Below are 60,948 nucleotides of genomic sequence, written 5' to 3'. Positions count from 1 at the left end.
GCAATTTTATTATAATGAAGGGAGAAATTCCACTAGGCCAATTCCCCAAGGGGTCTCTTGAGGTTTTGGAGGATGCAGCCTCCTTTTATCCTAAACTCCTGACCACATGTTGCCCTCTTCCTTTCCACACTGATGAGGTACCAGGGAAGTACAGCCTTCCTGAACCACCTACCACATATTCCCCCCAAAACACGTATTGTCATTTTCCCCTATAGTTCAGAAGTTCAGACTGTCTGCGTTCTGCACATCCACCAAAAGTTCAGACCATCTGGGCTCTGCAATAGACTTTGCACAGACCCATTTCTCCTAATACCCTATAGTTCAGGAATTCAAAATGTCTGGTCAAAACACTTGGGCTCTGTCACAAATCTACACAGCTTGATGTTCCTAGAAATCCATTTCTCCTAAATCTCCTAAATCATCTCCTCATTGAATCATTTGTAGACATTAGCACCCATTTTTCCTATCAGTTGTGAGGGTGGTGAAACACTGGAACAGGTTGCCCAGGGAGGTTGTGGATGTCCCTACCTGGGAAGTGTTGAAGGCCAGGCTGGATGGAGCTCTGAGCAATCTGCTCCGGTGGGAGACATCTGTCTATGGCAGGAGGGGCTGGGGCTGGGTGATCCCGAAGGTCTATTCCAGCCCCTTCACATTCTATGATTTAAATCTGCCTCCATCAAGGATCAAGGTCCTAATTTCTTTACCCTTTGACGAGGCAATAGGGTGCGCATGGGCAGGAGCGTGGAGGGTGAGCCATTTATTGGCCTGAGGGCACGCCCTTGCGGGGACACGCGGTGGACGCAAAGGCAGAGGGGCGGCTGCAGGCGGTGGCACGGGATATGCATCGAACTAGTGATTTCGGAAAGAAAACCACCGATTCCCTAAGGGAGCCAAGGCGGCTGTGCCGCCAACCCGCGGCCCCTCGTCAGGGCTGCCCCACAGGCGCGGCGCTGCCCCCGCCGCTGCGGGCGGGGCCCTGCTCGGGCCGCCTCCGAGGGGGCGGGCCCGGCGGCCATCTTGTGCAGCCGTCGGTGGCTGTGTGCTCGGAGGTCTGTGTGTGCCGGGTGCCCTGCCGAGCGGCCGGCATGAGCGCGGAGGCGGCGGATCGGGAAGCCGCCACCTCTAGCCGGCCATGCACGCCGCCGCAGACGTCGTGGTTCGAGTTCGTGCTGGAGGAGGCGCTGCTGGAGCAGCACCTACAGAAGCCCTCTCCCGGTGCGTGCCCTGCTGGCCGCCGCCTCCCCGCGGCCTCGGGTTCGATCCGGCCCCGCTCCCCGGCCCCTCCTGCGGCAGGGTCGTTCCGGGGGCCTGTGAGGCGTCGGGAGGCTCTGCTGCGGTCCTGGGCAGTGGGAGGCAGGGGGAGCCGGGCACTGCCAGCGGCTGTGCGGCGGCATTTACCGCCGGCAATAACGCGGTTTTTTCTCATTTCACGTTATCTTTCCTGTTTAATAACTTCAATTCTCTGTCTTTCTTGTCTGGTAGATCGCTCTTCCTTTCGTATATGTGAATGTTGTGTGCGGAAGGTGTTGTAGTTTGCTTGTTTGTTCGGTGGGTAGTGCTGCTCGTGAACATCATTGCAGTTCACAGCTGGTTTTCTCCTGTTGGAATCTTGTTAGTGGCTGGAGCTGAAGTCCTCCGAAAGGTTCAGTGCTGAAATTGCTCTCTGGACCTGGAATAAATAGAAATCTCGTCTGATGTATTGTAAGAAAGTGACCATATTTAAAATTACCTGATCTTGTGACAGTCATAAGTGGTAGTTATCTTTTTCAGCACCCAAATTCTGCAAGGAGGTGGAGGAAGCAGGAAAACCTGGGCCAGTGTTGCCTCTACGAAAAAAATTTAAGCATAATCTAGCTTAGATCAACGCTTAGATTTTACAGTCTGTTTTGTAATTGATTAAGCAAGTTAATAATATTTATGTTTCACTAAGTTCAGTGAGAGTGTAATAGTTGTGGTTTGGCAACTTTTTTTAAAAAAGGCTATCTTATTGCAAGGGAGAGATTTGGGTGCTTTTTTTGATGCTGTTTTTTAACCAATCTGAAAGTATTTTCTAACTTAATTCAGAAGTACCAGCAGTTGCTTGTAAATATACTTTACATGCAGAGGAGAATTACAAGTAGATAGTTTTATGATAGTTCACTCGTGATTTCATTAGGCAGCATTTATTTTCAGTAGATGGAAGTATTGAAACATAATTAATACAAAGTAGTGAAAATAAATTAAAGTGTAAGAGTGGTTGCCATGGTCAAGTGAACTTTAACATTAAGCAAAGATATCTTAATAGTCTGGTTTGAGTCAGCACATGCAGGACACCATTTGGGACTAGAATCTACCAAGTAACAATGTCAGCACTATAAACACCAAGGATAAAAGAACCATGTTCACAGCTGGGAAAAAAAGTTAATTTCTGGGCTTACAAAAAATTTGAGGAGTGGCTGTGTTTTTTTTGCAGACCCACCACCTGTGCAGCTGATTGTTCAGTTCTTGGAACAAGCTTCAAAACCATCAGTGAATGAACAGAACCAAGTCCAGCCACCACCTGATAACAAAAGAAACCGCATTCTAAAACTTCTTGCTCTCAAAGTTGCTGCTCATCTGAAGTGGGATTTGGATGTATTAGAAAAAAGGTGTAGTTTGTACATCTTCATGCTAAGTTTATTAAATTGAAGTGGCTTGAGATATTTATTTTAAAAATGAAAATCTGTCTTACTCCCTTTTGGGTGTGGCAATTGAAATCAAGTTTTATTTTAGCTGTAAGGAAAGGGTTTTTAATAAAGGCAGTGTGTCTGAACAAATCACTATTTAGAGAGGAAAAATAGCTTGTCTTAGACATTAAGAAATGTACATGTAAACTGCATAAAGATGAATTGCAGGTTATGTTTTCTTCAGTGACAAAACTAGCATATGTTTTCTCATTCTGACATGCTTGAAATTTGAGGTCTTGCTCCAATTTTGTTGCGGTGAGGAACTCCATATATCTGTGAACTAGCTCACAGAAATGACTGTGGTTGAAGTGGACAAACCCCAGCTTTGCATCTTTCCTTTGGAAATTTCAGCTGAAGAATGGTCTGATGAGCTAGAACAGTTGGGAGCTACTTCACTTTGGCAGTGCTATGCACATTAGGGGGCTGCACTTCATAGAATCACAGGACAGGTATGGTTGGAAAGAACCACAGTGGGTCATCTGATCCAGCCTCCCTGCTCAAGCAGGGCCATCCCAGAGTACATGGCACAGGATTGCGTTCAGGTGATTCTTGTTTACACTTGGGTAATAGCAGGCATTCCTTATTCATTCACACGGGTCTCTTTCCCCTTTATCTGTAATTTAATGTAAAATCTTAAGGGGGCAGTAATTACCCTGCTTCTAACTTGCATGGAATTGTAGAATCAGTGGGGCTGGAAAGGAGCTTTAAGATAATCTGACACTGCCAAGTCCACCACTAAAACATGTCCCTAAGTGCCACATCTGCATATAATTTAAATACCTTCAGGGTGTGTTGGTGACTCAACCACTTGCCTGGGCAGCCTGTTCCAATGCCTGTTTCCATTTGGTGGAAAACCCTTCCTAAAATTCAGTCGAAGCCTCCCCTGGAAGAACTTGAGGCCGTTTCCTCTCATCCTGTCACTTGCCTGGGAGAAGAGACTGTCCACCCACTTGCTGCAACCTCCTTTTGGGGAGTTGTAGAGAGTGATAAGGTTCTCTCTGAGCCTTCTTTTATTCTGACTAAACATCCTCAGCTGCTCCTTGTAGAATGCTTCTGATAGAACACAACACCTAAAATTTGTTAAACAGAAATCCTGGCTTTTAGAGCTAAAGTGTAGTTTTACTGGTTGTTCCCAATACTGGTTGCAAAGAATGCAAATTTTTCACAAGATTAAAGATACTTTGGCAGTAGCTGATTTAATTTCAAATAATGTCTAAATTAGTAATAGAATTTTAGTTGTGTTAAATTATACCACAAAAGCTTGGAGCAGTGCAGTCCAGCCTGCATGTCTTCTCATTTTATGTGAGTTCTATTCCAGCTAATGTATATTTTATTTATCTCTATTCAAAAAGTTCCTAGTCTTACCTTCACTGTTCACTTTATGTGAGTGAAATTTAATTTGTGATGGAAATGGGGTTGTTTACCTTCAGGGAGTATGATCTGGGGCTGCTTTGAAAGAACGTCATATTAGCTGGGTCATGCTGTTACAGGTGACTGGATTATTCTGGTAAGGGCTGTCAGGGCAGCTGAACTGCTACTTGGGCCCACCCACTTGAGCTTAATTTATGCAGCTAATATTGGTAACTGCTTTACATACCTGATCTCAAATGCTGAATAAACATCTATGTGATGTTAAGTAATGATCCAGTACTGAATAGTAGTGTATATTGTTTAACAGTACCTATGTAGGTTTGCTCTATGAAGTATCTGATTCTCTCTATTTTTTAATAGCTTGTCTGTTCCTGTGTTGAACATGCTACTGAATGAACTTCTGTGTATCAGCAAAGTTCCCCCAGGAACTAAACATGTGGATGTAGATCTGTCCAGCTTACCCCCAACCACTGCAATGGCAATACTACTCTACAACAGATGGTAAACTACAAGGCAATAATATAAAATCATTATAGAACAAAGCAGTGCTTTCTTCTATCTGTATAATTTTATGTAGAAAGAGAAAGAATCCTAAACTGCTAATAAATACTGTGATCTGTTGCTAGGTTATAGTGAAGGAGCTGAGTCTTAAAAGCTATTCTAAAGCTGGTTTTCTTCCCTAAAAAATAGTCAAGATACTGGTTTGAACACTCTCCTTATAAATATAAAAATCTTAATCTTTCAGCTTTTTACCGACATAAGAGCATTTCTTAGCTGCTAGATGTGCTCTTGAGTAAAGGATGTATTCTAACAGTATAATGTTTCTGAAACCGTAAACTCCTATTATCAAGAGGCCTGTCATCTTCTTATTACACTTCTGAGGCTAATACCATTCTTTGCTTAATTTTTTTCCCTGTGTAGGGCCATAAGGACTATTGTTCAAAGTAGTTTTCCTGTAAAGCAAGTGAAACCTGGTCCTCCTCAGTTAAATGTGTAAGTTACAGATATAATTCATTTGGATGTCATGGGTATTTTATAATCAGAAATGTAACTTCTAAGTGGATTAAATCATGTTAATAACATACAGTTGCTTAAAATGTCTAATTGTGACATGGAAAACTTGGATTTATTTCAAGTGTATTCTCACTTTCCTGTCAGACACACTTGATACATATACTGGTCTGTTGTGCCACTCTGGCAATGTTATCATCTCTGTGACTTTGTCATGCCATGAAAAATCCTGGGAGAAAGGGAGATGGCAATTTGCCTTGGCAGAATGCTTATGCTCCAGTTTAGATGGGGTACATTTCTTGCATTCTTTTGCATCCCTAATTTAGAGTAGCTTGCTTAATATGGTTGTTTTATTACAGCAGTTTGAAGCATGGTGTATGATAACCTAAGGAATAATGAAGTATTTTCATTTGTTTCATTAGGCAACAATTTGTAATTTAAAATCAGTTTTGCCTTAGAAGCTGTGAGGCTTTAGTAACAAGCTGTCTGTGACTTTTATGTTACAGATTTCTCCAAAAGTTGAGGTATCTAAGTGGTGCTTTTCATGTATTTTATGTTAATTTTATACTTAAGCATTAGACCATACTCGTTTGTGACAATCACCATATTTAACAGACTAAATATACTCCTCTTCCTCCTCTTCATTTTACTATAAATCTTATATTGTCCTATATGTATCAGAGTCTGATCCTGAATAAAAAAATAAAAAAAAATCAGTATGAAAAAATAATTTAAAAATACTTCAATTTTTTATGCAAACGTGTGAATACACTTCTGCTCCTGACATGTTTGAGAAGATTTAAATGTTGAAGCTTCATGAGACTTGAGGCTGTGGAAGCTTTCTTCATTATTGTTTTGCTATTGAATTGGTATTAGCAATCTGATCTTGAAAAAGGCAATAATAACTTTGCAACTTTTTGTTTTATTGAACCACATTCTCATACAAATATATCCTTTTAAGATATAGTTCTGTATTTCAGATATAGATAGATAAGAGAAGTCAGTGGTCCTGCATAATGATGTTTAAAAAATAGTTAAGGAAAACCAAGGATGAATGAATTATTGTGATCTAGAACATGAAATAAAATAATATGCAGATATGCCTTATAGCTGAACTTTTGACCTCTTGTGTCTTACTTGCAGTATGAATCATATTCAGCAAGAAAAGGAACTAACTGAAAATATTTTGAAAGTGGTGAGACTCTTTTCCCTTCTTATTTTTGCTCGAATTTACATGTAAATATGAATTTCTTTATTGTACAAGAAATACAAAAGCCAGTTCTACTTGGCATAGAATAGTTGTGTAAGAACTTTTTTTAAAACTATCCTTTCCGTGAACTGTTAAAATTGTAGCATTAACTTAAACCCAGAGTAAAACTCAAAAGCAGGAGGTTAATTCTTTTAATGTATTTGAATTATTACAGTTGAAGGAGCAGGCTGCTGATTCCATCCTGGTCCTAGAAGGAGCACTTAAATTAAACAAAGATCTTTACGTCCATACTATAAGAACTCTGGATTTATTGGCCATGGAACCTGGTATGGTGAATGGAGAAACAGAAAGTTCCACAGCTGGACTGAAAATCAGTGCAGAGGAGATACAGTGCCAGGTAGTTCACACTTTGTACTAAAGCTTTCTGTTTCTATCTGTTTCTTTAGAAAAAGTGTTAAGTAATAATTTTGAAGTAAATTGCAGTATTTTTCTATTTTTTTGTTGTTGTTGTTTTCTTATTTGTTTTTTGTTTTTGAGGATTTTTTTTTGTAATGCAATGAAATAATACTGGCTTCATTTTTACATTAATATACCTTTTTTAAATCATTGTAAATATTGTTACTTCCCACCAGCCTCTCCCTTTTGTCCTCTCAATCCCCTGAAATAACCCACTGTATGACAAAGACATCTCATTGCATTGTTTTCAATGATTATGGGAAAATCATTCTTCAATTTTGTAATGCTTGTGCAGAATTACTCAGACTGAGATTACAGTTAAAGAGGAAGCAGTTGAAGTATGTGGGGTAGGATGTGCAGTGTATGTTGGTAAATAAGATAAAAGTAGGAATAGTTTAAAGTGCATGCAACATTTGAGCTGAAATTATTAATTTTGACTCAAAACATGATGTCCAAGGCTGTGTATTTGATATCAGTGCTGTTTGCAGGTTTGCTATGATTTGGGTGCAATCTATTTCCAACAAGGATCTACAAATGCAGCTGTTCATGAAAAGGCTAAGGAAAAGTTTTTCAAAACAAAGGAGTTGATTGCAAAGGTAACAAGTGTTCTTTTAGCATGTGTATTCAACTTTTCTGTAAACAAACCCTTGTCTCAATTATTGCTTCCTTCTTTACCACTTTAGTAACTCTTGATGATACACAGCTTTTAAAGAAACTTCCTGAAGTTTTGACAGTAATTTTTTTTTTCCATGTTGTGCCTGGTTTCAAATTATATTAATTGGTTGCAGTGTATTGCTGCTTTGTTCTACATTTTGTAATGAATATTCTTTTACACAAGTTGTATTGATGCAAAAAATGCAAAAATAACATTTCCAGTGCTTGTAGTAACTCGACTGAACAGCACATCCTATGTTCATGGTGATTATGTGTTTTTGAGGAAGGTAACCATACAGCACTTCCTATTTTTTTAAAAAATCTAATTTTCCCTTGGAAATCAGATTGCCTGTGTTCTAACCTTTCAAAAAAGTAAATAATAATTTATGAGTAAGGTATGCTTCCTTTTTTATTTTGCTTCATATTCCCAAAACTGCAGAACTACAGTTTTTAAATAAAGTGTGTACGTGCACATTCTTTTGTCCTTTTGCTGTTACTTGGGGAAATTGTGAGTCTCTGTTTATGAATTAAACATATGTTTCATAATACTTTGGCTTCTAAGATCTGATCTAACTCTTACTTTTCAGAATGGCTCATCATCACTTCATTTTACCATAGATGAAGAACGGTTAGCTGGGTATTGTCAAGCTTGTGAAGTTCTTACCTCATCTTCTGATGATGCATCTCAACAGGCAACTCCATATAGTCAAATCCACAGCTGTATGAAATCTGGCAAATATCAGGTAGGATGTCTAAATATGTTTGAAGGTTCTTTTATCATTCTATGTGGATGATTCCATTTGAACTGGTATGGGTTTTAAGAAATTTTAAATGGTAATTTAACTGTTAACATACTGTTTTAAATCCTATGTGTTTAGGAATATAACATAATCTGGTACATATTAGATTAAAATATCTTGGATTCCATACAGTGGTAAATAATTCCTGCCAGCTGAGAAAAAGGATTTTCAGGTAGATTTTAATTCTTTGGGTTTCAGGGAATGTTGCTACTTAGATGTGCAAATTTTTGTGGTTTTTGTGTTTTTTCCTTTGATTTTTCTGATGATAGAGAGCTTTTTTTGTTACTTGATTCCTTTTTTGTTGATCAGTGAATTTTGGTATTAAATATGGATGTGAGCTGCTTCTCTTAGTTTCATAGTTTTTACCAGATAAAATAATTTTCTGTCTGGTTCTTTTGCATTATGCATTGACTATTCCAACTGTTTTTGTTGCAGGACTTAGTGAAGATATTCCTTGAAGATAACGTAACCCTCAGTTTACCTGAACAGTTCAGACAATCAGTGCTGAGAGAACTCTTCCAAAAAGCTCAGCAAGGGTGAGACATTAAATAATGATCAATATTCAGTGATGATAAAGAGCAATTTTCTTTAGTTATAGTTTTTTTGTGAAAAGTATGTAAAATTTTCTAACAGGAAACTGCTTGCATCCAAGAAACTTCAGTCTTCATTTCTGTTAGTAATAGTCTAAACTACGTTTTGTATCACACAACAGCTCCTTGGTTGGATCACACCGTGGCCATATATGGAAAAAACATAATGAACATAAACAGTTAATTTTATCACTTTACTGATTTTTAAAACATTTTTTTCCACCTGCTATGATACCGCTCTTTCTTTGTCAGAGCTACCCTGTGATCTTGTTTTGTGTGCATGCAGGAATGATGCTCTGGATGAAGTTTGTTTCAAAGTCTGTGTGTGCAACACGATCTGTGATGTATTACAAGGTCGAATAATTGATATTCAGTTTTGTCAACTGTTCCTGAAACCCAGCAAAGAGAAAATAGACTTCCTTCTGGAGGTAAAACATTAATCTAAAATTAGTAGTGAAAATGGTATTTAGTGAGAGATTTCTTTCCCTGCATAACTATTATTATTGTAAGTGATGCTCAAATTTCTGAAGCAGAGAAAGGTAACTTCTCAAGCATTATTCAACTTGTTTGCAGTTAGTACAATTCCACTCAGTGATCGGTTTCATCTGTGTTCATAGCTCTGTTTCCATCTGTTGGGGAGGGTCCAGTGGTGAACTGTTGCTTCAACTTTGAAATCGCTGCTATTCCTGGCAACTTTTAATTATATGGAGATAATGCTGAAGATTTGTTTTTGTGAAACAAGGAATCAAATTCTTCAAGACAGAGAAAATTAGTAGAAGAAGTATCTATGGAAAAGGACCATTTTTCCCTTACCAGCTTTGTTGTAGAAGTTAGCATGTGGTGAAGTGATCCTGAGTTACTGTTACATGTGAGACCTACACTGTTACTCTTAGTGAAGCTTTTTAGGAAACTGTTATTGCTTGAACTAAACTTTAATCCTTTTGTTGCTGTGCTCGGATTTTAATGTCTTTTATTAATTTGAGCCAAGTTCTTTTGCTTGTCTCTTCAAGCATGTGGCAAAAATTAATTGACAGTACTCTCTACTGTAGAGCATGTAAAAGCTTACGTCAGCTGCACATATTTGGACTAAAATGTACTTCTTAAAAAAATTCTTGCAATCTGGCAACTAAATTCAGCTATCTAGTTATTCTTCAACTGCTGGTTTTACAAAAAACCCCAAGTCCTTGTGAATCTTACAATTTTGCACTTAGAAATTTTTCATTTCTACACTCATGTGCTAAATGAGGCTGACTGATGGCATGGCCCTGGATGTCAGTGCTTCTGTCAACGAGAGGAATAGGAAAAAGAAATGTGAATTATGTCTGAAAAAAGATCACAGTTGTCTGAAACACCCTATCTTGTGTACAGGTTGAAGGAAACTGATCCATATGTGATGGCAATAGCTTTTATCAGGTTTAATTCAGAGACAGTCTTATTTCACACAGTTATACTGAGGTTTCTTTATCAAGCTTTGTCAGTCAAATCTTATCTTATTTCTTTGGCTTACAAGAAACCCTTGAGTGCTGGTGTCATCTCTGCAATTAGAGTAACAGAGTCATGACAGGATTCCATTGAGCAAAACAGAAATACTGGCTTGATTCTAGATTAATTAGGGTAACCACCCAGCAATGCTGCCCTTGGTTCCCACCCAACAGCACTTGAGCAGGTTCAAAAATTGCTCTACAATATGAAAACAGCAGACAGGCCAAAAGAATTGGGGTTGTTCAGCCTGGAGAAGTAAAGGCTCCAAGGGGATCTTGGACACCTTCAGGTAGCTAGAAGAAAGCTGGAGAGGGATTTTTGCATTTTGTTGTGGGACAGGACAAGGGTAATAGGTTCAAAACTGAAAGTAGCAGGTTTAGATTAAATATTAGGAGGAAATTGGTTACAGTGAGGGTGGTGAGGCACTGGAACAGGTTGCCCAGAGAAGCTGTGGATACCCCATGCCTGGAAGTGTTCAAGGCCAGGCTGCATGGGGCTTTGAGCCATCTGGTGTAGTGAAAGGTGTCCCTGACCATGACAAGGCTTTTAGTACTGATCTTTGAGGTCTCTTCCCACTGAAACCAGTCCATGATTCTGTAACTTTGTTGCCTCACTTGAGATAGAGGTTTACTGGCTGTTACTATTTGTGAGACAGAAAGCTGGTTGATAATCCTGGCTGTGACTAAGTATTATAAATATACAAGAGGGCTGCTTAGTTCTTTTCTGTTTTCTTTTCCAGGTTTGTTCAGGGTCAATAAACTTGGAAAATGCTTCTGAAGAATTGAAGAGAAGAATGGCAGCATTTCTCAAGTATGTACCCATATTAAGATAGCATGAATCTGTGCTCTATAAGCAATGTAATACAGCACAATAAATACTTCAGGAACTTATAAAGAGAAAAATAAGCGCTTTTTTCCATATGTATAACATTTTTATTTGTTTAGAAACTTGTGTTTGGGCATGGAAGATCTTCAGTTTGTCTTCATGATTTCATCTCATGAGCTTTTCATAAAACTGCTGAAAGATGATGAACGGAAGCTGCTCATTGACCAAATGCGGAAGAGATCTCCTCGAATCAATCTGTGCACAAAACCTGTAACTTCTTTTTATGATATCCCAGGTAATTTGCACAGCATTTTCATTAACTTACAAGCAGACAGTGCTCTGTTTCCATGACAAAAACCTTGAGGCTACAAAGTGCTGGTCTGTTCTCAAAAAAGTTTAGAATGTTTTTAGAGAGTATTTCCCGTTGTTAGTTGGTACATGTACTACTTGTTCAAGAAGGTGGCTGTTACTTGCTTGTGTCTCAAGTGAGTGTAATAAACTCAAATGAACGTGTCCTAGGTGACAGTGAGAGAGTATGGCATTAGTTTGAATCAAATGTGGCTGTGACAGCTGTTCCTAGAAAGGGAACCCTGCCTCTGGACTGTAGATACACTACTGATGATGTGTCTGTATGGTAAGCTGGGCCAGGAATACCATCTGAATGAAGTTTTAAACCTACCAAAGTAAATCACAGATCCTTTCAACCAGTTAATGTCCCTGATACAGCTGACTGGCTGTGCAGCTGCACACATCAAAGATAACAAGAGGTGCCAGATGGTGGCTGGAGTTGGAAAGGCCTTACCTTTTCAGCTCTAATGCAGGCTTGCAGTAACTCAAGCCAGTTAAGACAATGTGTATTTTCACTAGGGCAGTATAGGAGGATACTTTTAGTGCAGGTCTTGAATCTATTGCTTTGCTACAGCAAGATTACTCAGAGCTGCTGGAGTGAGGAAGGGGGTTTGCAAGCAGCCCTTTAGGTTAGGGTGAAGGTAGCACAAGGTGTTCATGGAAGGGCAAAGAGGATGGCTGAACCTATGGAAGTGTGATGTATGTACTCTTCTTACTATGTTCTGTTTGAAATGTTATATGCTAAAGAATTTTAAATATCTACATTGAAAAGAAATGTGCTGGAGACCTGGTTGCTTTTCTTCTAGCGTCAGCAAGTGTCAATATTGGCCAGCTTGAACACCAGCTCATACTGTCAGTGGATCCTTGGAGGATTCGCCAGATTTTAATTGAGTTGCATGGTATGACCTCAGAACGCCAATTCTGGACAATTTCTAATAAGGTAACTTAGTTCATGTGGTCATGAGAGACTGTAATTCAAGGATTGGTTAGGTGTCATACTGCAGTTAACAATAAACATTTTCTTATAGATCCTCAGGATGACTTGTGTTTTCCTTCTCTGCATAGTGGTGGTTTAATAAGAGTGATGATGCATAGCTAAACTCACATTCTATGTGAAGAGTATTACAGCAAAGCCTATAACCTTTGTTTTAAGGAATTACTGGCTGTATCACAAGCTTTCCTTATGAGAAAAGATGTTTTTGTAGCTTTTGCTTTTATGTTCTGACTAGATAGCAATACTGTTGTAGCTTAAATTTCTGTCATTAGAAGGTGGGAGCAGGAGAGAGGACTTCTTTTTGTTTAAGTAAAGATTTCTTGTCTTTTTAGTTCTTCCCCTTAATTATTGCGTATTCGAAGTGTGAACAAAGGGTAGTTGTGCTTTTTTATTGTACTTCTAAATGAGCAATACATTACTTGTGATTAGATGTAAAAACAAGAGTTGGCAGTCATTTTCAATATTTGGGGTTTGTTTATGGTGTTTTAAGCAGTGATGTGAATTCTAAAACTTGTTTCTGTGCAAATGTCCTATGCGTTTCTCTCCCAGTGGGAAGTACCAAATGTTTACGGCAATGTTATTTTAGGAATCAAAGACAGTCTGACTAGGGATTTGGTCTACATCCTGATGGCGAAGGGACTACACTGCTGTGCCATTAAGGTGAGAAAGCCACCTGAGCTTACTGGTTTGTTTGGGCAATTGAATCATAGTGAAATAGAAAATTTGGAAGGCCCTTTTTTAGAAAAATAATTTAAAAGTTGAGAAGTGAGGGAGGTGTTGTAAGAAGCTCCATGTGTTGTATAATAGCTAAGTATTTCTGTCTCTCAAAGTTCCACCAGCAGAGCAAAGATAATGGCTTTCCAGTGAGTTTGGCCTGGAGATAATTTCATTCATTTAAAGTTTAGATTATGTTGTTCTAAATCGTGTGGAACCTAAATCCAGTGGTGATTTGATTTACTGGTATGAAGTGCTGTTCTTTAGAATAAGTGTTGTACATAAGGAGTTTATTGGAATGCTGTTTTGTTTTCCTTGTAATTGACAAAATTGCTAAACTGTAGCTAAAGCAAAATCGTACCAAACATACCAGTAGTTGATTCTAGCATGTTTTTGCTTAAACTCCTTGTATTGTTTTCAAAAGATCTGGAACTCTTAAGCTGAATAGCAAGTCCAAAGGACACATAAGTAGACAATGTGAGATGCTTGAGCAACGCTGATGCTAATGGATGCCGAGGTTGGTTCAGCCAAGATAGAGCTGAATCCACTGTCCCCTTATGAATTCATTAGGAATCATTAATGCATATAATTTTTATTGCAGGATTTTGTCCATGCAAAACAGCTTTTTGCTGCTTGCTTGGAGCTTGTGACAGAGTTTTCTCCAAAGCTCCGTCAGGTCATGCTGAATGAAATGCTGCTTTTGGACATTTACACTCACGAAGCTGGAGCTGGTGTTTCTGGAGAGCGTCCTCCTTCTGATCTTATAAGCAGAGTCCGAGGATATTTGGAAATGAGAGTACCTGGTAAGCACATTACTGTCTTTTCTAGGATGCAGTAAAGCACAAACCTTGAGAGAAGGGGAAAAAAAACTACAGCAAAATAAAACAACTTTGTATTGCAGATTAACTACTTAGGTGTATAAGTGGAAAAACAAGTGACTTTGACACTGGTTTTAGCAAGTCTTTAGAAATTTCATTAGTTTTTAGAAGCTTGAAATGAGCATGATGCCTACCTGTTGCTAAACATTGACAGTTTCTGTTCAGCGCCACTTAAAGGATTTGAACAGGATAAATGTGTCTGCACTTCTACCTGAAAGGTTTTGCTAGTTGTTAAAGCTTTCTCCTGGTTTCACAGTGAGAGAGTAACATCATACTGTTGTGATTAGATGAAACCTTGTTGCTCCTATTTTCCATAGGTGAGGTCTCTTGTAGGGCTAAGCGTCATATTTTCCTGTGGTAGCTGTGGAACAAAACCAGCTAATTAGAGAGAATGGGATTTTCATGTTTTCATACAACACCATTTTACAACAATAAAAAGTTAAACAAAGAATCTCTTTCCTTTTAGATATTCCTCTTCGACAAGTTATAGCTGAAGAATGTGTTGCCTTCCTTTTAAACTGGTGTGAGAACGAGTATTTGACTATGCAAGTTCCCTTGCCTCTGGTTCAAACTAATCCTTATGTGAAGGTAACAAGTGCTCACTCTCAAAGCTTTCTCTGACTCTAATTGGCCTTTTTCTGTTGAAGTATTTTGTACTTTTCAAAGCAACTACCCTTCTGCTCAGGAGTGTGGGGCTTTGTGACTGTAATGAATTTAGTATGGGGTAGAACATAGTAGGACTAAGCAACAAGCATATTTAGCACTTGACAAAAAACATGGAAACTGCACTGCAGGAACATATGAAATCTTGTTCCCTGTTGGCTGCCAGCTAAGGTTGGTTCCATCAGGTGTGTGTGGTTATGATCCATGATTGAAACACTGAAGCACTTCCCTAAAGGACTCTCCTCTCAGCTGGGATTCAGCCTAGATTTATGTAGGAGGTATGAGAAGTGTGCAGATCTCTGGTTTCATGTCTGGGTTCTTTTCTGTTCCTAAGATACTTGTGTTCCAAATGCGCTGTAAGAGTTCCATTCTTTTACACAACACCAGTGTTGAATTTTTGGAGACATTCAAGCCCTGCCTACTTTGAAACTTTTTCAAAATTGTTTCATAGTAATGTCTCTACTTCACAGTTAAGCCCTGGAGCAGAAGGCAGCTCCTATTACAGGACAGGTTCATTTTCACCCTGCTCTGCTTACCTGTGATACTTCCTAATTTCTGTTTTGAGGTTCATCTTTTTTGTATAACATTGTGCCAGTTTAGATTAATAGTCAGTTAAGATTAATTACTATATGGAAGTTAAGTGAGTTCTAAAGAGACAGTCTTTGTAAAATGGTATTTTATGGGGGTCTAGGTTTTATGCAGTATGCGTAAGTTTGTTTTCTGGAGCTCGTAATAATGGAATACACACCAAGGAAGCTAATAAATGGGAAAATGCTCTGTTTAATTCCTGTTTTCCAGCTTCTTCATCAGTGAGAACACTTTACTGCAAAATTTAGTCACATTGCTTTGTAGTTCTTAATTTAAAATCACTTGCTTAGCCATTTTAAATGCCAGTAATTCCTTTGCTGTAGATGATCTGCAGAGCAGCCTTAGTTCTTGCATTTTTTTCTGTTGCATTGCATAGCTGGGCCAGTTGCTGGCTGCTACATGCAAGGAACTGCCAGGCCCCAAAGAAAGTAGACGCACAGCTAAAGATCTCTGGGAAGTTGTTGTACAAATCTGCAGTGTATCCAACCAGCACAAACGTGGCAATGATGGAAGAGTGAGTTTGATAAAACACAGGGAGTCTACACTGGGTATTATGTACAGGTATGTTTGCTAAGATGTTTTTTGAAGATGGTTTGAATGGTTTTTTTGATCCCGTGTTCCTGTCAGAAATTGTCTGGATTCCACTATAGAGTGATGGCAGCAGCTAAAGATCTGAGTAAAAATCCTGTCCACTGTGGGAATTGGGTATTAGCAGGGATGTGTTGACTTTCCCTTCCAGAGGTAGAACAGGAGTGTGTGGGAGGCAGCTCTCCAAGCAGAAACTGAAGCATATATGGCTGTGCTCCCATTATAACCAGTGCAGGTATTCCAATAAAGTCAATAGCATCTAGAGGGCAGTTTAGCCGATGGGCTGGAGCTGTCTGCTTTGCAGCAAATAGAATTATTTTTTATCAATTTTATACTTTTATAGTTATATCAAGTACATAGCTCACAGCATGGGTATCTGTTTCTGAGTCTGAAGCTAAATGTTTCTCAGTCTTGAAATGAAGTTCTAGTTCAGCTAAGCTCTGCAGAGTAAGAAAATAAAATTAGTTTGGTCAGGAGTTTTCTATGTCAGACGCCTTGGCAGCCTTAGCCTCAAATGACTGATTCAGGACTCTGATTTGTCCACTGTCCAGTGATTTGGCCTGCTCTGAAATCTAAGCTTAAATATAAGTTGTCTAATGTGTACAGTTTGGCATGTGTGATTATATTAAACCGGCTTTCCAAATTAAAGCCTCGGGAAAGGTGCCGCTATCAAACTTCTCTTTGCCTTCCTTGAGCTAATCAGGTTAACGTGTGCTGAAGGCCAGCTGCATTTGCTTACCCTGCTGTGGGACAGGTGTAAGAGGGTACAGACGTGCTGTAGTGTAGTCTAGTTGTGTACTCTTGGCGAGGAAAAGGAGTACAGGTGTACTCCAGGTTACTGAACCTTTCCTGACCCCTCTGATTCAAACAGTGAAGGGTAGTGACCCTGTTATTACTATGGAAAAGAAGTAGTGAAACCTTTTCCAAAGGCTGTCCTTGTCTGGATTGTCTTATTGTGACAATTTCTGATGTTCATTACAAGGAAATTGAAGTACATTATAAATGATCACTGTATACCCTCTTCTGTAAATGTGTGGGTCATTGTTGCAAACCTAGCCTGGGGAATTGCAGTACAGTTCAGTTAGTTTCCCTTTTAGAGTCTGTGGTTGACTTCTGTGATTTTCATGCCTTTTATACCTTGATAGAAGAACCTCTTACTTAACCTGTTTTTAGTGTAAAATTTGCTAGTAACTGTATTAAAAGTGAATAGGCTGCTTGAACATATTCATTTACATGCTCTGCGTTTGTAAACTTAGAGGTGAAGGGGTATTTTAGCAGGTGAAGAATTTGCTCTACTGACTGTAAGTGTGTATATATTCTTTATTGTGGAGGGTTACTTACATGGGTATTTGTGTTCCTAATTTAGGAGTGAACTGTTGTCCTTCATCAAAAAACTTCGGGTGAGTCACAGTGGTGTTGAAAATGTATTTGCAACCAAAACTTCCTTTTGGTGTAGTATTTTTCTGGACATTTTGTGTTAAATTCCATAAAATCTAACAGTCATATGGGTGTTTTGTATGGCTGAAAAACATCTGAATTTGCTATACCTGGCATACAGCAGTGTGGAATAGCATGTAAAAAAATTACCCTGTTGGAGATCTGTTTACATTGGGAGTGTATTTTATTGCAGCTGTCACGAAGCAAAGCATTCCTTTTGGAGGGAGACAGAAGCTGCTACATGCATCATACTAAGCAGCAGAAGTAAGAAGGAGGGAAATTGTTTATAGCTTCTGGGTTTATAAATGCACAGAAAATTTTAGTAAACCTAGCTTAAGTTTAAGGTTAGGTAGTAATCACAGAAACAACATATAGATGCGTAAAACAAAAGTAAAGTTTATATCCAAGGAGTTATTCAGGAAAATCCGAAATAATTAAAAACTTCCCACAGAAACATTGCTGCAGTATCCTTGTGTTGCAGGTCTCTTAACAAAATATTGTCTGATTTCAGTAGGAAATTATTATGATGGCAGAACTTCTTACATAGTTTTAAAGCTTAGGGAAGAAAGTGGAGTTTCATCAGTTCATGGGAATACTTTTTTTTTTTCCCCCCTACAGGAACCATTGGTTCTAACTACAATATTGTCCCTGTTTGTCAAACTTCATAATGTTCGGGTTAGTACACATCATCAAAGTCTTTCTTGGTTTTATTAAAATGTTTCTTGTTGCGATTTCTCATACCATCTTTCTTCTCTTAGGAAGACATTGTGAATGATATTGCAGCAGAACACATTTCTATCTGGCCCTCGTCCATCCCCAAGTAAGATGATGATGATAAAAATTTTTCAAAATACTGTATATGATGGGTTTGGTCCCAGTTACTGTTAGTGTGATTTCTCCGTGTAAAGGCATCACTGCCCCCACTCTGTCTCTGGGAAGGTTGGTTTGAGGGCATGGAGAGCTTTGTTCCTAGTTTGATGGTTCTGATGGAGATACGGGAAAGAATAAAGAAGAGAAAAAAAAAATGGGGTTTTTTTAAGCTGTGATTTATTGAACTATATGTAACTATGTGAACTATGTAATACTTTGATATGAAATCACTAATATTTTTGGGGTGTGTTTGAATAATAGCCAAAGTAGGAAGTCGCAAATGGTAGGTATTGATTTATTGCAGCTGGGTTGAACTGTGTTTCTCCACTGAAATGGAATTTCTCTCTGTGGGGTGGGATCTCAGAATCTGGTTTAGTTCTGCCTTTTTGTTCAGCCTGTGAAGGCTGTATTGTTCAGTCAGATTTACTGTATTGTAACAGTAGTCTTAGTCAACACAAAATATTTTCCAGAATTATTTATGCTTCACACTTAATGCAAGGTGCTTTGGACTTGAATTAGATGGGAAATCAAATTAGTGGTTAAAAAAACAAAACAATTAGTTAGTAATTATTTGTCTTTTTTTCCTTTAGTCTTCAATCAGTGGACTTTGAAGCTGTAGCTATTACAGTAAAAGAGCTGGTCAGCTATGCCTTGACTATCAATGCAAACAACCACTTCTGGTTAATTATTCAGGCAGATATTTATTTTGGTAAGTGAAACCAATGTCTGTGTTTAACGTGTGTGTAGAGGTACCTTGTTTCTCTGAGATTTGTTTGACATGACCCTCCTTGTATTTCCTTTTATGAAAAGAAGTTTAAGTGATATATGAGGTTAAAACCTTCAGATGCAGTGGTGTAGGTGGATTTGTCTGGGAAGGTGTCTAAGCCCACAGATGCACTGAGCTACTGCTGGGTCACGTAGATTTGCTTTTCGGGTAAGGGAAACTTGAACAGTTACCCTTCGCTTTTGTAGTGCAGTTGGTGCATGAGTGGTGTAACTGTGCAAACCCATGGTACTTGAGTGTTTTATAAGTGAATGAAAAGTTGTGGGTAGTGGTTGCTTTTAAGTGTGGAAATCAGCTTCAGTGGAGCACAAGATGAGCAGAGCAGAGAGGATCTGTATTTTATACAGGGAAGTATCAAGTGTTTGTAGATGACAAAACATGAGGAAGGGCTTGTGAATGAGGAATAGCTACAGTTTTATAACCCTTAGGGTGAGAGGAGGGGTCTTAATCCAGTGTTCAGTGCTGTCAGGTTACATGTGGGAGAGTGATTCAGGGTTATAAACCTGGTTTTTATTCAGCGTTTATTGACTGTACAAAGTGCAGCAGCATCCTGGAAGGAGGACATTCATGTAGGGAGCCTTGAAGCTGGTACTTGAAAGAACAGTGGTTGGAGCAGTGTCAATGGTCTGTATTTCAGCAGCAAAGGACAAGCAGGCTGCTCCTGCCACAAAGCCCTGGGAGGCTGCTGCCTTCTCCTCACACCAACCGAACTCCTTTCACTACCCCATGTGTGCTAAGCTCACTGAAGACAAACTTCCACTCTAAGGTTGATGGATTCAAGATCAGCTACCTGAAGAAATAAAAAGTTACCCCCAAAAGGCAGAAATTTGCCTGTGGTGCTGGTTTCCCTGAATGTGTAGTTTTTTGCTAGTATGTAGTTTTTCCATCTAGCACTATGTAACCACTTTGTGTGTCTGTGCTTTTTAAACAATGAAACAGGAGTCATTTTCCCAGTTGAATTCAACTATGAGACCTGAATAATTCCATAAACAATTGATCTGAGTATTAAAAGACTGCTCTATTTATTTTTGAGACCTTACTTTGCTTTTTTCCCTTGGCAGCAACTAACCAGTATTCAGCAGCCCTTCACTATTACCTACAGGCAGGAGCTGTATGCTCAGACTTCTTTAATAAGATGGTGCCACCAGATGTGTACACAGACCAGGTGAGCTAAAGCAGGATTTACAAAAATCTCTCTTTGGATTCAGTCAGCATCCTGATTCTATGTAGAGACAAAACTGTGCAGCACACACATTCCTGTAGCATGTGAGATGTTAGATCTTGATGCATTTAGGAATACATGTCCTCATCGGTCCTTTTTGGTTTTTGGCTTGTTGCTTGAAAGCCATAGAAAATCTGAGAGTTCTCCTTTGCTGAATCACAGAAGGCTTTTCTGTTAGTTCATAGAGCCTGCAGAGCTGTGTGCTGGGAAAGCACTGTGGGACACCAGTGGAGCAGAGAGCAAATGGAAAAGCCCAGAGCACAAGCAGTGCGTGGTGTGACCATCTCTGGCTCATCCCTGCACAGCCACACTATGCTGGGCAGGGCTGGGGGCCAGACCTGCTCAGGACGGTGCAGCAGCCCTGCCTCACCAGCAGTGCTCACCTGGGCTCCAGCTGCTGAAAACATCTGCCTCCTACTGTGCTGGGAATCTCTACAGTGATGAAGGCTCAGTTCATCAGTGGATGTGCTAAAGCATGGGACTTTTTAGGGGGTAGAAGATAGCTGGTCCCTTAATTAAATAAAATTAAAAAACAATAAAAATTGCAGTTTTGTGTTCCAAAACAAGCACTTCAGAATGTGTTTTGTTTTTAACCTTTCTGTAGGTGATAAAGAGAATGATCAAGTGTTGCTCTTTACTCAATTGTCATACCCAGGTAAGAGGTGAAGCATGGCATTAACTAAAACATTTGTTTATAAATATATACGGGATAACTTTAAAAGACTGAATTCAACTTCCTTGGAAATGCCATCTGCGGTAGAATAGGTTTTGTTACCTTTGCTTCTAGGACAGTTATAGGACTAAAATTAATGAGTAAGTAAGCACATACTTTGAAGTGTATAAAATAGAAGTAGTCTGGGGCTGTTTTGTCTTACTTTTCTCTGATAATATAGTTGGTTTTTTTAGAGAGAAGGTATCTGTGGGGTGATGTTGGGAACCTGGCCTTGTTTTTCATAACTGCAGGTGCTGTTGCTGTTCTGTGGGGTCAGTCATTCTCCAAGAAGTAACAAAGCTTGTATTGGGCTCTGCTTTAAAAGCTCTTAAATGCATTTGGAAACCAAGTCAGTCCCTTCTGATCTGAGTAAATCCTTTTTCTTTTAGCTGTTGCTGTTGATGTCAGAATGATCCATGTTCAGGTGCTCAGAACTTGCTTACCCTGGAAGCAAGGTCTAGATTAGGTCTAGAAAAGGAGTGGAATGAACAAGGCAGCTTGTGGAAGGCTTCTTTGTGGGGAATTAAGGCAGTGAGAATCACTGTGACTCTTCCCTTACAGGTAGCTATTTTGTGCCAGTTCCTCAGAGAAGTAGACTATAAAACTGCTTTTAAGGCACTGCAGGAACAGAACAGGTAAATGTTACAATGAAGTTTATAGATGCTTAAAGATAATGTGTGACTGTGTCAGTTAACCTGCCTTGTCTTTCAGTCATGATGCCATGGATTCTTATTATGAATACATCTGGGATGTCACCATCTTGGAGTACTTGACATGTATCCTTTTGCTGGAATATCACACCTACTGCATGTTCACAGCTGGGAAAAGTCCATTACCTACCTACGTGACTTTTCTTGACTTGTCCTCAGATCTCCACCACAAAAGAGGCGAGACAGACAAGCGGCAGATAGCAGTAAGCTAACCCAGGGTGCTGGGATTTCTTTAGTCTTTCCCTCCCTGAAATCACCTCTGAAAAGGTGGTTTCAATTCCAGTTTTAATTTTGTCTTATAATTCTTTTAAAATCTGGGTGCTTTACATGAAGTTGTGGTTGTAGGGGTGTGATGGGTAGGGCATGTTACAGAAATAAATCACCCACTGATCTGTGCTGAAAATGCCTTAAAATGAAACAGCTTTACTGGAAGGCCTCATGCTGGTGGTTGTGTCTCCTCTTTTGTTTCAAGATAAAAGCCATTGGCCAGACAGAGCTGAATGCCAGCAATCCTGAGGAAGTCCTACAGCTTGCTGCACAGAGAAGGAAAAAGAAGTTTCTTCAAGCAATGGCAAAACTTTACTTTTAGGGTAATGCTGGAAGACTATTACAAAACATGTAAAAGTGAAAAAATCTTTCAAGACTTTATTATTTTTTAAAATTCATTTAAATTTTTGTACAACATTTACAGTCTATTATCTTTCTCCTTAGAAATAGATGAAATCTTAAAATAAACCCCTTATTTTTACAAACTGTACAGAAGGCTGGAAGCAACTGCATCTAGTTCCACAATGGCTTGTTTGAAGAAGACATGAATTCAAGTTTGCTTAGTTATTGTGAGTGTAATGTGGATGTGGGTGGCACTTGATGCTCTACTGCAGCTTTGTGGGCTGCTCAGTGTCATGTAACACTTGTCCCTGGATGCGTGGCACAGCTAGGAGCATCATGAAAGAGGGAGGAGGACTGATACCCTTCTTTCCCAGTACTGCCCTTCATCACAGAAGTGACTCAGAGGTAGTGAATATTCCAAGGAAAACACAGTAGTTAATGCTGTTTATAAACACTGATAACATACAGCTCCACAGTTTGAAATACTGTTCCTATGATGTGAGTGGTTGTAGAGTACCTGTGGTTCCCTTTATTCCATACCTTCTCCAGTTTTCATACTGTTCTTTCTTGTTCCAAGTGGATGTCTGGGGACTGTACTTGTTCCAGTTCAGGTTACTGCAGCAGCAGGTTCTTTGCTGGTACTCTTACCTGAGGTCAGTGATACACTAAAACTGAAGTTCATGGCAGGCCTAAAGGGCCTTAAATTCATCAGCCTCCTGTGGAGCTGGGATTTGATACAAGGCTGTCTGCACTGTCCTGCACACACAGCGTGGTTTCAGAGATGTGCTTGCCCACAGGCCTCTGTAATACTGCTCTCTGAGCTGGGTGGACAAACTGACATGAGTGAGCTCTGACCTTACCAGGAAAGGAAAAAGGGTCAAGAAGAGGTAATACATACAAGCTGTCAAAATGCTCTTGCTCATCTAAGCCAAATTAAAGCAAGTCTGCCATGTAAACTGAGTTGACAAATCTTGCCACCCAGCCCTATTAAAAATATTCTTGAAAGTCATAAGTTAAAAATTCAATTCTCACCATTAAGTCACATCAGAATGGACCGAAGTGGTCCAAGGCTCTTGTGATAGCAGGGTGCAATGCTCAGCTGAGCTCTTTTTGTCAAGTCTGTAGGAGGATGCTGGTCTCAGTTTGCATCTGCTCTGTCTTTTACTGCCCAAGTCTAGCAGTAAAGAGCTTGAGTCACCTTTAATGTGGTCTTTCTTGTTCTGAAGCACCAAGTCTTGTTTCTGAATCTGTTCATGACAATTGACTGTATTTCATTTCTTCTCTGTGCTTTTTGGAGGTGTTATTATTCCTCCTGTTGACACAGGTGATAACTGCCCTGGGGCAGTAGCCACTACTCCACTGTTCACTTCTTCCTGTGTATTGGGGAAAGAAGACAGAACTTAATAGCGGTGACAAGATCTCCTTTTTTGTGGCAGTAGGAGGCAGCAGTGCTGCCTCAACCAGTCATACAATTCAAGTGCTCCAGAGTCAGGATACTGAGAAAACCAAAGTGATGTTGCATAACAAAGTGAGTATTATTCTCTTATAAACATCTCTCCAATACTGGTAGTGCAAGTGTTTGCTTATAGCTTGGGAGCCTTAGGGTAAATCACGTGTTGTTTATAGCATCACTGGTGGCTGGGCACTCACTCACTGAGGGCAAGCAAGGACGTGCTTGGGCCACTCACAGCTGCCTCAGGCCAAGAGATGTGTAATGAACTCTCAGCTGCCCAAACAGCACATCCACAAACCACTTACCAGCATGTCCAGATAATTTGTGTGAGTCTGGATATTGTGTCGATCTTCCGCTGCAACCTTCTTAAAGTTCTTCAGCTTCACAGGGACCTTTTTTGCCACATTCACAAAAGGAACCATCCATTGTACACACTCTGAAATGCTGTCCCAATCTAAGCCTGAAGAGTAGAAAACAGGAATATATTCAGAAATGATGAGGGAGTTGCACAGTGTTTCAATATGGCCATGAGTTTAAAAAACACAATAAATAATACTGCAGATAAAAATTCAGAAACATCCTCCCAGAAACAGACATTTTCTTTATGCTTGTTATTTAAAAGGGTGGTGGCTAAGAAGGGTGAATGGAGGTCACAAGGATTGTTTCTTTACAGGGGAGGCTGAAGTGACTTGTGGCTTGAACACAAGATTGTGGCTCATGCTATAAAAACATGCATGCATACTATAAAAACAGACATGCATGACTGCTTGAGAACTACATTTCAGGAGAAAAATTGGCCAAATCTATAGCTCATGATCCCCCAAACACCTGGAAGTCATAGGGCAACTATTAGCCCAAAAGCAAGAACAAGAAATGTTTCAGTTCCTTAGCAAAAGCTGCACTGCTGAAAGTGTTTTATTTTGTGTCTTTGTAACATCTGAAATAGTGTAGAAAGTGAAATTAGAAGTAAAAGCAACCCACGGAACAAATACTAGCGTCGATGTTGGTTTTGGTCTTTGGCAGCTTGGTAAACCAATACCCTCTTTAAGCAGATGTGGGCCTGTGACAGCTTCCAGAATTCTCTGCCTAACAAGGCCCAGCTTTACGGAGGCATCTTACCTGAAGCTTTCTTAACTATTTCGATTGAGGTATAGTGGCAGAGCGCTGCAGCAGCTAGTGTTCTGTACTGGAAGTCCAAAGAATTCACATCCAGAATACACAGGTCTAAAAGCTGAGGACATGAAGAGTAACAAATTTTAACAAACTGATGCTTTAGCATCCTGTCTCGGAGAGGGCTATACACACAGCAGTCCTACAGCCTCTGCCCCAGAACAGGGCTGAGCTCCAGGAAGCTACTGTCTTAAATTTAAAGACTACATAGTGCAGTATTTACAACACTGACTACCCAGCTTCAATAAGCATCTCTGAGGCTGGGTACAACACATGTCCATACAAACTGAACCACAGCACTTCCAAAATAGTCAACACTCCCCAGGCTGCTGCCTTGGCAATTACACAGAAATACTGTCAGGGTCAACACAGGTAAAAACAGCCTAGAGTCCAAAATTATCCACCTTGCTCTCAGAGATGTCACTGCTGTTTACAGAATGCTGGAGTGCACAGTGATTAAAGACATGAAATAGATTTTTTATTTTTCCAACATACAGAAAAGTCAAAGTATGTGAAAGCAGGGAGATAAGAAACACAGAATACTTGTCCTCGAAACTGAATTTCTTTGGTAGAGTCAAACTTGCATGTTACTTAAAGTAACAAGCATGGGGAAACAAGGGAACACTTAGAACAAAGTGTCTTTCAGGGTGTGATGTCCAGTAGTGCTTGCCAATGCCCTAAGAACCATTTCCCAACAGTTTACTACCTACCTGGGCTATTTGAATGAATTTTTCCTGAGAATACTGAGGTAGCAGCACTTTTGGAACATCCTTCAGAGCATCCACTTGAAGATAGAGGTTCAGCCAAGAGACAATTGTCACTGGACAGAGTTCCCATTTTAAAGCCTGCAAATATTTAACAAACAGTTAAGTGCCCTAAACCACTCAAGGACAGCTTTGTGCTCTGATTTCTTCCTATACCTCTGCTTAGATTATTGCACATATCCTTTAAAGATACTAAAAATTATTCACAGTTTCAAGTTTACAAATCCGCTCTTTAGGTTGCATTCTCACTGCTTTTTGAAAAGGCTGCACTAGGATCAGCACAAATCTGTATCCTTTTACCTGTGCAGTTGGATTTTATATATCTTGTCCATTCAGAAGCTGGGAAATTAATATTTCCTCAAGCTTTTGGGCTACCTGTCTGAACCTGCAGCTCATATCTATTCAGAAAAAATTAATGTATCGAGTCCTGTGCTGGTAAAGATGGATCCTTTCCAACATGAGGAACACCAAGCAGTGAGGTCTTTGCCTGTCTCTCCAGAAGCCTCTGTTCCTGGACAGCAAAGGATGTTGGCATGTGCAGTACATTACAGTGACAGCCTTCCAGCCTGCCTGTGGCTGGCTGCACTGTTGAGAGCTTTTACATTCACACAAGAAACCTGCCCTTTTCTACCAGTCAGGGACTGCATCCCAGCCAGAGTGTCAGAGGTCCACTGCACACACAACAAAGGCTTCACTATTGTGCAGAAACAGGGACAGGTTCATTTTTCTAAGCAAGTAAGTGACATTAAAACACAAGGCTCACCTGGAAAGTCTTTCACCCAGCACTTACAAACACAGCAAATAATTACCTTTAACATAATAAGCTCCATTCTTACAATATCATCTTCACTGCAAGCACCATCAGTGACATAAGCGAATTCCTGTATTTTAGGAGCGTAGATTTCCTTTAAAGGGAGGGAAAATGAAGATGAGTATCTTAGAGTTCTAAGAAAGGTTGACAAGACACCAGGAAATACTTTTCTGTCTGTACTGACATGTTAACATTTCTTATGCTACAACAGTGTTTTTTTCATTATATGAACTGACATGAAACTTACAGGAAAAGGAGATAACCTATAACCTACTTGGGTTCTAATATTTGTTGTATAATGCAATGGACTGATTGCAACTCTTTGAGATTCTGCAAAAATAAATGCTGACCAAGCAATCAGAACACCCTTTCATTTATAGATCTTTCTACTCAGCCATTCCAATGCTGTAAAAAACATACATCATCCCAATTTTCCTACAGATGGCTGGCTGGTACAGGTTATCTGCAATGTCAGTGCTGATGTAATCACATGTTACAAAAAAATAAATGAAAAAAAAAAAAGAGAGAAGTTTAAAAAAAAAAAAAAAAAAGAAAGAGAGAAAATCCCACAACCAGCCACTCTGTCAAAATCCATGGTGCAGAGATGGTTAAGGAAATTTGCTAAGCCAGTCATGCCAGCTGGGGCCAAGCATAGTTTGATGTGTAAGTAGAAGAGAGCTTGCCAGCAAAACTGCTTCCCTACTAGCTGGCTCTGCGAGCACCATGGCCCCACACACTTCCTTAGGACAGGTGAGTGCTCATAGTGCACAATCTTGCCTTGGGAACCACAGTGAGATCTGAGGATTCCAAGTTAACAATTTAATCCCAAGTTTTCCTGTCAGTCCTGCCCACTATGCATTATCCAAAGGCATGCTCCTGGCCCATCGATGTAGCACACAATATGAGGTATCACCATCGCTGCACTTGAGACTCACACTCCACTAAATGGAGGCTATTGTAAGGGTATCAGCCTGATGTACAGACAGTTTGAGACTTGGGCTTGGTTTTGTTCAAGTCCCACACCCATTCCTGAGATTGTTTGGCAACTGCTATATATTTGGGAAAAGACAAGACAAAACAAAGCTACTTCTAGTACATTTGCATGCCTTTTAACTTTATGTGGTCTCCTTCCCTGCTGCTGGAGAAAGGGAGGACAAAAACTGCTCTCCAAGAGACTGACAAATGTACAATTGAAGGAAGAGAAAAAAAATTCCCCTTCTGACTTTCAGTGTTGTATCTACACTATCAAGTTCAAAAGATTCAGACAAGAAATAATCGTTATGACTGTCTTTTTAGTTACTCCAAATTCAATATCCTCCTCCCTGTAACAATGTTTCTTACCTCAAGTTTGGAGGCAATAAATAATGAGGTAATTCCTATGAGCTGAAGCATGCTCTTGTTAATGTTCTTTTGGGTCAACATGAATCTATCAAAGAAGTCTTGAGCTAGGTAGAAGGTTTCCCGGTGGAGTGCATACACCTCACACACCTACAACAGGGGGAAAAAAACCATTCAGTTTTCTGTTATAAAACTATGTACACACAATGGCGTATTCAAGCTTTAACAGCAAAATGCAGGTTCATCTTTTGCACCCATAAAGCTTTGCATACCAAGGTATGGTAGGTTAGCATGGGACTGGAAAAGGTATTTCCCATGCTCCCACCTAAATGTGCATTACCTATGACGTACTAACAGACTTTCAAAAAATACTTTTTCTAAATTAAACAGCAACCAATTTTCCACTGAAAGAAGAAAGCCTGTTGAGGAAAAAAACCCAATAGAACAGCAACACCTACACATACACACACTAATTTCCTTAATTAAGAATACTCTCCAAGCATCAAGCTGAAGTCAAATCCTCACTGAATTCTTAGTAGGTCTGTCCCAGGCAGAACCACTAAAAAAATCAAAGCCTTTGGCTCTACAGCAAAGACGCCTGGAAGCTCCTGCTGGAGGGGGCTCTGCTGGCAGGCCAGGAGCACTGCCTGCAGCCCCTCAGGCACACCGACAGCCTCACTAAGCAGGAACAAAACTGCAGGAGCCGCCATCTGCTCCATCCCATTGCTGGTCTCCCTGGCAGGGAGAACTTTTAATACTCGCATTGTATCGAAGTGTTTCAAATGCCAGTTCAACAAAAAAAGAAAGGCGAGTGCCCAGACCTGCAGATCTTAAGGAGAGCCCTACTTTTTCATCTAATCTAGAATTTAATTGGGAGGGGCTACCACATATCCAGCTTGTCTGCAACTCCATACCCTTTTCACAACTAGAAAGCAGTTAGATATCTATTAATTACTTACAATCTACATGAAGTGAAGAACAAGAACAGAAAAGACTATCCAAAAAATAGATCCCAGCCGCTTTATTATTTTACTTGGATACAAAGGCAGAATAAAACCTTGTTACTTCAAGCTATTTCCCAAGATAAGGTTGGAAGCTCATTTACAAATTAAAGCCCTTCCTGACCACCAAAAATGCAACTGACTGGCAGAAATAGCACAGCCTCATGCATTTAAACCTGATATATTTGCCTGATAATTGATGTATTACTCTGATACTACTAACAACTGCTCCAAAGGAGATTCAGAACTAAAACGTAGAGACCAGGCCCACCCATAAATAAATGGCAGAGTTTCAGAGAAGTGTTATTTCCCAAACATAATAACACTTGGTCATGTTAAGCAGTATCTGTTATAATGTTACAGAAGAGTGTAAGAACTACTGAAAAGGTCTCAAAGTTGCTGGGATTTAAATCCACAGTGGCAGAACCACTGACCTGGACAAAAGCAATACCCTTGTTGATATTTTTGTTTGGAAATTGGATGATTTCCTAATTCAAGATTTAAAAAAACCCAACAAATTAGTTTAATGGCGATATGTAAATTCCATGTTAGAGGAACTAGTGAAGCACACAATTTGAATAATTTTTTTATTCAGTGCATTTAAAAAATAACTAAACCTTTCATTTTCCTTGAAACTCCTTGCTAATACAATTTATTTGTAACCTTTCCACATATGAAGCTGTCTATATCAAGAACCTTTACCTGTCAGCCATTGATATATTCTGCTCTCTTCATATGATGAATTCTGAAAATTCACTATGAAATCAGAAAATAGCATCATGGGCTGACACTCAAGAGCTCTTGACATGGTCAGGGTCATAAATCCTCAATGCAGATGCAGTGTTCTCATGGCTTAGACACAGTCTACCCCATAAGAGATCCATAACTGGTCTGTCTACAGCAATCTCAATACAAGTGTCTCTAAACTAGACTTCTCTCCTTAGCAGGATGTAGGGTGTCATGAGCAAAATTAAATATTATTGCTCACTGTCCTGGGGGGAAAGTTCAGTGCCTCCTGCCTGGGAAGGCCCAGATGTAGCTCACCAAGAGGATCAAAAGCCTGTTCTGCTGCACAACAGTTTTGCCATTTGTTATAACTGTACATGTTACTATTATATCTTTATGTAAAAGCTGTGCTTTTACCTGCCTACTTCACAGGCACAACACATGGCAAAGTAACTAAAAGTACACACCTCTAAGAGCCAGTCTAGCAGTATCGATCTCATGTGAGGCTGCAAACTAGAATGTAGTGATGTGAAGTGTTTGCAGTGAGCGTATCTGTTCTCCTTCGTCAGGATGTTGAGCCAGACATCTTTGGAATTTCCCCAGCTATGGAATAAAGTTACACAAAACATTGTTACAAAAAAATAAATAATAAAAACATTATTTATCGTTTACAGACATTCAGAAACAAAAAGAAAAATTCCACATACTATAAGATTCTTACAGTAATTGGAAAACTGCAGGAATACTTGGAACGTTTTACATCACCACAACAGCACCTTGCCAAGATCACCAGCAAGTCCAGTTCTACAGAACAGGTAGTAAAACTGAACATGTGACTCTCAAAGTTGCACATGCAACCAGAGTTTCCTATTTCACCTAGTTTGGTGGCTGTTCAGAGAGCAAGATGAAACCAAACCCTCCCCCCTAAAAAAGGACAATATACTCCTCCTCAGGAAACACAAAAGCATACATAAGTTGTCCAGTTTAGCTTGAGAAAAACTGGAGATAGTGTTTAAAGTCACTCATCCATCCCTTTATTTCCTAGCTTACTTCAAGGCTTAGAAGCAAACTATCTAGAGAAAAAATGAGTTCTTTATTGCTAACTTATAATTTATTAGCTGTTTGTGAAGATGATGCCTATATCATCAATATAGCTTTATTTGTAATTGTTATTATTAATTCATATAGGCTTTTTCTTAGACATACTTCTCATCCTGCAGGTACTAAAAGGAAAAGCATGTTAACCAATGAAATTATGATTTCCTACTGAAGCTTTTGGAGTTACGTATTTACCTTTCCCCAAGCTGAAGCAGAGAGACAGAGCTGATCACCAGTATTGCCTTACAAATTTTAAGTCAATGAGAAATGACTTATGATCTTCTTCAAGCAGTTAAGGAAGGACAGGGAAGGCAGAAGTAAATTATCCTCCTATTCAGCTAATCAGAAATGATGGAGTTCAGCTTTACTAGATGCCTGTCAACAACAGGATTAAGCACCTTGCATGGAACTCTGTATCTGAACATGTCTTTGAGGCAAAGCATCACCTGGCAGCGCCTCAAAGTTCTGATCCAGTTTGGGCCAGAACAAAATAAAACAAACCAAGGTATACCTAGAAAGGTTCTCTTAAAGTGATGCTTCCTGTTCTGCTTCTCATTGACCTTGGCTGAAGCTTTCCTTAGCACACTGCAGTAAATTTACCATCTCTTTCATTAAACCCCAGGCTGATGCAAACAGCAACTGGGGACTTTTCTAACACACCTGAATGTCTAAGAAATTATTAAATTGAAAACTATAACTTAGTCAGCTAAGTTATCTCTCTGCAGAAGGGCCACTGTCTAGAACTGTGACGGCACCAAGCACATTGCATTGTATTAGCAAGCTACCTGCACAGTGATATTACCACAAGTTTATTTGAACTTTTTATGTTCTTTAAGGTAAGTTTGTTAAATATTTTTTGGCCACTCAGTTCCAATAGCACTGAGAGAAGTTTAAGCATTTAAAGCTTAGTTTAACCATTATGTGCCTCTTAACCACTTAAGAGTGTCCAGTGTTAAGTTACAAAAAATCAGTTCTGAAAGGTGGAAACTATCTGTCTGGTGTGTTTATAAGATCAGGGAAAAAAAATCCAAACAATCAAACCAAAGAATTTCTGTCTTTTGCTTCTACATCAAATCTTTTGTGGGATGAGAAGACAAGTAGAGGTGTGTATTATCTAAGCACAAAACCACAGATTTTATTAGAGTAGTTCAGACATTTATTCAGACAATAATTACTGCATCTGTTAAACTTACTTGAGTTCTGGCAAAGGTGATGGATTTATGAAGAGGTTCCTGAATCTGTATTTTTTGAATCTTGAGAAGTCAGTGGTTACTGATTCTTTGTGAGGTGTTTCAATAATTATGCAAGGTGAGATGCCTCCTGTTATCGTGGGGGGCCAACAACTCTGCAAAGTAAACAAGGTATCTTTTAAATGCTGAGTTTACTATGAGAGAAAGAAAGGCAAGGAGTAGATTACAGTAACAGAAACAATATATGTAATGTACATTAGTCTTTCTGGATCTCAGCATTGATTCAAGTACTGAAACCAAAAAAAGATGAAAATTAGATGCCAATGAAAATTTCTATAGTCAAGGTGGAACAGGTATAAATAAATGGGATACATTTGAGAACTCAGCTTTGAGGAAGATGACTGTCTTTTGTTTATGAACCCACAAGTACCCTACCCATTGCTTGAAAAGCTCAGTTACAGTACAAAAGGCAAAGACATTAATTGCTACTAAAACACAAGACATTAGGTTGCTAGTCCTATCTACTTATCTATTCAGAGGGAAAAGAAAGGAGGGGGTGGAGGTTCTACTGTCTCTCAGTAGCAATTCAGCGACTTGTTATCTTCCAGTTTAGTGCTCCAGAGAGGAGCCACCCATCTCAGGCTCCAGAGCTAGATACCCACTGAGCAAGCAGCAGCTGTGAACTCTCCCTCAGCTTGCAAATGCCAAATATGGGATGCAATGACTCAAAAGGAGAAGAGAGCAAAGGTATTCAGGCAGAAAGCCTTAGAGAAGGAATTCCAGATTACTGTAGTTAACTACAACTTGTTTCACTCATGCGTATTTGCTCATATGTAACCAGTACGAGTAAGGAGGTATCAAATCCCTGGAGCACATGCAATGCTGTAATGGCTGACAGCCTTCAAAATGGTGACAGAGAACCTTAATTATTCTGTGGATTTGAGGTGGAATCCCATTCACAAAGAATGGCAACACCTGTCCCTGAGCACAGAAGCTTTTCCTATACAGATGACTTGCAAGGTAAGCTACACAGGATTCCTTAGCATATCTAAACTTATTTATAGCCAGACTGAAGTATCCCAAGAGCAAAGTTACACATTCCAGCAGAATCTACCTTAACATGCACAGCCAAGAGAAAAGGGAGGTCCCACTCCTTCTCTCCTGTGATCCTCACTGCCCAAGTTCCACCGCAATGCTTGTCAGACCCTCTGCTGGGTTGACTTAACTTGCTAACCTGGCAGAACTTACTCTGTTGTGCCAAATTATTAAGATGAACCTAATTACTGCTTCGTTCAAAGAATGGAGCAAGGCAAGGGATGGAGTACATGGCCAGCTATCAAGGAAGAAGAGACAGGGAAGCAGGATTTCCTCCTTTCAGCAAAGGTAAGTTGTGACACTTAACACTTAAGTTTCACCCCAGGTACAACTGATATACTTACGCAGCACTTTTTCAACTACTCAAGATTTACAAAGACAACTTCAAAATCAGAAGAGCTTCACCATAGCTGTTACTCTCATTTACTTTACAAACAGATAAACTACTAAAACCAATACTGTTTGCAAGAGAAAATTATAATATTTTACTGATCTGCTTTCAAATAGAAAACTGTAAGGGGCATGTCAGTTTCAAGAGCTTCCTGTGTTAGTGTAAACACATTCCTAAACTGATTTAAATAATCAAAAGAACTGTTAAATGAAAGTAAAGATGGCCTGCATGGTTATGAATCTTAACTAAATGGCCACGAAACCACACCTAAAGTTAAAACAAGTGCAGTGGTCTTGTTCAGACTTGCCTCTAGGCCTTACCTGCTCTGTATATGGAATTGTTCTGAAATATCTGGGGTTATTATCTTTTTTTCACCTATCCTTACTTTGCAGTGGATTTTACATTGAAGGATCTTTTATCTGCAACAAAGTCATGTGTAAAAAAGCAAAAAAGAGATAAAAAGGTGCTAAGCTGCCATAGTTTTTAGTAACCGAAAATAAAACCTTCCCCTATTCAATACTTTCTGGTGTGGAATGCATGATTTCACACCCACCGATATAAACCAGACAGACTCCCTCACCTAGTTTGAAATGGTACTCAGGATTGAATTACCTTAATTTCATATTGATGTTTTTTAGCAATTTTCCCATCTTCTCTTTTCTTAATCTCCTGCTGAGAAAAGAGACACACATCAATACACTTGACAGTGGCTAGCACACCCTTCTAAAGCCCAGGCAAACTCTTGCTACCCCTGCCCCTCTTTGTAACTTGGCAAAGTAAAGATTGTCCCATTCAAATGCACTGGAGAGCTTTTAGTATCATTCAGCTTTCCAAGCTGCTCAAATTGCTCACCTCTGCTGTTCTCCTTTTTCTGGTCTGGACATAATCTAGTGCTTGCAGTTCTTGTGAAGCCTCTTCTTGACAGGACAGTGGCTGCTGCTGTTTGGCTTGCAAACGGCTACTGCAAAGAGTAAAAAGACATTACACATTAGGAAAACAGCAGTTGTTAGTACAGATAATATTAGTACAATGCTAAAAACTTACCTGCGCCTTGACATCTTCTTTGGGCTATAAGATCTCTACCTGGATCAAAGAATAGGATAAGCTCAGTTAGTGCATCCTCACAAAATTAGAACCAAATTCCCTACTTTGTGTCATGAACTCATCACAAAGAGTAGCATGGTTCACACAGCTCAAACAGAAGGGCACGAGTATTCCCCTGGCCCGAGGAATGCCCAAGCATAGCTTGACTGTGGTATGTAAGCACGGGCAGCTCCACGTCCTGTTGCAGGGTGCCCAGGTACGCCAGCAGTTTAGCTCAGGTTGCCTGGGGGTGGGGGCAGAGAAGTTATAAAGGGACACTTCCCACACAAGAGGATGTGGGGAGCCCCTGTGACTGTGACCCCTCTAGTCCTTCCACACCCTCCATTCCAGGCACCCACACAGACACACGTTTTGAGGCTGCCGCTCCCCCCGGGTCGATGCCTCCCCACACCTGCCGGGATGGCCGGGCCGCGATGGGCCGGGCCGGGCGCAGCCGCCCGCGCTCCCGCCGCGCCGGTTCCGCGCCAATTTCCAGCGAGCGGGGAGGCGGCGGCGGCCTGTGCCGGGGTCAGGCTGGGCTGGGGGCACCGCCGGCGCCCGCCCTCCCCTCCCGAAGGGCCGATCCGACACCCACCCGCTCCCGAGGGTGCTGAGGGGACGCGGGAGGGGCAGGACGGCCGCCCCGCCCCCCCAGCACTCCCGCCTGGCTGAGAGCGCGGCTCCCTCCAAAACCTGAGGGGAAGGAAGGGGCTGCCGGGACGGCGCCTCACACGCGGGGGCACCCACCCCCCGCCGGGACACCCCTCAACGGGACCCCCCAGCGCAGGGACCGGGCTGTGAGGGGGTGTCCCCACAGGCACCCCGCTCCAAGTGCCAGGGCGGGGGAGCCGGGTCCCGCCGGGGTGCGGCGCAGGCGGGCGGCCGGGCTCAGCCCGCCAAGCTGCTCGGCCGGCATCCCCGCCCCCAGCGCGCCGGGCTCCCTCCAAAACCGGGCAGCCCGCCCCCCGCGGGGTTCCCCGCGGTGGGGCGGGGGGCAGCCGATGGCGGGATCCCGCCGGCACCCCGGCCCTCCGCACCGCTCCCTCCAGGGGTGCCCACCCGGGCCATCGCCACTCTCCGCTCCGTGCGGATGGGGCCGCCCGCGGGGACATCTCCCCCCCGGCTCTCCTTAGCCACTCTCCCTCCAAAATGCTGCCCGGACGGGCGGGAGGGCAAGCCCGCCTCACCGCTCCCGCCTCACCGCTCCTGGTCACCGCTGCCAGTGCCCACCTCACATCCCCCCACCACCGGCACGGTGTCTGCCGGTACCGCCAGTACCACTACTACTACTATCATCACCGCCATCCTCAACACCACCACCGCTACCATCACATTCGCTACCATCATCAGTGCCATCATTGTTAACATCATCATCGTTATTGTTATTACTATTATTATCATCATCCCCCCGCCAGCCCCCGTGCTCACCGGCGGGACCCCCGCGCACCTCCGCCGCTGCCGCCCGGGCCGCGCTGCTCAGCTGGCGCCGGCGCCAACCCGCTATATAGCGCGCCTGCACTCGCGCTGCGCATGTGCGAGGGCGGCAGGCGGCTTCCCCGCCCGTTCGCAGCCCGCGCCCCGCTCGCCCCAGCGCCGCCCCTGTGCCGCGGGGCCGCGCCGACCCCCGCGCCCCCCGCAGCACCCCGCGCCCCGGCCCGGCTGCCCCGGCTCCGCCGGCAGAGGCGACCGGGAGAGGAGGCGGGCAGCGCCGGGAGGAGCGCTGCCATGGCTGCCGCCGCCCGCTGCCCCGGCACCTCTCCGCCGCCCGGCCCCGCTGGTGAAGGGCACACCCCCGGCACCATCACCCCGTCCCGCTCCGCTCCGGTGCGCTCCATAGGGCCCCGGGCCCCGCCGGGCCAGCGGCGGCTCGTCCGGCGGCCCCGCGCGCCCAGCGGGGCTCAGCCCGCCCGCCCCGGGGCGGGGCCGCCGGCCGAGCCGCCAATGGGAGCGCGCGGAGCCGCGGCAGCGTGCGGCGGCCCGGGATGTAAACACGGCCCCGCCCGCCCCGGCTGTCAGCGCCCGCGCACCCGGCCCGCACCGACACCCCGCACCGCGCCGGCTGCCACACATCCCGCTGCACCGGGAGGAGGCTCAGCAATGGCCTTATCGCTCTCTACAGACACCTGAAAGGAGGTTGTAGCCAAAGAGGGGTCCTCCTCTTCTCCCGGGTAACAAGTGACAGGACAAGAGGACAGAGTCTTAGGCTGCACCAGGGGAGGTTGGGGTTGAACATTACAGAGAATTTCTTCACAGAAAAGGCGATTAGACATTGGAATGGAGTGTCCAGGGAGGTGTGGTGGAGGAGTCACCATCCCCAGCGGTGTTTAAGGAAAGACTGGTATGGCACCATGGATATGGCACCATGGATATGGCACCATGGTCTAGTTGACACGGTGGTGTTCAGATTTGGAGTCGATGATCCCAGAAGTATTTTCCAACCTCATTGTTTCTGTGATTCTATGCCAGCTGAAGACAGGGCTCCCCAAGCACAGCCTCCATGACATCACGTCAAGCCCTATTCCCTACAGAGCAGCTTTCCACACCTGCCAGCCGGGCCCACCTCTGCCCCTCAGGGTCCCACTGTGTCCCAGGGCAGCAGGACCACCTGCCCTGCAATCCCCTTCTCCAGCAGATGATGCTGGAGCTTACTGTCAGTGCCAGCACACCTCCTGTTAACATCACTCAGTGGTTGCATGGAGTTTTCTTAATACACATTCCAAAAAAAAACCCCAAAATAAAATCCTCACTACCCCAAAAGCAACCAAACCCCACAGCACCACATACCTAGCAATGCTGTAAGCCGACACTTTTCTTTAAAACACCGGGTGCAAGGCACCTGCAGCCATTTTGCTGATGAGGAACAACTGGTACTTTCTTGCAGTGCTGAGTACATGTACTGCAAAACAGCACAAACAGAAGCTACGGCTGCCTTCAAGTAAATCCACTTTTTTTCTCCCCACTTTTTTTTTTTCCCAAGTGTAACATTATTAAAGAGTAAACATAGGTTTTTCCTCCTAGTATGTATTATAGTAATTAAACACAATAACCAGGTGCTTACCTTCTGGTAGCTTTGTCATTTTAAAGGGCAAGAAAAAAAGCAGTGCAGCCCACCAAGGCAGAGGTGTCACAGCAGGGTCACTGACAGAAGTTTAACCCAAGTTTTGGGCACCAAGGGCCATCTTTCAGCTGTGTGTCCTTACAGCACCTGATAATTAGGAACAACAATTCCTGCAAACTTCAAGTAAAGCACTGACATGTGCAAGATGGACATTGCAGCCAGCCAGCCACATCAGCTCTGCAAAATGTCTGTTCCAGATGTTGTCATGAAGAAAATCTGCTAGCTGTGGATCAAAAGGAATACAAAAAAGCCTAAAACTCACTGTCATTTAAACAATCTTTTGTCAACTGAATATATTGCATCAGCTCATTGCAAGAAATGACCCATGTCATAGTTCAGGATGCCTGCAATAGACACGCAGGTATCTCTTTTAATTGACTTCCACTGAAATCCACCAGCAAGCTGCATCGTGCTGCCTGGAAGTTCACCTCCTACTCCACTGACTACAGGGAAAAGGTGGTCCCCTGAATTTGGGCAAACTTGACCTGACCTCCTGCCTTTAGCTGACTTCCTGAAGTTGAAATACAACCATAGCTAATTTTTTAAAAACAACTGAAATTTCAGCTAGCAAGAGAAGAGAAACAAATTCTCCTTTTTCCCTAAAAAACGTCTACCCTTCAGAGATGCCTTATTAGGGCTTGTTGGCAACCAGGCTCCATGCAGCAAAGTAGGTTTGGTACATCAGTAATAAGCTCCATAGCACATTGTGAAAGAATACTGTAAAGGGAACAGTAGCTAGAAATTTAATGGGACAGGTTGGCCATGAATAGGTCTCAGCACTAAGAGTGTAATGATTACATTGCTCATTTTTCTAGACCTTTTGACGTGAGTTGCTGCAGGCCACCTGCCACATTTTTGTGGTTTTGATTCAGTAGTGGAAAGTGCACCAGGTCCCATGAACATTCCCCATCCTGCCAGCAACTTTTCCCATAAATTCTCATCAGTAAAAAAATTGCACAAAACAAACCAACCAAACCAAACCCCCAGAAGCTAATGTGTAATCAAATCCTGCAGCAGACAATGAAATGATGATTTTAATGCAAGCTAACACACTGACCTTTTGATGTGGCAATAAAACTGAAGTGAGTTAGTCCATGCTGGGACATTTCCAAGTGGATTGACACACAGTACATCCTCTTTCACTGTGTGGATGCCTCCTTAGGGAGAATGAATGTAAAAGAAGATTTTTTAAGCTTCTAGAAATGCACTACTGCTGAACAGTGCTTGTGCTGGGATATAGAAAGTCTTTTCAGATTAGTCTGGTGGTTTTCTTTTTCTTTTTTTTTTCCCCAATTACCACCTGTAGGTATGTTCCAGAGAAGGTATTAAGGCTTTCCTTACAAGTTTACACATCTGAGGTTGTTTTTCTTGGTTATCCTTTTATGGATCTATTTGAAGAAGCCTAGAATCTACCAAGGATCTAAAATGCACGGATGTAAAGCTGTGAGGATCAATCCAGTTACTGTGTGCTCAATACTGTTCTTCTCTCAGGGAGTTTCTGAATCCATTTAGTTGTTCCCAAGGAAAGAAGCAGTATTTCATTAGAACATTTGCACACAGCTCCACTGTGATCTGGGCACAAAAATAACATGGAATATCAAGTCCTATGTTCCTCCTGCCTTGCAGTAAGCATATTGCTCTGGTCATTTGCTTGTGCTGTCAGGCTTTGTGCTTTTCAGTCACAACAATTTTGTCAAAGCTGTTCTGAAAGATAGTTAAGGGACAGGCCTCCTCTTGTGTAGATGAAATTCACTGTTTTTAAGAGGAGTTTTAAGGTTATTTATGGATCCAGCTACACAGCCTAAACAAAGCACCATTAAGGCTTTATACCTCCTAAAGAGAAATACTTTGTCAGGAAGTTGCATCCTTCCATAAGGGTATTTTTTTTCTGTTGAAGATCATGAGACAGCTTGAAACCCTAAGGTTTAAAAACCTCTTGTTTTCTATTAGAACCTACAATATTCTACTTTCCTGCTTGTTTCATTCAGAGACCTTTTCACAGAATCACAGAATGTATAAGGTTGGAAGGGAGCACATCCGGCCCAACCTCTCTTCTCTGGGCCATCCCAGAGCACACGGCACAGGATTGCATCCAGACAGTTCTTGAATATCTCCAGTGAGGGAGACTCCACAAACCCTTTATTTTTAAACAATCATGATGCAGTTTAATATGCATTAAAGAGTATTTTTAAGACCCTACAAGATTGACTAATTTTGTGGTTTGTTTGGGGTTTTTTTTCTGATTTCATGGGGAGAGAGCTCATATTACTGTTATTAAGAATCTGTTAGCTAAAATATAGCAGAGTAAACCTTTAGTCATAAGCAAATTAATATATCTTTCTAAGGCAAATACCAGCAACAGACAGCATAGGCAAAACCAGCTATTAACAAGCAGCTTGTATGACAATCTGTCTTGGGTTGCAATGCAAGATGTAACCAAAGATGTATTCTATTACCAGCTGTTAAAAACAGGTATGGCAGTGTTCTTTATCTCTTCCACGACCCATCCTCCCTCCAGGGGGAAATCTTCTGTTAATGGGCCACTGAGTCTCACTGCATGACTGATAAAATCACATCATCCCATTGTGAGATGCTCCACCCAGGGGGAGGAACCAATCATTCCTACCTGGATATCTTTGGAGAGACTGGGAATGCCACAGCAACCTTTCTCCACTGGATTCCCAGAGGAGAGACTGGACCCATCTACATCACTGGACCTTCAGAGGAAAGATGCGCTCTTCTACAGCATCATTGCTTCAACAGAACCACATCTGTCACTCCAGGACTGCAGCCACCACTTAAATCAGACTGCTGCCAACACCCTGACCAGCAGGGAGTTAGGTTGTATTCTGACTCTGTCGGTGGGTTGGGTTTTTTTGTTCATTTTCTTTTTTGTACTGCTGCATTTTTATTTTAATTTCCTTAGTAAAGAACGGTTATTCCTATTCCCATATCTTTCCCTGAGAGTGCCTCGATTTCAAGATTATGATATTTGAAAGGTGGGGAGGTGGTTTACAGTTTTATTTATTTCACCACTGGTCTGTAAGTGTGACACCTTTTGGACCAAGAAATTAGGAGAAGAGAAGAGCCATGTAGAAGACAAGTAGGACAATAATACAGGATTTTTTAAAACCAAACCAGTTTAATTTATCCTAGGGTCACCTCCTCGGCATGTAAGGAGACACCTCTTCACCTTGCTGCCAGGAGAAGCAGACAGCTGGCTACAGGGGAAGGCCTTCTATTCCCGGGCTCTGCCTGTGACCTGGAAGTGTATGTGGTTCTTCATCCAGACAACTCACATCACCTCATCAAACTTGCAGCTGCCAGGCCATGGGCTCAGGACCTTCCCTCCCAAGCCTGCAAGGTGAAGGGTGTTTAGTGCTGATGCTCCAGCTTCCAAGCACTGTAGCAAACACCCTCTCAACACTTGGTGACAACCAAGACTGATGCTTCCCCATAGCCTCAGGCTTAGCCATGTTTAGGCAACACCATGGACCTCTCCAGAGGCAAAGATGATAGGCAGAAGATAACAACCACCCCAAATTGCCCACCATTAATAAAGATGTACTTATTAGCTGTTTGGCAGTTTGTCACCAGCCACAGAAGCCATATTGTCCTCCCCATTTAATACAAGACATATTCATATAATTATAGAATCATTAAGGTTGGAAAAGACTTCCAAGATCATTAAGTCAAACCTTTGACTGAACATTGTTTTGTCAACCAAACCATAGCACTAAGTGCCACATTCAGTCACTTTCTTGAATGCATCCTGGAATGGCGACTCAACCAGCTCCCTAGGAAGCCCATTCCAATGCTTAACAGCCCTTACAGTGAAAAAATTCTTCCTGATATCCAACCTCAACCTCCCTCAGCACAGCCTGAGGCAATATCCTCTCATTCTGTCACTTGTTACCCAGGAGAAAAGACCAACCCCCACCTGGATACATCCTCCTTTCAGGTAAGGAGCATTAAGATCCCCTCTGAGCCTCATTTTCTCCAGGTTAAATACCCCTGGCTCCCTCAGACACTCTTTGAAGGACTTGTGCTCCAGACCCTTCCCCAGCTCCACTGCTCTTCTCTGGACACACTCCAGCCCCTCAATGTCCTTCCTGTACTGAGGGGCCCAGAACTGGACACAGCACTCGAGCTGTGGCCTCAGCAGTGCCAGTACAGGGGGACAATCCCTGCCCTGCTCCTGCTGGCCACACTATTGCTGAGCCAGGCCAGGATGCCACTGGCCTTCTTGGCCACCTGGGCACATGGTGGCTCATGTTCAGCCACTGTCATTGAATCATAGAATATGCTGAGCAGAAATCATCAGGATCATGAAGTCCAACTCCTGTCCCTGCCCAGGACACCCCAAGAATCACACCGAGTGCCTGAGAGCATAGCCTAAACAATTCTCTAACTCTGTCAGGCTTGGTGCTGTGACCGCTTCCCTGAGGAGCCTGTTTCAATGTTCAATCACCCTCAGGGTCAAGAACCAGAATTTCTCTGATGTGCACCCTAAACCTCCCAACTCAGCTTCATGCTGTTCCCTTGGGTCCTGCCCCTGGTCACGAGAGTGAAGAGATCAGTCCTACCCCCTCTGTCTCCCCTTATGAGGATGTTGAGGTCTCCCTTAAGTCTCCTCCAGGCTGAGCAAATCAGCCTCAGCCACTCTTAATAAGGGTTCTCCTACAGACCCTTCACCATCCTCATGGCCTTCCTTTGGACATTCTCTAACAGTTTAATGTCTATTTTATGTTTTGGTGCCCAAAACTGCACACAACATTCAAGGTGAGGCCTTCCCAGTACAGAGCAGAGTGGGACAATCCCCTCCCTTGCCTGGCTGGTGATGCTGTGACTCCCTGGACAGGATTGGCCCTCTTGGCTGCCAGGGCACTGCTGACTCATATTCAACTTGCTACAGACCAGGACCCCAGGTCTTTTCTGTGGCACTGCTCTCCAGCCTCTCATTCCTCAGTCTGTCCTTACATGTAGCCTTACCCCATCCCATGTGCAGAATCTGGCACTTGTCCTTGTTAAAATACATACAGCTGATGACTGCCCATCTCTCTAGTTAAGGTCCCTCTGCAGGGTCTCCCTGACCTCAAGGGAGTTGACAGCTCCTCCCAGTTTGGTGTCCTCTGTAAACTTGCTTAGTACTTCTTTGAATACTGTGTCCAAGTTGGTAATGAAGATGCTGAAGAGAACTGGGCTGAGTGGGGCCCTGCAGAACCCCACTAGTGACAGGTCCCCAGCCTGGTGTCATCCTGTTCACTGTAACCCTTTGTGCCCAACCCCTCAGCCAGTTGCTCACCCATCTCATGAGGTGTTTGTCCAGCTGTGTGCTGGACATTTTGTCCAGAAGCACCTTGAGGGAGATAGTATTGAAAGTTTTGCTGAAGTCCAAAAAGTCTTTCCTAGATCAGCTAGGTGGATTACCCTGTTACAGAAGGACAGGTTTAACAAGCAGAACTTTCTCCTCATGAAGCCGTGCTGGCTGAAACTGAAGACTGTGTTGTCCTCCAGGTGTTTTTCAATACCTCCCAGAATAATCTTCTCCATGATTTTACCAGAACTAAAGTGAGACTGACAGGTCTGTATTTTTCAGGGTTCTCCTTCTTGCCCTTCTTGAAAATCAGGACAGTGTTCACCAGCTTCCAGTCAGCTGGGACCTCTACACATTCCCAGTTCAAAAATCAAGAGAGATTTTGCAATGACACCAGCTTGTAGACTGAGGGTTCTTGGATGAATCCCACAAGGCCCTATAGATTTGTAGGGATCCATCTGGAGCAGCACAAGTTCAGACTCAGCTGGGATTTGATCATTCTCACAGCCATGGTCCTCCAGCTCACGGCACTGAGACCCCCTTGGTCCATCATCTCTGCTGAAGACAGAGGCAAAGAATGCATTAAACACCTCTGCCTTGTCCATGTCCCTGTTTGTGAGGTGCCCATCTTCATCCTGTAACAGGCTGATGTTATTTCTATGCTGCCTTTTGCCATTAATGTATTTGAAAAAAACTTTTTACTGTCTCCCACATTTCTGGCCAGCTTCAACTCCAGCTGATCTTTAGCTGCATGAATTTTTTCCCTACAGTGGCAAGCTGCATCTATGTATTCTTCCACCTCACCTTGCTTCCACTGGTCACACACCTTCCTTTTCTTGCCTTAGACCCAAGAGAAGACCCCTGTTCAGCCAAGCCAGCCTTCTGCCTCGTCTGCTCGGCTTCTGACACTGGAGAATTGCTGCTCCTGTGCCCTTAGGAGGTGATGTTTAAAAAGTGACCAGCACTACAGAAACATTTCCCCGAGGAAAACTTTCTGACTAGTTCCCTGAGCAGCCTGAAGTCTGCTCTCCTCATGTCCAGAGCTGAGGTTTACCTGCACTGTTCTTCCTGTCAGCAAAGTTTTTAAACTCAATCATTTTGTGGTCTCTGTGGCTAAGATGGCACCAGTCACCACATCACTCACAAGATCCACTCTGTTGACAAGCAGCAGATCAAGGTGAGTGTCTTTCTGAGTCAGCTCCCTTAGGACCTGTTCCATAAAATTGTTATCCAGGTCTTTTAGGAATTTACTGTCCCAGATTGTAGCAGTTGTGTGATGTTCCCAGTCAGTTTCTGGCAGGTTGAACTTCCCCATAAGGACAAGAGCAGTTGGTTTGGAAGTCCCTTAGTTCTTCAGGGAATAATTTGTTGACATCATTATCCTGCCTGGCAGGTCTATAGTAGACTCCCACAATGACGTCCATATCAACTGTTTGTTTTCCCCTAGATAGTTATTCAGTCTCTGCTGTGCCATTGCCAACTGTGAGCTCCATACATTCCAGCCCTTCCATTACATATAGTGCCAACCCCTACCTCTTCTGCTAAGTCTAACCCTCCCAAAGAGCCTGTAACCATCCAACCATGTCAACCTACACTCCTAGGTCTTTTATGACAAGTCACTTTGCAGCCACTCTTCCTCAAGCCTACAGTACTATGTGGGGTTATTGTGACCCAGGTGAAGGATCCAACACTTGGTCTTGCTGAATCTCAGACCCCTGGCTTTGACCCATCAACCATTCTTCAGTCTCACACCATAGAGGAGCTAGAACTGAAATTCACTGCTAGGAGTAGATAAGGGGATACTTCTGCCCATGTCAGTCCCCTCTTTCTTAATCAAGACCTCATCTCCTTTGTTTTCCTTGCAAAAATTGTCAGCTCTTGGCCTATAAGCACATACCCCAAAAACCTGAGGCCTCCCTTCTCTTTTCCACCTCTCTCTGCTGCTAATTCTCTGAAGAGCCCCATTTCAGGGAATCTACAATTCTTTTAGCACTCTGGTAGATTTATTTTTGTGCATAATGGTATTTTTTTATTATACTGCCTAAGTCACCTTGCTTGGACTCAACAAGTTGAAGTCCATAGAGGGAAAAGTTTAGACCTATGGCACAGCCCATGTCTGCAAGCTGAGATCTGAAGGCTGCTCCTGGACACTAGCATAGTTTTATTACTCTTACCTGTTTGGGGTTTTTGTTGTTATTTTTCTTAGCTTACTCATGAAATTACAATAGTTATTTGCCTTAAGGTGAGTGTTCAGCTATCAGTCTGCCCGCAGAACTACTGAACAGGTCAAGAGACTTCTGAAGTATTAGTTATACAGCAGTAACTCCAGAACAGTATTTTCATCAAGAAAAATCTGGGTGCAAAACATAGCCTGTTAAGTCTCAATTCAGTCTCATTTATTCTGATATTCCATGACCACACCATGGGAACAACAGTGCCACAGCAGCATCAGCATGTTCTTTTGATGAGTCATTCCTACATGTTCCAAAACCCTCAAACCTTCCTTGTAAGAATCACTCAGTAATAGTCACAATATTTTGTGGCAATAAACATGCACCAGAAGTCAATGAGGCAAAGAAAGCAGATACTGAATTACTTGATGAGGAAACAGTGTAGTAATTATGGTTCTCTCTGACATTTAACACTGATGAAGGCACTCTATCAGAGAAATAAAAGGATTTATATAGGCAGAAAAATCAGAATGTAAAGTGAGAAGTTAAGCCAATAGTTACATTGATGCAACCCATCACACAAACATTTTTCCTTCAGCACAGAGAAGTTTCAAAAAACACTTGTTTATGGTGTTTTGGAGACTGTCCCAGCTAAATTTTAAAAGTTGCATCAGGTCTGAAAGCACCCCTAAAAGGAACACTATCAGCTTGATGATGTTAGATTATCTGTACAGACACAATAATACAGGCATATTTGATCAAACTTTCTCCTGAAGAGTAGCGTACAACTCTCAGCATAGAGTTGTTGCTTTGATAAACATACAGGACAAGATCTATATTTCAAAGGGAAAGATTTTACTCAGTTCTTGCTCTGGGAAGATGGATGCTTTGTTGCACAAATACCTTTTCACTGGTGTCAGTTAAATAGATCATTTTGTCACCCTACTTGTTTGGTGGGTGAGAATTAAATCAGGAACTACTTGTAACAACTCAGTCCATACAAATCCATGGAAACCTGTATCCAATGTGCTGAGGGAACTGGCTGATGTAATTTCAAGGCTACTCTCCATGATATTCGGAAAGCCACAGATATCAAGGATCCCAAACGACTGGAGGCCTAAACCCCCACTTATTTATATAGTTTTAGAAAAAGCCAAAATAACATGGAGAAGATCTCTGAGCCTATTTCTTACATTCAGGAATTTCCTGTATTTCAGCTTGCACACACTGCCTTTTGTCCTTGCACTAGGCACCACTAGAGAAGAGTCTGGCTCTGCTGACTCTATTGTCCCCTTCAGCTGCTTATATACCTTGACAAGATTCCCCCCAGGCTTTTCTTCCCCAGCCTAAACAATCCCAGCTTTCATCCTCTCCTGGTTATTTCAGACTTCAATCCTATTATTCCCTGGCCTCTTTTGGATACCCTGTAGTACATCCATGTCTTCTCATACTGGGAGCTCAGCACTGTACATGCCATTCAGACGTCTCTCACTGGCCCAGGGTGGAGGGGCAAGACCATATCCCTCCCCCTTGCTGTCAACACCCTGCCTGATGCAGCCCAAGAAGCTCTGAGTTTTTGAGGCCATGAGGGCGCTCTGCTGGCTCATGCTCATCTTCGTGTCCACCAGGACCCCCAGGGCCCTTTCTGCCACAATGCTTTCCAGCCAGTTGGCCTGGTGCCTGGGTTTTTCATTCCTCCAGGTACAAGACTTTGGATTGCCCCACACTGAACTCCATGAGGTTCCTGTTAGACCATTTCTCCATATTAAGGTTCTTCTGAATAGCAGCACAACCCTCTGATGCAAAAACAACTCTGCCACTGTTAGGTTTGTAACAGTGTAAGGATCCTGCATTGAGAGGGTGCACCAGTAAAAACAAGCTTTCAGCTTGGCTTCATGTCACTGATTACAGCACTTTGAACACAGGGTTCAGCCAGCTCTCAACACACCTGCTCACCATCTGCTTCACACAGTCCATAATTCATTGCTTTGGGAAGAAGTTATGGAGGACAGTCTCAAAAGCCTTGATAAAGGCAAGATTAACAATATCCACCACTCTCCCCTTATCCATGGAGCCAGTCATCTACAGCTCAGTACTGTAGAAGGCTATCCAGTTGTCAGACATGCTTTTCCTCCCACAAGTCCATTCTGACTACTACTAATCACCTTCTTGTTCATTTTGGAAATAGTTTCCAGGACTATTTGCTCCACTACCTTCCCAGACACCAAGGGAACAGTCTTGTTCCCCTGTATCTTCTTGTCTATCTTGAGGATAGGAAGGACACTTGCTTTTCTCCAGCCCTCAGGAATCCTGTCCAGTGCCAAACCCTTTCATACAATTAACAGCTTCACAAAGACATCAGGTAGCTCCTTCACCAGTCATGGGTGCATCCCATAAAACTGTGTATGGTGCACTATTTTAAGCATTTCTTACCTTGAGATTTCTCATCTAAGGGTTGGTCTTCATTGCTTTAGCGTTTCCCACAGGGTCAGGGGCCTACAATCCCAAAGGGCGGCTTCCCAGTAGACACCAAGGCAAAGAAGACATGGAGTACCTCAGCCTTCTCCATGTACTTTGTCACATGGATTCTGGTCCTGCTTAGCAGCAGGCCCACACTTCCTCTGATCTTCCTTTTGCAGCTGGTATATCTGTGGAAGACCTGTTCCCTTCTAAATCCCCTGCCCAAGCTCAGCTACAGGCGGCTTTGTTTTGCCTTCCTTAACCCCATCCCTAGGCATCTGCACAGGATCTCGGCCCCCTCATAGGATACCTGTACTGGCAGCTTTCCATACAGATATTTTCATGGTGGTGCATGGCAGGAAAATTATAGGCAGTGGGGCATGACTTGAAACAAGAGGTTCAGCCAAGATAAGGAAGAAATCCCCCCATCCCATGCACATTCCAGGTGTTTTTATCTCTGTCCTGTTCACCCACAGAGTTCCTGCATGTTGATCAGGAAAGGCAGCAGTCAGCAGAGATGTGCAACACTGCTCAGATGCACATTACCACTTGATCAGCAATGCAAACCAAGTTCCAGAGCAACTGCTGTACTAGAGCGAGCATTGAGACACTCAGAACTTGTACCTGCCCCCTGAACAGGATGCTCAGGCATTTGCATTTTCACTAACCTGTAACACTAAAGAACAGACTGACAATGTTTAATAGGCCATTTTTTATTGAGAGTTAAGATCACGTTTCCCCACAGTGCGCAGAACGCACAATGAAAACAAAATACAGAAGATCACTTTAGTAAATACACACTGGTTAAGCAATGCTACCTTTTTTGGCAAAGTGCTGTATTTTGTCTGTTTTCAGCTTGTGTTAAACTATTAAAAATAAGAGCCACACATTCTTCCATATCAAAAGGACTGCTACAAATAGAGAAGTGGCTCTGGAGAGAAGCTGCCATATATGCATAGACTGATGTACAGTATTAATCCCAACTGAAATGTCCCTTTTGAATCTTCAAGTTTGCTGTGTAGAAGGCACAGTTTAAAATGCAAGTCTGTCCATTGACCAACACATATGAAAATACAATTTCAGCAAGATTCAGGAATATCAATCAGTATGAGACAGTGCAAGGCCTCCACTTTTACAAGAAAAAACACACACTTTAATACAATTCAAAAAACCATATAAAAAGCCACACAGCTCACTATTAAAACAGAAAACCAAAACAACTCTAATTGCCCAATAGCTCCAGGCACAAAACAGGGCTAGACCAACATAAATATGTAAAACAAATTAACAAAAAGCCATTGATGTAGTACTATCTCACACAATAATATGGTTTCCAATATTACAAATTGAGAAGCACAGCTTTGTGCAACAAAATAGTTTATATCCTGAAAGATATAGGTTTTCATCACCAGAAAGTCATCTAGTAATGCAGTATAAAAAGATCAGTATCTCCCAATTCTAGGAGCAGTCTAAAGTTGCATTTACTTGCCTACTGAGAAGAATAGACCAAGGCTCTCATTTTAATGGCTGGGAGCCTTATACTCTCAGCTCTATCTCCCCATTAGGAGTGAAGGGATTACTTACTCCTTCCAACACAGGGAGGTGGAGACTCCATCTTCCTTCATTACACTTTAAGAAAATTAAAGCTGAAGGAAAGTAGTTACTTTTATATAAAGAAAAGTAATACAGGAAAGCAAAGAATTTTCCTGAGCTAGAAAGTTGGCAGCAAGGATAAGGAAGTTTAAGCTAGACAAAAAGTTGGAGTGATAAAGGTAGATAATCTGAGGCAAGTAAGAGTACTTGTGAACAGGTAAGAGACTGGTGAAACTACAGCTATTTGCAGATAAACCAAAGTATTTGGACCACATGAGAATTGTTGTGCAGACATGGGAACATACTGCTAAAAGAGCAGTAACAAAATATCTCTTTTGAAAACTCATAATGCCACCAATTCTGTTTTCTTTCAGTGTCCATGTGAATTAAATTTGTCAAGAAAAAACAAAATCCAAAAACTAGTGTATCCAGGAAAGCACCTCTTGCTTTTATATATTTAATTATTTTCAACATCCCTTTGTGACAATCCTAATTCCAGTAAAGCAGCACATCTGCAGTGAAATATAGTTTATAATTGCTGTTCTCTGTATGCTAAGCAGGTCTCACAAATTCCAACTGCAGAACACACAACAGTACCACTACATCAAGGTCAATTAAATTGTTGGGGTTTTACTTCAGTGAAATTGAAGCATTTGGCTAAATTTAAATACTTCATAGGTCTGGAACAATTCACATTATTGACCTTGCTTTATTTCAAAGACTCCTCACATGACTCCTTATACCAACTTCTGTGTAAGGACTACTGGAAGACACAGCTGAGTGTAATGTTAACATTGTAATGCCCTAAGCACTAAACACAAGGGAAAACAGCAAGTCACATTAAACACTGGCAGAAAATGAAGATAAACTTACTTTTATTCCCCCCCGCTTCTTTCAGTGCAGATTTCTGCTTCCTTATTTCCATAGCCATTTAATCCACTTCCCAGATTGATCTGTCAGGGTTCAGCATACCACTGGCTGCTGTGTAACAGCTTTTGTTAACAGGTGAACTTCACCTGTAGTTGTAGTTGGCAGTGCCTGACAACTTCCAAAACATCTCGCACAGTGTTATTAAGAAAACTACTTGATAGCTTTAAATGGCTTTTCTTTCCTTTTGGCCCATGGAATTGCTATCCAGTCCTTCTGCCTCCAACGGGCTAGGAGAACAACCATGGTGGATGGATCAATTTCTATACACTGTGTTATTGCTGCGTTTAGCTCAGCATCCACTTCTCCTTGCCTCACACTGCCCTGCATTTGCAGTCCCCATTAACTTGGATTTCATTTTCATAGAGAGAAAGAGAAAATTAGGAGAACTTCAAATAAAATCTTCCTTCTAGCTACTTCTGAGCTACTCTCAATCTGTAAATATGAGACTATCTAATAGTAATTTGTAGCTCAGAAATAGCTGTCTATCAGCCTGACTTCTTTGAAGAGCAGTCAGCTACTGATGGGATTAAAAGAACAGTCAATCCACCATCTTTTTCCTTTAACTAGACTAGAGTTTAAATGAGATAGGGCAATAGATGAGATAGGGGAAATACATGCTTCAAAGACAGAAATGGAGAAACTCAAACTTTACCTAGTAAAACCCAGTTCAGTTCTCTGTGTTGTACATCTGCATGTTACCCAAAGGGTCACACTTCTTCCCACTCCACTGTGAGGTACTACATCTGTAACACCAGTGCCATATTGTACTGCAACAATATTGGTGAGACGTTTAACCCTCTTTCCACATCCATATCAAGTACCCAGCACACCTACACAGACCCCACTAACTCAAGGAAGTTCTAGGAGTTTAGCTGAGATGTCCTTCCTGAAACAGGTCAGCGCAGCTATGTAATATCCACTGGCAGCTATAGTATTTCCTTGTTAGAAAGTAATCATATATACTGAATACAGACAGATACACAAGCTGTCAAGTACTGGTCATTAAAGCACATCACTAACCTCAAATTTTCTAACTCCATTTTGATTAATGCAAAATGTAACTGATTTCCATCTCAGTTAAGTTTCTTTAAAATACCAACTAAGAACCCATCTATACATCATAGTTTATAAAACAGCACACAAACTATCGTACTGATAGGCTTCCAAGACATTGATATTTAACATCAACATTTAGAACTTGATGCAAGATGTTTGGAGATTTATGTGTATTTTGAAAATAATGCAACACTAGTTACGATTGTGTTTGAGGGATTGACGATCAGCTTCAGATTGACCACACTTACCTACACATGAAAACAAGAGCAACCTAAGAAACAATTAGACCATAGATTAAAACCACAAGAACCATCAGTAATTGAACTGACGCTGGCAAGGCTGGTGAACAAACAGTCCATTGTGCTTGATTTGCCGAGAGTGGCAATCCCTGGTAAGGTTTTGGCGACGGAGGCTGTTTCTGTTGAGAGAGTGTCTTTCATTATGTTCTTTTATCCAGTGGGTAGGACGAAAGCTCTTGTTTTTTTCCAGAAAAGTTGAACTAGTAGCAAGAGCCGTGACATAGCAGTGAACACGCTGTCCCGTTTCATTTCGGGCCTCCAGTCTAGAAATATAACAAGTAGGTATCAGTCACCATGGAGGTGCATTGGAAAGACAAGCAAAATAAAGGATAGAACATGGACATCAACATCCAGCATTTCAAAAGGGTACCCTTATTCTACTGGACAGAGATTTGGGCTGAGGTGAGGTCAAGCCACTTACCACACTGGTAAGTAATGTGTAGTGCTGCTAAATGACTTTCTGTGTGAGGGCCGCACAACAGCCTTAGGACTTACGGTGTCTTACTCTACTGTGCTCTTTCTTCCCCACACCACCTCCCTAAGCCCAAGATGCAGCACAGATCAGAAATATGTGGCAATGTGTGTCACACTGCTCCAGTTTTAGAAGATTTGAGAGTTATCCACTAGGCAAAGTTTGTTTTAAAATCATCTTGAACATCTATGGTTCAGCCTGAAAACAGAAGCATACTAACGAAAGTGCGTTTCAATTGTCAGACACACAAGTAAATCCAAACAATGTTCATGCAGAGGAATAGAAAGGTAGACCAATTGTGACACACATGAAAAACAACTTAGAAGGATTGTTCCTCAACCAGGCCCCTAAACTTCATGAGCAGTGAGTCAGCAGTTTTGGCAAACCCTTGCTCCATCATGCACTAGTGAAAAACAAACCAGCAGCCTATGCAAGCAGCGACTGACATATTGAAAAAGGACTTCCCTACTTGACAGAACAATCACTGGCATTTCCTGAAACTTCCAAAGTAAAGTTAAAAATAACCTAGCCATTTTAAAAGCAAAGCAAAACCCTAATCTGAATTCTAGAGCTGGTGTGAGACCAGTGGCAGCAGAGTTTCTTGCCTTCTCTCTCCCCGCTCAGGGCCCAACAACCAGCTGTCAACTGGTCAGTGGTGCCCAGAAAAGATGTTTGCAAGACCAGGCATGAGCAAGAGGTCTCTTGGAAAGTGTCTTTCAACACTAGAATGACATTATGATAAAGTCTCTTCTGGAAGAGCTTAACTTGCAATTATTGTATGATGTCTGTAGACTAAGTCAGGTCTGCCACACCCATGGTATGCCCTCTGTAGCCTTACTCTGGGGGGCTGCAGGTGCCTGACACAAAGTAAGCTCTTCTGCCTCCTCCCACTCCACACTGGAGGGAAATATTCCTTGTTATCAAGGGAATACTCCCTCCCTTCTACTTTTTTCTTATTTTAAAAATACTAATCTTGCTTTTGGATCCTTGGGTAGCTTGATATGTCTGACTGAAGACTAGAGACTACAGAACAGTCATATGTGACATGCTGGTCTTCCCCTGCTTATTCACTGGATATTGTCCTAAACCTAGTACTTGAAATATCAAGCAAAAAATAAGTTAATAACAAGCACAAATCAATTCACAGTGCCTTGTAAATACATTCTTTGCAGATGACACCAGTTTAATTTACATGAGGGTACCTGCAAATATGGAACTACTGTTTTCTATGTGGAGTGATCCCTTAGTACATCCAACAGTGCTGGGGGGCTGGAGCAGTGCTGGAGGTGGAACTGCAAGTGAAGCCTTTCTGAGGAAAGCTATTAAGGAGCCAGGAAGCCACACCACAGTTATTGCAACCTGTATTTCCTAAGTATACCCTTAGCTAGCAAAGGGCAGCGACTGTTAATACAAACTGCTGTGGTTTTGTTATGGAAGAATATGACTAATCTGACAAATAGGGAAGTTTATACAACATCCTTTTGCTTTGAAAGGAATTTAAAATGAAAAAAGAGATTTCCTCCACAAAAGGAGAGAAACTGGTTTAAACTTGCAGGCTGATGATATCTATGCTTGCCCCTCTCCTCATCAAATACCCTTCCAGCAATGGTTTGCAAACCAACACTCTTCTATTTACCATCATAAAGTGATACTGGGATAGCAGAGGTGGTTTGAATTAGCTAAATGGCCACATACTCTTCCAAAATGCAGCATTTTGGTACCTTAGGTGCATTTGGTAGGCTTGCACTAGTGAGCTCCATGCACTGAGAGAACAGGGTTGATGAGTCTCCATCATATTGTCAAAATGGTATCTTAGAGGGGCTGTGTCTTAAACCAGACCATCACTACATACATTTGCTGCTGTGCTTCCAGTGTCTATTTTGCTAGAAAGCAGAAGCGTCCTGTTCATTGTGCTACAGAACCACATCTCGCAAGAAACATTAAAGGCTTCAGACCCCCAACCCAATTATTTCAGTAATTTTTCTGCACTTAGCATTTTGGTTTGTTAAAGCAGATGTAGTTAGGCTTGATCAAGTAATCATTTGGCACAAAGGTTAGTCCTAAAACCAGTATTGCTTTGGCAGACAAGGCTCTAGAGGAAGCAGTGTTGCTAGCAGCCTGATCAAACAAAAAGCACTGTTCCAAAACAGTAGTACTTACTGTGCCAGTGTGCCTTAAGCAGCTTTTCTTGGCCCTACAATATTAAATGGCCAACCATTAAACCACTAGAGACTTCATAATAGCTTTCAAAACGTACAGTATCAGTGTAACCAATGTTCCCAAATTCTGCAGTCTACTTCAGGTTTAGACTTTAGTTTCATCCCAGCTGTCACACAAAATACCCTGTACAAGAGCCTAGATGCTCTGACAAAGCAACAGCACAGAGTTCAGTGTAAAGAAACTTACACACACCAGCTGAAGAGCACACCTCTAGCTTCCCCACACATTAAAGCAGCTTAACTGTACTGTACAACACAAGACATGATTCTTCTCTGGATGAATTTACATCAGTATTCCCAGTTCAAGTGACTGAAAAGTCAGTCTCTAACTTCGAATATTACTATTCATTGCAAATTCTTATTATAGATAAAGTGGCTTTCTGACTTTAGCTAGGGCATGACTAGCAGCCTACAGTACTCGTGCAGATTCCTTCAGACCCTCATTTTAAAGATGTTGTCTGCTCAGTTTCCCCCAATTTGACTGAAGCTAGACCACTGATGCTTAACATCATTAACTGTCCTCCCCAAATAATTATACAAATCCCACTCCAAGATCAATAGTAGCTGTACTATACTTCAGCATTATACAGCAGCATGTCATCTCGAAGTCAACTCTTTCTTTGAACTAAAACCTTAAATATGTCAAGGGGCTGATCAGACAAGTCAATAGGCATCTACCTACAGCGACTCAACCGCTATACTAATTTCTTTCTGTAAATCAAAGCTTAGTATACTGTGTTTTTTTTCTTTAGTTTTATTGTTTCTAACTTAAGAACAAGATGGTATGGAAAGCCAGACTTTCTTACTAACTGGGATTCACAGAACATCCAATTATTTCAAAACCAATGAACATGGGCAAGCATGGGGCCATAATGGCAAATATTCTATTTGCATAAAGCCATGTATACCATACTGGTATAGCTATATGCACCAACACCAAAGAATGTCAGTGCATGGCAAACGTACCTCCACAATAAACCCACAAGAATAGATTTTTAGGACCCAAAACCAAAAAGCACTTCTTACTTTGCTAAAAGTAGAAGATTGCAGCACAGGTTTTCACATTGAGGGGACTAAATTTTGTGTAATCTTTCTGTTTGCTTTTGCTCCATAAGCCACCTGTGGGTAAATTTAATCCTGTCCTTATCTATCACTAGGTTGAGGAATGAAAAAAATAAAACAAAGATGCCTCCCACCTAAACCCCAAGCCACTTCCCTGTCAGGATAATTAAAGTTCTATGTTTCACCTCACAAGATGACTGAAAGAGTACTGACTAGCAGTTATGGAAAAAACACATAGCTGTGAAGGGGGCAAAGTGCTTTCATATCTACGTTACTGGCTATACAGTTAACTGCCACCAGTTTACACAGGACTGGAACATGCTCTGCAAGGGAGTAATAAAGAGCCATAAATATTCACTGTAGTGCCAAGCTGTGTACCCAACTGACCACCTTGTATAATATTTTTGTAAGCAGGGAGGCACCTGACCACTCTACACACCTTTGTGGTATTCATGCTTTATTTACATCCCCTAAAATAACCTGGAAAATTCAGTATTAAGTGTCTAAGCTGATTCAAGTAGAAACCAGATATTTTCAGAACCAGAGCTCCTTGACAAGAGAATTCAGACGTACCTGGGACTACCTGGGCTGTGAAACTCCTCATCCCCACATCTGGTCTCATTAAGGCTGTGGCAGGTATTGTGGACAGCATACACAGACATGCTGGGATGCTCTATTAAGAGGTTCTCCATCGGACTGGTCTCCACTTTGATAGTGGTTAATCCACCTGCAGTAAAACACGGGGGAGGGGTAATAAACCAGCTCTCCTCCATAGGACATGACTCAAACTGGATGAAGCAAGACTCGTTGGCCTCTGGCAAGTGTTCCAAGGGAGACGATAAACAAGAGAAGACAGGCGAGCTGTCCGTGGCTGGTGCTTCAACAATGTCTGCTTCCTCCACAGAACAATTAGTGCAAGTGTCTGCTGTAGGGGACAATTCACCAGTGGAGATGAACCCATGGATGTTGGTGATCGCAGGAGGTCGAAAACAACACAGTTGCATGTAGCCAGAAATGGGATATGAAAAAAAAAAAACAAAGGGAAAAAAAAAGAAAAAAAGAAGAAAAAAAGCACCCTGTTAGCACAAGTTTTTACTTTTTAAAAGCAGGGAAGGGGAAAAGGGAGCTCCCAGGCAAGCCATGTTAGACACGTCAAACAAGTGTTATCGTTAAAGCTATACAATTGTGAAATAAGTCAAATACATTTTATTTGTACAAGTGGTTCTGATGAAGCCTGTGTCAGGCTTATAAACCTGACATAATTTTTCTCACCAATTTACACAAAATGTAACATTTGTTTGGAAGACACCCTACACTCTAATCCCACACTGGTTTTGCTGAGATGAATTTTCTCAAAGCTACTGGTTTGCTCACGTGGAAGTAAGACAAGCAAGAGCCAGAGCAAGACAAAAGCAAAATTTATGTCTGACAGACATCTTACCTATAAAGTCAACCAGAATCCACTCGTCATCTTCTTTCTCAGTGAACTCTGGCTCTTGGCTGGACAAGCTATCAATCTCTCCCATGAGCATGTTATTTAACCTCTGGAACATTACTAAGGCAGGAACAAGACTTTGGCTGGTAGGTCTTTATATCCAAGGTTCAAGGCACAGCTCACACTACTAGCAGAGTGGCATAGACTTGAGATTAAAGTGCATAGATGCTCTATCAGCTTAGGTACAGGACATGCAAAAGCATGACTTGTAAACAGTTTATGTGAAACCTGTAAAAAATGATGACAAAGATCTTAATGACAAAACCACAGGTAACATCCCTAGAGAAACAAATTAAAAGCCCCTTGTTACCAGAGGTACCAGTGAAATTTTTCCCCAGAGAGGAGAGACAGCTTCACTGGCATTCACCATCCCCTCCCAGCTAGATACATAAAAAACACCCAATCCTAGGTCTGTCCTGGAGCTGATTGCCTTCATCTTAGACCTCCTCCCCAAGAAAAGGTGTGTTCAGCTGTCAGTCCCACCTTCTCCTAAGGGAGGAGAGGATTCTTGTACAGGACTCTTGTGTTTATGCTCCCCCAGCTCCCTCCCTGTCTTCCTCCATGTCAGAGAGACACCAAGGGCAAGGGCAAGTTTTCTGCTCCAGACAAGTCCTCTCCTCCGCTGACAGAGGAGCTCCTGTGAGGGTTCCCAGGGAGGCCCAAAGCAGTGTTTCTTGTCCATTCCATCACACACATTTCAGGGCCGCTGACTACAAGTTAACACAGTAGCAAGGCACATCCTGTCTTCAGGTTCAAAGTACACCACAGAGTTACCCCAGTGAGATAATTTTCACAGCAACCACCCAAGTAAGCCCAAGGAACACGGAAAAGTATCAGATATGTTTAACTAAACCCAGTGCTTATTTCTCAATTCATTCCCCATAATCTACACATAATTGGTCACCATAAGCCTGACCTCTGCATCTGGCAGTTAAAATGAAAAATCCCATTAGTACTATGAAGCTGAATGTTTAAACACCTCAGATCACCACATTTACAGCCTTTGATATTTATGTACGAGCCAATAAGTAGAAGCCATTAAAGCAGGTGAAAAAGTAAAGACTATGGGGAAAATATTCACTAACTTAACTACAACTTATTTTTGCCCACCTCAATATTTGAATCATCAAAGCAGGTCAGAATTATTACAGATTAAATACCTGCTTGATATTAAATAGGAAAGAATACATCCATATAAGACAGTATGAGTGCCTGCATTCAGAAAGGGAGCAAGACACATGACAGTACACAAATCCAGATATTAAAAGATACAATCCATACAGGGTATTATTTATAAATAGGCCAGTATACCCTAGAACTCTCAGGCACTAGAGAGTCGTTTGGGCTTCTTGTGTCATCTTATCCCAGGAAACCAGACCTCATCACCCACTTGTACAAGGTAAGGACAAACACTTGCTCCATGCAGCACTGCTCCTGGACACATTTATGCAGCTTCCTCCTTATTCAGACACACAGGATAGGAGCAGAATTTAAAGTAGTCTTCAGGAGCAATATGAAAAGGTACAGTGAAACTCAAGAAGTTATGCACTCTAGCTCCTCAAGAGAAACAACTGACTTCAGGAAAACACAAGACTAGAACCAAGAGGCTCAGCTGCAATAGTGATACAGGTCTATTTTTAAGGACCAGACTTGAAAATGAAATATCAGGTCTCTCCTAAAGAGAGCTACAAAAATAATCAGAAGTCTAAAGAAAATCAACAAAATTTTCAAAACAGAAAAGCTTAATAGAGGGAAGGAAAAACTTATAACAGTAGTCAAACATGTGAAGAGGCAAACATTTATTGCCGTCTTTTATATCCAGAGCAAGCAGAAGTGGCTTTAAATTGCAGCAAAGTTCAACTTCCAGTGTTACTAGTAGGAAACTTCTAACCATTAAGGTTGCTAAGCCCTCGGTGGGTTACCTAAGGAAATGCCAAATGCCTACAGTGTTCCTAAATACCTTCTTGAGAAGTTTGAGTGCTTCAATTATAGGCAGTGCTTACTATGGATGAGGAAATAAACTCTAAGTGAAAGCTTGAAGTCTTTAGTTTTCCAGTTACTTTCCACATCCTTCCTTAACTCTCTCCTGGCACAAGGCCTATGAAAAAATGAGTCTGTTCTTTCTTTAGGCTAAGTAGTAAGCCGTTGAGTGGCTGCTGGTCAACATTGGCTTTCCCTATACTCCCACACACGTGTGTTACCTCCTTCCTAGATCAAGCCCGGAGGTACTTTCAGTCAGAGGCTAGTTTTTTGTTCTGTGCACAGAGTGGAGCAAGACTAGAGCTCACACTCCTCTATCAAGACATCACAGCAACACAGAAGAATTAACCTCTAACAAGTAAAAGAGAGATCACTGTTCCTGAGAATGTGAGTTAAACAAACCTCAGCTTTTGACCCACAAGTTACTTTCTGTAGATCAAAAGCAGTTTGTCCTATTTTTCCCTTCCCCCACCCCAAGGAGGATCCAAAAAACCATCTGAATCATTTTGTCCTGGTTTCATCTCCAGCTGGGCTTAAAACCACAGCACATTTAGAAAGTGGTTGATGCTTTGACATCCTTTTGGACAAGCGCCTTTAAAAAGACCACACTTGTGTGCTATTGTGCAAGTCAGACAGCAAAAGAGAAGTTAGGGTGTTATCAAGGGCCATCGTCCAGGGAGGAAAACAGGACAGAGACCGAGGGAGGTTTTCGAGTTCTCAGACAGGAACTGTCAGCTGCAGGAAAACACAAGCCTGGGAACAACTGACTCAGCTACAGTAATGATTAAGAGGCTGTTATAGATAACACATCCAATGAATGTCAACAACACAGTATCGCTACAATAAAAAAGAGAGTATTTTTTTTTTGTTTTTTTGTTTTGGTTTCTAACCAAGCAAAGGAGATGGGGTATGTGCTAAGCAAAAAGAACACACAACCAGAAAAAGCCACCTCCCAATGCCAGCGCAGTCCTGTGTTAGAAGCAGCCGAGCCGCCGGTCCCCCGCGCCCTCAGCTCCGCAGCCACCGCCAGGAGGCTCCCCACAGCCGCGTCCAGCGACCCGCCGGAGCCCGCAGCAGCTGCGCACATCCCCGGCTAGGCTCCCGAGGCCGGCCGGAGGGGGACGGACGAGACCCCCGGCTGCTCCACAGCCTCCCGGCCAAAAGCCGCCGGCCTCGGCGCCTTCCCAGCGGAAGCTTTCCCCGGGAAAACGGGGACTCCGCCGCTTCTGCTGCCGCTTCTCCACCGCTCAGACCGCGGGAGACCATCGCACCCGGGACACCAGCAGCGCGCTCGGTGCCCGCAGTTCCCCGCAAAGCGAACTCACCCAGACCGCGGCCACCGCAGCCCCGCGCCCGCGCCACCTCCGCGGAGCCCTTTGTTGTCAGGGCCCGGCGCAGCTGACGGACCGGCCGCCGGCCACGCCCCTCCGCCCCTCCACCAATGGGCGCTGCCGCCGCCTGTCGCTAACGCACGTGACGGGCGGGCGGGGAGCAGAGGGGGCGGGGCGGAGGTGTCGGGCCCCGCCCCTCTCCCCGCCCTCGCCGCTGCGGGTCGGGCCGGCCGGGGGACGGAGATGGCGGCGTCCCAAAGCCCTGCCATGGACAGGGACACCGCCGGCAGACTAGGTCCAGCCTGGTACAGACTAGGTACAGCCCCGTCCAGCCTGGCCCTGAGCACTTCCAGGGATGGAGCAGCCACAGCTTCTCTGGGAAACCTCTCCCAGTGCCTCACCACCCTCACGGTGAAAAACTTCATGGTCTCCCTGGAGCTTTCTCATGGCTAAACAATCCCAACTCTCTCAGTCCTTCACAGGAGAGGTGCTCCATCCCTCCAGTCATCTTGGTGTCACTCCTCTGAACTTGCTTCAACAGGTCACAGAATCACAACGTGGCTCAGGTTGGGAGGGAGCACAGTGTGTTGTCTGGTCCAGACTCCTTGCTCAAGCAAGAGCACATGGCACAGGATTGTATCCAGGTGGTTCTTGAATATCTCCAGTGAGGGGGACTCCACAGCATCTCTGGGCAGTCTGCTTCCATCCTCAGTCACACACAGAGTAAAGAAGTTTCTCATCATATTCAGGTGGAACTTCTGTGTGTCACTCGCTGCCCATTGTCTCCTGTCCTAGTACTCAGCACCACTGAGAAGAGCCTGGTCCATGCTCTTGACACCCTCCCTTCAGAGACTGAGAGATGTTGATGAGGTTCCCTCCCAGATGCCTCCTCCTGAGGCTGAACAGGCACAACTCTCTCAGCCTTTCTTAATACAAGAGACGCTCCAGTCCCTTGACCAATTTCGTAGCTCTCTGCTAGACCTGCTCCAGGAACTTGATGTCTCTCTTGTACTGAGGTCCATGTGCTTCCTGTGCTGAGGATTAGATGCAGGACTCCAAGTGGGGCCTTATGGGAGCAGAGTATAGAAAAATCACATCTCTCAA

The 60,948-nt window shown here is 42.5% G+C and overlaps 3 protein-coding genes across 8 annotated transcripts; 1 reads left to right on the top strand and 2 right to left on the bottom strand.

Annotated features, from left to right (window-relative positions):
* Window positions 1–1,015: 1,015 nt before the first annotated feature.
* Window positions 1,016–22,221, top strand: INTS8 (integrator complex subunit 8). Of its 2 annotated transcripts, XM_005517014.2 has the most exons (27): window positions 1,016–1,215; window positions 2,453–2,627; window positions 4,437–4,577; window positions 4,998–5,069; window positions 6,231–6,282; window positions 6,512–6,694; window positions 7,242–7,349; window positions 7,995–8,150; window positions 8,643–8,743; window positions 9,084–9,225; window positions 11,019–11,089; window positions 11,224–11,399; window positions 12,259–12,392; window positions 12,996–13,106; window positions 13,762–13,963; window positions 14,505–14,626; window positions 15,666–15,850; window positions 17,244–17,277; window positions 17,933–17,989; window positions 18,073–18,134; window positions 18,775–18,893; window positions 20,030–20,133; window positions 20,795–20,845; window positions 21,464–21,537; window positions 21,614–21,678; window positions 21,772–21,815; window positions 22,085–22,221. In XM_005517014.2, exons 1-27 carry the CDS (start codon window positions 1,086–1,088, stop codon window positions 22,199–22,201), a joined length of 2,988 nt encoding a protein of 995 aa, XP_005517071.1. In that variant the 5' UTR covers window positions 1,016–1,085; the 3' UTR covers window positions 22,202–22,221. The 2 variants fall into 2 exon arrangements, with proteins under 2 accessions (XP_005517071.1, XP_014112076.1); XM_014256601.2 differs by lacking the exons at window positions 20,795–20,845; window positions 21,464–21,537; window positions 21,614–21,678; window positions 21,772–21,815; window positions 22,085–22,221 and adding an exon at window positions 20,369–20,726.
* Window positions 22,222–23,457: 1,236 nt separating this feature from the next.
* On the bottom strand, window positions 23,458–37,031 carry CCNE2 (cyclin E2). 4 transcript variants are annotated; one of them, XM_088053448.1, is made up of 12 exons: window positions 37,008–37,031; window positions 34,303–34,341; window positions 34,111–34,219; window positions 33,871–33,930; window positions 31,776–31,927; window positions 29,952–30,087; window positions 27,761–27,907; window positions 26,418–26,513; window positions 25,555–25,689; window positions 24,794–24,905; window positions 23,980–24,134; window positions 23,458–23,594 (listed from the first exon to the last, which is right to left on the bottom strand). In XM_088053448.1, the coding sequence occupies exons 2-12, from the start codon at window positions 34,314–34,316 to the stop codon at window positions 23,493–23,495; spliced, it is 1,218 nt and encodes a 405-aa protein (XP_087909574.1). In that variant the 5' UTR covers window positions 34,317–34,341; window positions 37,008–37,031; the 3' UTR covers window positions 23,458–23,492. The 4 variants fall into 4 exon arrangements, with proteins under 4 accessions (XP_087909574.1, XP_014112099.1, XP_014112092.1 ...); XM_014256624.2 differs by lacking the exon at window positions 37,008–37,031 and adding an exon at window positions 36,147–36,209; XM_014256617.2 differs by lacking the exon at window positions 37,008–37,031 and adding an exon at window positions 35,770–35,832.
* An 11,086-nt stretch (window positions 37,032–48,117) lies between these two features.
* On the bottom strand, window positions 48,118–59,961 carry TP53INP1 (tumor protein p53 inducible nuclear protein 1). 2 transcript variants are annotated; one of them, XM_005517011.3, is made up of 4 exons: window positions 59,839–59,961; window positions 56,480–56,761; window positions 55,612–55,963; window positions 48,118–51,548 (listed from the first exon to the last, which is right to left on the bottom strand). In XM_005517011.3, the coding sequence occupies exons 2-4, from the start codon at window positions 56,589–56,591 to the stop codon at window positions 51,299–51,301; spliced, it is 714 nt and encodes a 237-aa protein (XP_005517068.1). In that variant the 5' UTR covers window positions 56,592–56,761; window positions 59,839–59,961; the 3' UTR covers window positions 48,118–51,298. The 2 variants fall into 2 exon arrangements, with proteins under 2 accessions (XP_005517068.1, XP_087917719.1); XM_088061593.1 differs by having other exon boundaries at window positions 55,612–55,960.
* Window positions 59,962–60,948: the final 987 nt, after the last annotated feature.

This window comes from Pseudopodoces humilis, chromosome 1, assembly GCF_049639895.1.
Source record: "Pseudopodoces humilis isolate 2021_Gansu_Grassland_sample_001 chromosome 1, ASM4963989v1, whole genome shotgun sequence".
Classification (NCBI taxonomy): Eukaryota; Metazoa; Chordata; class Aves; order Passeriformes; family Paridae; genus Pseudopodoces; species Pseudopodoces humilis.
Note: the sequence above shows the minus strand (reverse complement) of the source record. Positions and strands in the feature narration are given on the sequence as shown.

Coding starts and splice junctions, on each gene's coding strand:
- CCNE2 (XM_088053448.1), bottom strand. Junction 31,928..33,870: donor AACATCAATATGAAATTAAG/GTAATTCAATCC, acceptor TTTACTTTGCAG/AGTTGTTGGCCCCCCACGAT. Junction 23,595..23,979: donor CAAATTATCTGGACATGCTG/GTAAGTGGTTTG, acceptor CCCAATACACAG/GAAGAAGTGAACAGTGGAGT.
- TP53INP1 (XM_005517011.3), bottom strand. CDS start 56,591: ATGTTCCAGAGGTTAAATAACATGCTCATGGGAGAGATTGATAGCTTG. Junction 55,964..56,479: donor GATTCTGGTTGACTTTATAG/GTAAGATGTCTG, acceptor TGTCCCCTACAG/CAGACACTTGCACTAATTGT. Junction 51,549..55,611: donor CACAGCCCAGGTAGTCCCAG/GTACGTCTGAAT, acceptor TTATATTTCTAG/ACTGGAGGCCCGAAATGAAA.
- INTS8 (XM_005517014.2), top strand. CDS start 1,086: ATGAGCGCGGAGGCGGCGGATCGGGAAGCCGCCACCTCTAGCCGGCCA. Junction 15,851..17,243: donor ACACTGGGTATTATGTACAG/GTATGTTTGCTA, acceptor TTCCTAATTTAG/GAGTGAACTGTTGTCCTTCA. Junction 21,816..22,084: donor CAGACAAGCGGCAGATAGCA/GTAAGCTAACCC, acceptor TTTTGTTTCAAG/ATAAAAGCCATTGGCCAGAC.